The sequence below is a fragment of the Schistocerca gregaria genome, chromosome X, assembly GCF_023897955.1.
Source record: "Schistocerca gregaria isolate iqSchGreg1 chromosome X, iqSchGreg1.2, whole genome shotgun sequence".
NCBI classification, from domain to species: Eukaryota; Metazoa; Arthropoda; class Insecta; order Orthoptera; family Acrididae; genus Schistocerca; species Schistocerca gregaria.
Window position 1 is genome coordinate 468,021,051 of NC_064931.1, and position 72,089 is coordinate 468,093,139.

The 72,089-nt window shown below is 38.3% G+C and overlaps 1 pseudogene; it reads right to left on the reverse strand.

Moving 5' to 3' along the window:
* Positions 1-12,353: 12,353 nt before the first annotated feature.
* On the reverse strand, positions 12,354-39,687 carry LOC126298147 (uncharacterized; annotated as a pseudogene).
* Positions 39,688-72,089: the final 32,402 nt, after the last annotated feature.

Consider the following 72,089-nt stretch of genomic DNA (forward strand, 5'->3'; position numbering starts at 1 on the left):
CTTAGTGGTGAGCAGACAAAACACCTTTGCCACGTACCCACTCAGCAGTAATTTACTGGAAAGTGTCGAATCCTTGCCTACCTCGGGAGTAAAATTAAATTATACGGGAGGCCCAGGAGAGATACTGGAAGCCGAATACAACAGGCAGAAACTGATTTTAATAAGAAAAGAAACTTTTTCACATTCAGCAACATAGAAAACTGTCTCAGGAAAAAACATATAAAGAAGTTTGTTTGGAGTGTTCTGCTGCACGGAGGTGAATCATGAACACACGGGGAAGCAGAAAAACATAAGACAACAGCATTCGAGACGTATTGCTACCAGAGAATGGTCAAGTCTTCTTGGGTAGACGAGATACAAAATGGAGAGGGGCTCCACAGAGTGGAGGAACAGAAGCCTTGCTTTCTAAAGGTGATCGAACAAAGAAGGGACACACTGGTCGCCAAACTGCTGGAATATGATGGTATCTTTAAAAGTTTTATTGAAGGGAGAGTAGCAGTGAAAAATTCAAGTGGCAAACCGAAACCAGAATACTTCATGATGGAGGATACCAGCTGCACCACCTGTACCTCTCTCAAGAGGAATCCTAAACACATAAAACCATGGCGAACTGCTGCTAACAAACATGGTGGTTGAAGACCTAAGAAGAAGAAGACCAGAAATTGTGAACACACCTTCTATGTATTTACTGAACTACTGTCTGGAGAAAAAATCAAATGATTCGAATGTACTTGAATTTATAAGACAAAAATTAAAGTGGATACTATTAAAACTACGCCAACTAAAATTAAAGAAACAATGGTTTTCTGTGTACAGTGTAGCCTAAATGAAAAAATTGACAAGGCTTTGTACAAAAATATCTCATTCCTAATTGGTTACAGTACCAAAAATTCCAAAAAGTCTCCTATTTATGATACGGTGTGTTTGATCTCTCAAAGTAATGGAAACTGGGTAGCTGAGTGATTCTTAGTAGTAATTTGAAGTCGGTAGTTGAAAACATAACAATCCTCATTTCCTATGTCTACGAGCAGTTCTGTGTTGTGGTATAATTTGAGGCGTTCGCTTATAATCAGTTCAGATGTTGACTGAGCTTCAGTAATCGACAAAAGCAACATGGTTGTCAGTTCCATTGGAGAAAAGATTAATTTTAAAAGGAAGGTGCTGATATCTCGATGAAGTATCCTCAGAAGCTGCCGTTGTTGAAAACAAAAGGAGGTTGAAACGCAAGCTGTCCAGAAAAAAAAGCGTTTAAATAATTTCTCAACCGCTACTGAGATTGATTCGAAAAGCACAGCTATTCTGAAAGAAGCTGATAGGTTAAGAAGAAGACAAAGACAATAAATACGATGAAAACAAATGTATTAGTGAACGCAGAAGGCAGAGAAAAAATTGAAAACACTGAAGAAGCACAAGGCAAATACAATGAGGAAAATGATGGTGACAGTAAAGATGAAGAGTTACGAAGGGAAATTATAGCAGAGACTGTAGGTAGGTTCCGGTAGCACCATTTTTAATAAAATTATTAGACAAAACATGTGAAACTATACATGGCATCTGATTCGATGCGATAATAAGTGTGTGGATGACTCGTAATTCAACAGCAGATATTGATGGAGATAATTTAATTATTCACAACTGAAGATACCCAGAACTGGCATTACTATATGTAGTATTGTTTAAAATTTAAGTCAAATGAGAAGAGTTACACAGCATGAGATCTTCAAAATGACACTGGAATTCTCAGGACTATGAATGCTTATAAACAAAACTATCGTTCCTGGAGATCAGTAAATTCCAGCAGAGGCGACAAGTATACCAATATCTTTAAGCCTGCAATAGATATGTGATGCACCATTATTGACAAATGTCTCACACTGTGGCATGGGAATATCTCGAGGTTCAAGATTTGAAGATCCAATGAACTGTTAGCACTTATCTGCTGTGTTCAGTAGAATATTCTCAATGAAATTTTACAGCAAATACTTTTTTGCACTGCGTGAAGGATATGATGGCTTCTAAAAATAAAGTAAGAGATTGAACTGTAGAATGGGAAAGTGAGATATTCTATTGGTTGAAACACACTCACAAAAGATTTGAAAACATTCGCATCATTATTGCTTGTGAATTTCGCATATCGAGAAGCATATTTTTGAAGTTGGGAACAAGTCGTGAGAGATTTAATTCGATTTCAAAGGAGAATTTTACCTAGATTATATCATGTGACAGCGTTTACATAATGCATGTGTAAGGACTTGACTGCATGCAAACAAGCAAAGTGCAGACATTCGATCACCGAATTGTGAACAATAGTGTACAAGGATGAAGTCATCCCCATCGCTGTTCGCTGATTTAGAAAGCCCTCTGTTTGCCTGTTTCGTTTTTTGTGGAGGTAAATACTTAGCTGCTAATGGGAGAGCAAACTGTGTCTGTGTGTGTGCGTGTGTGAGTGTGTGTGTGAGTGTGTGTGTTTGAGAGAGAGAGAGAGAGAGAGAGAGGAACAGAAAGAGTATCGTAATAGCTGTATCAGTTCTGGAAACATTGATGTTTGATGACCTGTATCGACGAAGCTGTATGAGTTCTGGAAACAATGATGTTTGATCACCTAAGATGTTGCTCGGTCCCAAAATGCCTTTATGTAAGTAGGTAAGCAATGCACATTCGAATGGCTTTCTGGGCTGCGGAAGTTAATGAAAAATATAACAACTGGCTACCCACAGGATTCGATATATGGACCTTTACTCTTGGTTCTGGGGAACATACTGACCGGCTGTTTCACTTTCTGAGGAAGTAAAATATTGGGCTCTGATTGGGAGAGCAAAATGCATGAGTATCTATATGACAGATGCCCGGACAGCAAGGAACTGAGGAACTGACATGCACTGATAATACGAAATAGTGCATAGTGCATTGACAATGGCTAGGCACTAGCTGAATTCTTGATCTGTCAAATAAAACTTGCAAAAAAGGACGACAGTGCTGTATTGCTGTGCTCTATCTATTGTATACACTATGTGCAGAAACCCCATAGATATACGACTGTAGTAGAAATAATAAATATTGGGCAGAAATTATGATCAATATCGTAGGCATCTGTGACTGTTTATGGTAGTCTGTGATGTTTGATCGCCTAAGAAGTCGCTGGGTCCCAAAATGATGGTACGTACTTTTCAAGGCGTTCCGTAAGTGTAGCCCAGTCTAATGGCTTGCTCGGCTGCACAAGTTAATAAAAATAAAATATAGCCATTGGCTGCCCACAGGAATCGATTTATGGATCTTTCTTTATTCTTGGTTTTGACAATTGAGCCACTGGGTCGCTGGTGGAGTTCTTGGGAAGGACTGATGAAGAAAATGGTGTGGCTTACGTTGGTGACATCTTGGTGTTGGTCTCTCAGGTTTCCAGACGCAAGCCTCAAGAACATGCAAACCAAGTGCTGTCGAAGATACTGTAGTGGTGCAGGAACAACAACATAACAGTACGTGCACAGAAAACTACATACGAGTTAACAGGACATAGAGGATGATCCACTGAAGAATTTGAAGTAGGGATCGATTGGTTGGAAAATCCAGCTTAAGGAGGTAATGGGAATCAAATCACATTATCGAACATGAGGGTAAGTTGGCCATAGTTTTTAATTTTTATTAATTTTTTTTACATATTTAAATTTATGAATTGACTGTTTAATTTTAGAGCAGTCTTACCGAATCTGGTTGGCAATTACTGAACTTGAAAATGTGAATTAAAAATTAAAAACAAAATTAATTACTGGACATATGTCAAGTGAGCCAATGTACCCCTACCTCAGGGTAAGTTGGCTCAGAGACTGGAGCACGCGGACCCATGTTATTATCTTTTGATAAGATAATCTAATATAACTTAAGAAAATGAAAATAAAATTAATATTTACCAAGACAATACTCTAATGTACATAAAATCAAGTTGAATATGGAGATAAATGCTTAACATTTTATTATGACAACGGAAAAGCATGAACGTTTTCGGAATAATACTGTCTTAATACCAACCAGTCAACTTAAATCAATGTCCAGATCCAAGAGATCGGCACAATTATGACACTCATAAAATAGTCAACGGTTTTAATTTTTCACTCACGTCTTATGAGCCCAACGCTTGCAGTTTGTGCACTGAATCCATTATGCTCCTGGTTGAACATTTGGAAAAGTCTTGAGACACCTTAGGCAGAGTGAATCTTCATCTTCCTCATCGTCATCTTTATCATCGTCATCTTTCCTTGGTTACTTCTTGCGTTTTAGGCCTACTGCAGTGGATTTAGTTTCTTTCATTCGACCATTGCTCGTATTTTCCTTTCGAAAAAGTGCTTTTTCAGCCTGTGATTTAATTTTTCTTTCCAATGCTTTTCTTTTCTTTTCTTTTGCACCTTTTTGTTCTTCCTCAATGTTTTTTTTTTTTTTTTTTTACTGGAGTGCATCTCACTAAGGCAGAAACTCATTTCCTTTTCCGTGCTGCCATACGTTTTCTGGGCTCTGTTTATTCAAAAGGCTTGACCTCTTCTTGAGTTGGAAATGATCTTACGTTTTCAGGTGTCTGTGAAACTTTCTCTGATGGTAACCCTTTTCTTGACGTTTATGGAATAGGCTCATAGGTGGTGGGCGTAGCGTTTATCTCAGTTCGAACTGACTGCTTTCAGTGTTTAGGTTTGGCCTATCCGAAGTGTAGGATGGCATAAAATCACTGCCAGTAAAAATATTTTTGTTAAATGGATTGATCCCAGTGACCTTGAATCGACCGGCTATGTTATTCGGAGCTGTAGCATTAGGAAGTGCTATTTGCACTATAGACGGGATGTCGTAAATAGTCATTGGCCGTTTATTATTGGTAACCCATGCGTCACATGCTGAGTTCACAATCTTTTTAAAAGATCCACAAGCAACTCATTCTAAATGCTGTAGCTTACGGCTGAAATGCACCAGAAGAGATAGAAAAGTGATGCCATTATCTTTACAATAGTCAAGAACTTCAGAGTCCAGATGTGAACTGTACTTATCACTCAAAACCAGGCAAGGGCGTTCTTTTGAGCAGCGAGTGTGTAGGACAACATGTTTCATATATTTTTCAAAGTTTGTCTCTGTCATCCATCCTCAAAGATGAGCTGCTCCATCACACCGAATCGGACCGTCACAGATAAAATGAGGCTTGAAGCTAACCCTCGGGAAGATGAAGAATGGAGGCACACTATTACCCATAGCAGTAACTGCAAAAATCTGTCGCATTAAATGACCCTATCTCAGCCGATGTCACACGCTTTATTTGGCGAAAACCTCTTCGAGTGACGCTGGACAGTAGTTACTCCAGTTTCGTCAGTGTTCCGTATGTCCTCAGGGGTCACTTTTAATCTTTTTGAAACGATGTCGAGATTATTAAAAAACAGTTCCACACAGTGCTTGTTGAAACTGGTCTACCAGGCCGAACTAGTAGTTTGAGGAGCCCGAATGGAGATTTGAGGATGCCGCTCGACAGTCCTGTGAACCAATCGCTTCCCGCTATGTCGGTCTCCGTCCATGTTTGGGGTATTTCACTGTTACAGGCAATAGCATACCTATACGCAAGGCGCCTGACTCCCTTTGGGGAAAGACTATAATATATATCACTTACCTTTATGGGGTATTGTTCAAGCATATCTTCTTGTTCAGAATTAAATATCTGAAAATAAACAGCTCTAGTTAAGTTATGCATAGAGGCATGAGTTTTTTTAATGTGTGTTTGTGTGTGGGGGGGAGGGGGGAGGGGGGAGGGGTGTAAGTAAGAGAGAGATATGTGGGGAAGGGAGAGAGAGAGAGAGAGAGAGAGGGAGAGAGAGAGAAAGAGAAAGAGAGCGACACGAATCAGTACAGTGCACAATACTACATAGAGATAGACACAATGAAAACGGCAGGGATAGAGAAAAAACATTAGAAATTGAAAAATAGATTTGAAAATAAAAGTAACTTTATTTAACAATATTTCATATCTGAAATCTTTTATTGTAGCCAAATTTATCACAAAGCTTCTTCAGGGGATTAAGTATTTGTATGGCTCCTCGAGGCTGATGGTTTTGGTCCATTGACATGGATTGTGGTTTAGTTTCAACTTCCTGGATATGAATTGAAGTGAAGGCTGACATGAGATCTGTTTGCACATAGCACAATACCTCCCCAAAGTTTTTCTTGGAGTCCCAAATTCCTCGCTAACAGCCCTCACAAATCTTTCCTTTCCTTTGACCCCTAAAACTGCTTGTACCATCGCATCTTCAGATATCATTCCCCTTTCACTTTTTCTTCTAAATACTAGCAAATGAACCACATTCTGACTTCTAACATGGCCACTTAAGATTATAAGAAAATTTACAGGTTGCTGTTTCCTATTAAAACGCATTTTATCTCACGAATTTGACGATGTTTCCTCCTCTAAAATGCATCAAAATACATTTAACTTCGAAAATTATATTAATAATTTAATAAACTCGACGAATTATAAATATCATTATCATGTAAAATAACAAACCTTTCATAGAGCTTAAAAAATGTATGGGACGGGGCAGGTTGGCCCTTGAAGGCCATCGTGCCCCGTCGTCTCTGGGCCAACCTGCCACATAATCATTTTCACATGAATTCTATTCGTTACAAAAGCGACTGAAGCAATTTAGATTGTATGCCATATAGAAATAATATTTAAACTACGACCTTTAATTATACCACTCACCTTTATCGCCTAAATTAAGTAAATGATAAATAACACACATTTAACCGACGAGTATAATTTTACTGAAAAACGCAAGAAAAACAATGAACCACTACAACTTGTTTCACCGGTCATATTGGTCGTGTAGAGGGATGGGGACAATGCTACCAGCCTGCTGATACACGGGTGACTTTAGAAATCCCCATAGGAAATAATTAAGGGGATTTAGGTCAGGTGACCTCGCATGCCATCTAATAGGACCTTCATTTACAATTCAGCAACCTGGAAATACTGTACCGGTAGTGTTCCACCGTATTGTACTGTTCATCTGTGAAGAGTCCTGAGGAATGAAAGGGTCTGTAGTTAATCCATAACACCTTCTGTCATGGGACATTGTGGACAAGTAAAGTAAATAAAAATGAAATCATTGCTTCCTCGTAATCAAGCTCATTCTCCTTGTTTACTTCTAGGTAATAGAGAATGTACATGTAAATAAACAGCAGAGTTAATGTAAACTTGTAAACATGTCAGTTTTAAATCAGCTGGAAAATAGAAATGCTAGACAAATCGGTAGACAAATTTACTTCCATATCTCCTTAAGCCGGCTTCTCTGATCCCAGGTTGTCTGCCGGCCGCGGTGGTCGTGCGGTTCTAGGCGCTCCAGTCCGGAGCCGTGCTACTGCTACGGTCGCAGGTTGGATGTGATGTCCTTAGGTTAGTTGGGTTTAATTAGTTCTAAGTTCTAGGGGACTGATGACCACAGCAGTTGAGTCCCATAGTGCTCAGAGCCATTTGAACCATTTGAACCAGGTTGTCAGCCTCACAATTGTTCAGTGGATCATTTTTCTGTATCATTTTACATTTTTGCATACGCTTACGGAAACACCTCGTATACTGAGATGACATAATTCATGGGATAGCGATATGAACATACACAGATAGCATCCTATAAACAAGGTATAAATGACAATGCAGTGACGGAGCTGTCATTTGCACTCAGATGATTCATGTGAAAAACGTTCCTACGTGATAATGGCCTCACGGCAGGAATTAGCAGACTTCTAATGCGTAGTGGTAGTGGGAACTAGAGTCATGGGACATTCAATTTCCGAAATCGTTAGGGAATTTAATATTCCGAGGTCTTTAGTGTCAAGAGTGTGCCAAGAATACCACGTTTCAGGCATTAATTCTCATCACGGATAACGCAGTGGCCGATGACCTTCACTTAACGAGCGAAAACAGTGTCAATTGAGTAGAGTTTCAGTGCTAACAGGCAAGCAACACTGCGTGAATTTACCGCAGTAATCAATGTGGGGCGTACGGTGAATGTATCCATTAGGACAGTGCTACGAAATTTTGCGTTAATGGGCTATGGCAGCAGATGATCGACGAGATTACCTTTGCTAACAAGAGTGGTATCGCCGGCGGCCCTCCTCTTTGGCTCGTGACCATATCGATTGGACCCCAGACGACTGGAAAACCATAGCCAGGTCAGATGAGTACCGATTTCAGTTGGTAATAACTGATGGTAGGGTTGGAGTGTGGCACCGACCCTACAAAGCTACGGACCCTACTTGTCAGCAAGGCCCTTTGCAAGCTGATGAAGGCTCCATAATGGTGTGATCTGTATCAAGAATGAGATTTTCACTCTGCAGCGGAGTATACGCTGAAACGAGACTTCCTGGGACGTGAAAAAGTGTATGCCGGAACAAGATTCGAACTATTGACTTTTGCCTTTCGAGGGCAAATGCTCTACCAGTTGGCCTACGCAAGTACAACTCAAGACTCCTGCTCATAACTTTACTTCAGCTGGTACCTCGCCCCCTATCTTCCAAAATCCACAGCAGTTCTTCTGCGAAACTTGTAATACTAGCACTCCTGGAAGAAAGGGTAATGTGAAGACATAGATCGGCCACAGCCTGGGGGATGTTCCAACAATTAAATTTTCGTTCTGCAGCGGAGTGTGCCCTGATATGAAAATTCCTGGCACATTAAAACTGTGTGCTGGACCGAGACTCGAACTGGGGACCTTTGCCTTTTCGGCGAGGTACTTGGGTAGTTCAATCGGTAGAACTCTTGCATGTGAAAGAGGAAGGTCCTAGGTTCGAGTCTCGGCCGAGCACACAGTATTAAACTCCCATGAATTTCCGGTGTGGATTTGTTTACATGGAATGTAGTGGTCCTTTCGTCCAACTGAGCATATCATTGACTGGACATGGTTATGTTCGGCCCTTGGTGACCATTTGTAAACTTTTATAGACCTCATATTGCCAAACCATGATGGAATTTCCAGAATGAGATTTTCACTCTGCAGCTGAATGTGCGCTGATGTGAAACTTCTTGGCAGATTGAAATTGTGTGCCCGACCAAGACTCGAACTCGTGACCTTTGCCTTTCGCGGGCAAGCGCTCCAGCAACTGAGCTACCGAAGCACGACTCACGGCTGGTACCCACAGCTTTACTTCTGCCAGTATACGTCTCCTACCTTCCAAACTTTACAGAAGCTCTTCTGCGAAACTTGCAGAACTGGTACTCCTGAATGAAAGGATACTGCGGAGACATGGCTTAGCCACAGCCTGGGGGATGTTTCCAGAATGAGATTTTCACTCTGCAGCGGAGTGTGCACTGATGTGAAACTTCCTGGAAGATTAAAACTGTGTGCCCGACCGAGACTCGAACTCCGACGGGCAAGTGCTCTACCAACTGAGCTACCGAAGCACGACTCACGCCCGGTACCCACAGCTTTACTTCTGCCAGTATCCGTCTCCTACCTTACAAACTTTACAGAAGCTCTTCTGCGAAACTTGTAGAACTTGGAGACCGATACTGGCAGAAGTAAAGCTGTGGGTACCGGGCGTGAGTCGTGCTTCGGTAGCTCAGTTGGTAGAACGCTTGCCCGCGAAAGGCAAAGGTCCCGAGTTCGAGTCTCGGTCGGGCACACAGTTTTAATCTGCCAGGAAGTTTCACATGATGGAATTTGTATGCATGACAATGCGCCGTGTCATTGGGCAAAATAGGTCACGATTGGTTTTGAAAACATTCTGCACAATTCGAGCGAATAATTTGATCACTCAGATCACCTGACATGAACTCTATCGAACTTTTAATGAACATAATCAAGAGCTCAGTTCACGAACAAAATTCTGCACCCGCAACACTTTCGCAATTGTGGACGATTATAGAAGCAGCATGGCTCAGTATTTCTGAAGGGGACATCTAAGGACTTGTGGCCTCCATGCCATGTCAATTTCATGCACTACGCCGGGCAAAATGATGTCCGACACAATATTAGAAAGTATCCCTTGACTTTCGTCATCAGAGTGTATACCTGCCATAAGAACAAATTCTCGCTAAACTGGAAATCAACCATTAACCCTTGTGGACTGGTGCACGGGTGCAGGTTGTAGAAAGCACCCCAAGTTGTAAATAACGTAACAGTGAAAAAACTCTGTGTTGTAATATTATTGTATTGAAATCTTTGGCTTTTGAACAAGTTTGTTCTTTGTATTTATTGGTAATATTAATTTAAACGTTAACATTACAAAAATTAACCACATACAGTAACATTTCTCTCCCTCCAAGTTCAGTTGATATTCAGTTGATATTTCAACTGAAGACATTGAATTATCTCGAAAACTACACATTGGATCAAAAAAATTATAATTCGGGTTTGTTTGTCTGGCAGTGGAACATCCAATAATTCCACACTCTACACCCTGCCCAAACCCTTTCGTAAGTGGCGGGGAGCGGGGCGGGGACAACTTTGAAATCTTCGTTGGCAACCCCAGTTTTGATTGCATAATACAATTCTTCGGCAAAAACTGCATACGTTTTCTCTGAAGCATTTTCTTCGTTTCGACACTGATGGCACTGTATTCAGAGGTATAGAAAAGGGTACACAGTCGTAATTTACGACATGCTACTCAATGGTCCTTGGATAACCAATGGCACCTGCGACCCCGCTTTCAGGCTGCGAGCGTACGGCAGGCCAATATTTCATAACTTCTAATTGGAAACCCTTTCGCAACTTTGTGTTCCTCCGACGTATCGAACAGGGCACTACTCGACGCGCCATTGCGGCTCTGGTTCGAGGTGAGCGAAGTTCTGCTTTTCAACTAGAGTAAGTGTTGGAACGTAGTACCGTCAACTTCAGCACACTTAGTGATCCGCTTTTCAGATGACCGTACACAAGACAGAAGCGTACCTGTGGGAATGTCAGCATAGGCGTTCCTGATGCTGTCGACCATGTCTTCACGACCTCTTGGCACCTGTTGGCACACCTTATCTTTAAATATCCCCACATGAAGAAATCAGGTGACGTGAAATCCGGCTACCTAGAGGGCCAATTAATGAGGCCACTTCTTCCGATACATCGACCAATGTGAACACGGTCTAATAACTCTCGTACTTCAGTTGCGTAAGGCTAGTTACACAGGCACCGATTTTGGACTGCCGTACAATGTCGTCCGATATTTTATCAGTCGAACGCTGCTTGTACCCACGCCGTAGTTTTACCGATGGTACAATCAGTTGCTTGGCTGTCTTGCTCTAGTGCAGTTGATTCAAAAAAATTAAGTAATGAATCCCAAACGAGTTGTGGCAATGTGATTGCTGTACCGTTGTATCAAACACCGTAGTAATAAGAGGAAGTGTTGGATTAATCCAATTAACCAAAGCACGGAGTGTATGGGAACATTCTACACTCTTTTTGAAGAACTTCGGCGCTATGGGGGTAAGATGTTTAACTTCCTCAGAATGTCTGCAGCATCCTACGATGAACTTCACGAGAAGCTGAAAAATGAAATCAAACGCTAGAAAAATAAAATGAGAATTTCTATTCCATCACAAGCAAGGCTCACTCTTGCATGAAGGTAAGTAAAAAAGAATTTTAAAAAAACAGAGAACCTATAGTCTTAAATGAAAGTTCGGATGTAATAAATTTAAATAAAGACATGTGCATTTTTTCCTATTATTTTCTTAAAACCGGAAAGGTCTTCTACATGGAAGTACCCCATTTTGTTTTTAAAGTGGACAGCTAAATATTTTTTAAGCATATGCTATGTAACACAATTGATAGAGAGTAAATAAAATAACATATATAACTATTTTTTGGCATTTGTTGTATACTGAAGATACACAACCATAATTTAAGTGGATATTAAAATAAAACTATATTCAATGTATGAACTCAAAACTCATTTGTCCATCTTAGAAGGTTAGCCTAATCATAAACTTCACTTTTTTATGTTACCAAACAGCGAATTAATTAAGTTTAATTTAAGAAAAATCGTACGTGTTATCTATAGACACAGAAGCAGATGGGGAAGGGCTCTCCGCGGGGTAATAATCTGGAGATGTGGTTCCCGAAAACCGTTAAAATTGTTGACAGAACTGTGCGGTGGTTTGTTGTCGCTGGGACTCGGGTGGTTTTCTTTTTGGGGAGGATGCTTGCTGGATGTTTGTATTGCAGTAATTGAGAAGATGTGGATTATGGAACTGATGAGTTTGGAAAAATGGTACTTAGAAGTTGTTATTAGAGTTGAATTGCTTTGAATATAAAGGTTGATGACTGCGAAACGACGGAGGCTGTGACAGGGGATAGTTCTGATGATAAGAGGAACGTGTTTGCGGGAGCACCGTTTAAGCATTTCCTTTTTTACATTGAATTTGAAATTAATTCAAGAGCTCCCATTTGAAATTCGAGAACCTCACCATCGTCAAATTCTTTTGGTGTGGTGGAAGTCCTTGGAAGAACAAGATATGGGCACTTGGTGTTGGTTGTTCCAAGGCTTTCAACATCTTTATCTCAACTTTGCGGTGTAGAAGGCTTTCGATTTCGTGCACAAATGATTGTTGAGGCTGCGCATCATAAGCATCTTCGTCATCATTACTAACACTATTATCTTCAAAACTTTCTGCAAATTCCCTGAACACTTTATTCAAGAACTGAAATTGGTCAGCGTAGACGTATTTTTTAATGTTAGGTGCGGCGGCTCTACTTTTTGGCATTCTTTCAGATTTCTCTTTCCTTTTGAGAATGCATCGCGAAGATTACCCCACCTCTTCGTTACTGCTTTTCCTGAAACAATGAAAACAAACTACAGCCGATTCTCGCTAATCCGAGTGCGGATTAACCGGCTTGCTGTTTAAATCCAAATTGCAGGAGACTTACCAAATAATAGTTGTGTAAGTTAATGGTAAATTCGATTCCTTTACGCTAGGAACATTATCAGCATATCGTTGAAGTGTAGATGCAGTAGCAAAATAAAGCAACGTCATTCTTACATAACTGTTCCATATTTACCATGGAATATTGGTGCCAGGTAAAATAAATGCATAAATAAATAAATAAATTGAAACAGATAATTTTTTCCAAGTATCTTGCAAGAAGGCGCACTTTTACTGATCAATATTATTACTTCGGAATTGGCATTTCTACTGCACGAAAGATGTTAAAAGAAGTATGCGAAGCTATTTGGTCAGTAACGAAGAGACAATGTATACCTGAAGTTCCCACAGATAAATTTGAGTCCATTGCTTCTGATTTTAAAAAACTGCAAATTTTCCACATTGCATAGGTGCTGTCGACGGCAAGCACGTTCGCATAATTTGACCAACAAGAAGTGTATCCATGTATCTTAACTACAAAGACTATTTATCTGTATTATTAATGATAGTAGCAAATTCAAAATACCGTTTTGTGTATGTTAACGTTGGAAGCTTTCGCAAACATTGCAATCTCTCCATTTTCAAAGAGTCTACTCTTTGGCAGTCGGTATTGACTACCTCATTACAATTACCTGAAGAAAAATGTTTATCGGGATCAGAATCTCCGAAAGTTTCTTGCTACATTGTTGGAGATGAAGTATTTCGGTTTCAGAGACATGGAACACATTTAACACTAGAAATGAGGATATTCAATTATTGTTTGTGTAGAGCTCGGCGTTACGTCGAATGTGCTTTTTTAATATTGAGCAACACATAGCGTATCTTCCACAGGCCTATAAACGTAGATCCTGATTTTGCAGTTGATATTATAAAAGCGTGTGTTGTACTTCACAAATTTTCGTGATCAGGACGGGTATTTGGCAGATGATACTTAAAAATAACTGGACTCGAAAATTTGCCAAGAGAGCCCACAGCACTAGGTGGTCTTCAAGCTAACGATGTTCGAAACATATGAAGCAAATATTTTATGTCAACTATTGGGGCTGTTACCTGGGAAATGAGTAAGTTATACGTAATACGACAGCTAGATTACTCCTTACAATTACAGCAATAACTTAAGGGCACTCTGACTCTCATTAACATAGCCACAGTGATAACTAGTTGTTATATATGTGTATACAGCGAAGAGATAGAGCTACAAACGTTTTTACTGTAAAGGATATTTAATATACAGGTGGCTGTTATTAATAAAACCTTTATAAGATTCTTTATGTAAAATATATCAAACTAAAGAGAGTCATTTTTATCTTAATTGTATTCTGTTTTTATTTACTTTTACATTCGAACGATTTAATCTGCTTTACTTTAAAAGTATCTACGGCAATTTTTAATACAAATTATTACGCTATTCTATGATTATTAGACATACATGCCAAGCCACTAAAGAAAAAAGTATCATATGTGAAAAAATTATAACGATAATACAAATTCTCGGTTTGGGTCCCCTTAAATTACTTTTGACATGAGATACATGTTTTTTTTATTTGCATAATATTGTGTGACAAATACAGTAGACACGATATAAAAACTAATAAAGTCTGAAACACAGTATACTACTTACCGAATGCATTTCTTTCTTTGCTCTCCATTTCCTCAAAATCCGGATACAGTTCGCAGAAAACTTGCCTCCAGGCATCTCTCATCACATTTCTGTCTTTAAAGGTATTCATATTTTTGTTCCACAAATCAGGTCTTGCTTCCATTAGCGAAATAAGTCAATCGTTGTGTATCTTGTAATCCACTCAAACATATATAGAGGTTACTGCTGAATCAGTATTTTATATTTTTCTCCTACACGTGCAAAGTCGACTGTATGGCGAGAAGGTACAGCGAGAACTGAACAGGGAGAACGGCTGGTAAACAATCGGTGAGTGTGCAAGCTCCCATTTGGCCACGTGCGGCACTGTATTCCCGGCACCGGTGGTCTCCAGCGGCAATGGCCGGCTGCTAACGGAATTTTTTACGGTGCCAGCATGCGGTAGGCCAGTGTGCAAACTCTAATACCCTACAGTGGTTCACCACCGGAATGTGGACGGCTGATATTTTACAGTTTAGTACAAAAAATACATTGATAAATATCTTACGCTGCAAAATTAAGAAACTATTATTTTCTCATTCACTTTTAGATCACCAATAATTTTAAATGCCGCAATGAAACTCTCTTGTGAATTATGAATCAACTGCACGATACCTTATATTTAGAAACTGACATTTTTCACAAAAAACGTCTTTCCATATTATTCACTATTCAGCGATGTATCATGCAGGTGTGACTGCTGTAGCGAAGTCCAATTCAGCAGGAATGATGGTCGAAAATCTTTGTGGCAAATATATCTTGCACTTATTCAGCTGAACCAACACCGCCACTCTAAATTTGGTGTTGACATGTATCGCGCTCAATACTGGAGGACACCGTCCTTTCTTTAACTTCGACAGCTTTATATTGTGTACTGCACTCTCACCCTCTCCCAGATGCTTCGCGTTCTGTAGCATGAAATCAATGTTTTCATGTATTGCAACAAGCATTTGTTAAACAAAACATGTGTGGATTCTATTAATTGTAGTCGTGCATGTAGTACCTCTTGCGAAGATACTAACTGGAGTGGTGCTGGTGGTGGTGGTTGTAGTGGTGGTGGTGGAGGAGTGGTATCCGATAGTGTACTATGAACGACTGAGCTACTGCCAGGAGTCTCCTAGCTACTGTAGTACGCCACCATGATACGTTTGCAGGGAAAAATGCGATTGCTAACAAACATGTTAATTACTAATCATTAGTCAGCAAATATTCTACTTGTTGTTACCATATTACGAAGAAATATGCTCCCCAAGGTCTGTGATATACCAAGGAAAGTCAGTCTCGTGGTAGTACGTGTGGATCGTCTTGCTATAGGAACCACAAAAAGCAGACCTCGAATCTCTGCTCCGCAATATTGTGTTAAAAAATTTTCCTTACACTATTTATGGCGCTCATAATATGTCAACAAGGCAGCACGTTTTAAGACATGGCAAGACTAATCAGCTGCCGCCCCACACCCCTAGCAATAAGATAACGTTTCCACCTTGACGCTGCTCGCTGTTCTCCGCCGACGTAATTCTGGCTTGGGCTATATTTTAAATTCTCCTGCAGAAGCGAATACGATCCAGCTCCCACAGTCCAAAGCATACCGCAAAATCCCAATACTCAGCTGGGGCGAACAAGCATACAATTCGCCACCATTCGCTTGATAAAATAAGGAAACAGAAGAGAACACCAACACAGCTTTTGAACGGTGAGTTACTGCAAACCCCTGATGAATTACTTTACATGGGAATGCAATTTGTCTGACAAAGTAAGTAAAATGGCACACAGTTTAGTGCAAAACTTTGATCATATGTTGTTTGCCACTATTCAATTGAATATATAATCAGAATACTAGAATTTTGAGTCAGGCTGGATTCATTTACGTCCTTTTGAGGATTTTACATATTAGGAAGATAGTGTCAATAAACTATACATATCTCCCGTAACATAGATTATTTTATAAATATTATGTCAGGTATTTTATTTACGACCAAAAAATCTCTGCCGTGTAATTGTAGCTGGCAAGAATGTAAGAATGATCGTGTATTTTTAATCAGCGTATCGTATACATATTCATACTTGTTGGTAAAGTTGTTGGACTTTTCGTTTTTAATACGAGGCTTGTGCTTGTTACCACCTAATGCAAGCATCTTATCTGTCTGACGTATCAGATCGGAGCTACTTTGCCAATTTTCCAGTTACATTTTCTCAAACTCAAATCACAACAAAAAGAAGGAAGGATTACTGGCGTTTAATGTTCCCTTTCCAAGGGAACCATCTTGGTACTTGCCTTAGACGATTTAGGAAAATCACAGAAAACATGAGTCAGAACGACCGGACAGGGATTCGTAGGGATTCGAGCCGTCGTCCTCCCGAATGCGAGAGCAGTGAGCCAATCACTTCCAGCCTCGTTTGGTTCAAGTCACACCAGCAGAAGCAGGAAACATACGAGACGAAATACTTCTGTACTGGTAGTGACGCGAAATTGCTTGCGGCAAATGCAGTTCGGCGACGCTCGTCTACTGGGGGAGTTCTTAGCCCAGATGTTTTTAAAATCTGGACTCTGAGTGGGCCCAACCTTCTGGAATTTTTTTAGATACCGGATTCCGTGTGATTATACAGTTCGTCATGATTCTTTTTAAAATTTGACGCAGAACACCGCCTCTGCTCGCTGATGAAGAGGTTAGTTGGCTTGCGTGCAGCAGATGAGTATTTTAGGTTGGTGCATAAATTCGTAGCTTTTTCCTTAAGTTTAATAAACACAACAGATACACACAGCAGTGACTTTGATCCTCAATAATATATTCTCCTTCACTATTTAAAACAGTCCACCAGCGCTGGGGTGATTTTTTGATTCCATGATTGTAGAAATTACGTGGTTTTGAGGCGAAGAACTCGTCGAGCCCTGTTCGGAGCGCATGTTCATCCAGAAAGGAAGTTCCTTGAAGATTGTTCGATATAGAGCGGAAAAAGTTAAAATCTAAATGAGCAAGATAAGGTGAGTAAGGTGTGGGTTGAATGACTTTCCAACCCAATTCCTGCACAATGTTTTTGTCAGTGTAACAGAATGTGGGCGGGTGTAGTGGAATAGCATTATTTCACGTGGTCGTCCTGGTTGTTGTTCTTGAACTGCGTCTAGATGCCGTCTCAACTGTTGACATTACTCCTCGGGGAAACAATCCGTAGTGCACCACACCATCACTGTTCCACCAGATGCATAACATTATTTTTTGTGGATGCACGCAGGTCTTTGCACGGGGAGTTGCTACGTTGTTTGGATTCAACCATTCCTTTCTTTTCCGTATGTTAGCAGAAAGATACGATTTCTCGTCACCAGTAACGATCCGGGATGGGAATATTCGATCTTGTTCATGAGCCTATTGATGACGAGCCACCAGAGATGCACATACGACTAGCCGCTGATTTCTGTGATTTTGGCTTAGAGCTTGGGGCACCCACACATCCCATTTTCGAACCTTCTCGATTGCATGCAAAAGTGACGCTATGATGAAATCATCACAGTTCATCGCGTTTGTCAGTTCTGCATTACAATTACGTGGATTGAGGGGGAATCACTGCTGTGAGCTGCTGTGGGATATTAAGCCGAAATAGTGGCGTCGAGATAAAGTGTGTACCGGACCGGGATTCGAACCTGGGATGTCCTGCTTACTAGGCAGTCACTGGGACTGGGGGTAGATGGTGCTCGGTGGGAGTTTCCAGCGGCCGTGAGAGGTACCGACATAGTCCGTGTAGTTACGAAATCGCTGTGTCCCAGATGGCGCAGGGGTTTCCTCAACCTGCCTAGTAAGCAGGAGATCCCTGGTTGGAATCGCTGTCCGGTAGAAATTTTCGCCCGGAGCCACCGATTCCGCTTAATGTCCCGGTGCGGCTGACAGCAGTGATCCCCGTTTAATTTACATATAGTGTTTCACAGCTGCGGGATCTGAGTGGTGTCTATTCTTTCGAAGGAACAGACATCCAATACTGAAAAAAAACGAGGATCTTTGTGGATTAATGCGTTTAAACGATCTTTAGCAAACCCTGAAGGTTTTCCTGAAAGTGAAGAGTTAATAATATCAAAATAATCAATCTTAATTCGACAAAACCACTTCCATCCCATGTTCTGTCCTATGGCAGTATCCACATACATGGCGCAAATGTTTCCGGCTGCTTACTCCTGAAATCTGACAGAAGAATGTATCGGAAAATTTCCGATTTCTCCACGTGACGCTCTACATTCTACGTAGCTTCCACAGCTCGACTCACTACCTCCACGTGACAGGATGACAAAATCCAAATTCAAATAGCAATAGCAAACTACAAATAAACAAGACAGTCGACCAGCACGCTAAACATAAACGTGTTGTACTTACGCACCAACCTTATGCCCGCGAAACTATGGCATAGCGAGGTGAGGCCAGCTGATTCCTGTTGCCTCAGAAAGGTAAAATAAGTGTTGCACTGGAAATTTGAAACTCCTCGGAAGTAGCTAAATACAGACAAATTAGCATATAGAGAAAATACACCAGTAGTGAAGTAACCCTAAGCAGCATAGCAATAAAAGAAACATGTAGCATAAGATAGCAGTAGAACTAGAAACGCCCATAGTGAAAATAGAGGTACTACTAACACTCCTGTAGTAAGAAATAAGATAAGCTGCAGTACTTGTGACACAAATGTGGATTAGGACCCACTGCTGTACTTAGGTGGTGGGTTAAACATGTATCATATAGTATCAGAATAAAGAATTTTTAAAAAAAGAAAAAAATCTCCTTGGAAACTTGATGAGTAGACTTTTGACTCCAGACAAAAAATTTATGAGAATGAGCGTGTGTAAGCACATTTCCTGCTGACTCAACAAGTAGATTTGCGTATAAAAAGCAGAGCTTCAACTTGCGAATTTCATTGGGGTCTCATCATCCCAACCATCAACAAAGTGAGCAGTTTGGGTGAAAGAGCAGAACTGGAAATTCGACACATAGGGCCACTGTAGGCAAAAAAAGTAAGTATTCTCTTTCTTCCGGAAACGTTTTTCATGCTTACCAACTTTATCATTTGTTAGACATGATTCATATCCATGAATTCTACCTTCAATCAAACTATCCATTTCGACATGTTGAAACCCGCCCAGAAAGATTTTATACGCGATTAATACACCCACTGAAAGACAAGTCAAAATTTTAATTGCTAAGATACACTGCAGATATTAAAAAGAAGCTGAAACTGTATAAATGTACTCCCCACCGTAGCTGTAGCAGACAGCACGAGCGCAACACACAGCACAATGCGATGTAATTTGAAAAGTGAATTTTAGTCTCCGTTGATAGTTTCTTTGACGCCATTGTTCCCAACTTTCTATTCATTCGAATTTGTGACACACTTAATATCCTTAATAAACTGCAGTTTCCTTTACGGTATTACTAAGTATTACCAATCGGAGTAAAACTGTGTTTATTTCCTTCATATATGTACCTGTTAATAGCATCTGTCTTTGTGCAGGTTTGAGAGTTCCACAGTCACGTGGAATCGAATCAATTATCAATCTAGCAAAGATGAAATATGAAGAAGGTGGTACGCAGTCGAAGTCACCTACTACTTCTGAAAACCTACGAATGTGTTATTTATTAGTTAATTTCTTTGACATACATTCGAATGATGTCGACATTTCGTTAGAAACTGTGGAAAAGAATAATAAGAAGAAACAACATAGAACTCTGATGATTCCATGAATTATGACCCAGAACAAAAACACTGCGCCTTCCCAGCCAAAAGAAAAAATGTACAGTGTTTGTTTTGTCACAAAAAAGGCTCTAATCCTTTTTGGTTAGACCAATGGGGGAGAAAACGCTTAAAGTTAAGCGGTGTACAAAGCTTGTTTCGTTTCGTAAAATCTGAACGAGAATTGTATGAATGGAAGAAAGATATACACAAAGTGTGAAATGAAACTCACAAAGTGTGAAAGAAAATGTATTCTAAATATTTTGAAAATTTTTTGAGAGCCATTGCATCGTTACAGTGGGATTTATACGAGACTGGTCCCTCTGAATTGTGAATGAGGCGAACACTACTGATATCCATGCTTCCCTGACATGATTTAAAGGATTCAGGAAATTACGTAGAAAAGGAAGTCGCAAAATTACGAAGTTTACTTCATGTAAACCTTTACAAGATATGTCATCAACAGGCAACACTGTAGAGAAAATTGTAGCTGATGTGAAGACGGATCTTCTTGTTATCCACGAAAACGATTTGTATCAAGTCAATCAGCCAGGTTTTGTGCAATAACATCATTTTGCAAGTGATGTTCTATCGAGAGCGACCATTCTGTCTATCGTCTGGAACCTCAAGGCAAATTAGGACTAAAAATTTAAACAATGTACTGTTTACTTCAAAAATATTGTGTTAGAGGTAGCAAAATGTGGGAAAATGGGGGAGAATAACTGTCAACACTGCATCCGAAACTTCTTTTTACCAGTTGTGGAAAATAATACATTGTTCTTGTGGGGCTCTTGGTCTGGACATAATGAGAGCCGTCCCTTTAGGAGAACAACGAAAAAACTGTTAATATAACTCATATTTCAGGTACATTTGCATGTTGAAAATACTAAAACACTTACATAAAGCAGTCAGCATTGCGGAAGACATACTCTACGCCTGTGACCAGGGATATTATGAGATCAAATTGTACAAAGGCATCGATTGCACGGAGCTATTCTCTAAACAGCTGTATGCCATCGCTGGGTCTGTAAATGACTTTTTATTACAGTATAAAATGATGGTATTCAGCTTTGAGGAGGAACCAGCGTTTCACTCAGCAGAAATTTGCAATATTTGCAGGAAAGTGTTTGAGGAAGGCTATGTAAAGCGCAGTGAATATTGTCATTTCACCAATGCGTTCCAAGGTGCAGCACATCCAAAATGCAATGAAAATTGCAGGCCTCGTTAGACAGTGCCTGCCCAATTTCACAATCGATGAAACTGTGATGGGCATTTCTTGATCACGAACATTTGTTAATGAAAGACAACCGTTACTGACGCAGATCCAGGTGGCGTTCATATTTCGCCATCGAATGTGGAGAAATATAAATCTTTTGTGATACGTTTTGCAGTATCGAACGAAGAGCGGTAGCGCAAAAAGTCTACAATGCTTCAGTTTGCTAAATTTCTTGATTTGTTCACTCAAAAAATGTGGATCATACCCAGAACAGATGAACTCTCCAAATCGTGCGAACATACACTGACAGAAAAAATATCACAACATGAAAAGATAACTAACGTAGAGTCTAGGTACCATACTTAAGTGATTAATAGTGGAAGATCACAGGTTAATGTACGAGCAAGAAATGTGAAATGCTGGTGTAATGATAACGGTGTAACAGCCAAAATGTTGAATGCAAACATGCAAATGTGCCCGCGTTGTGTAGCACAGGAGTCGGATATCAGTTTGTGGGGTAGGATTCCAAGCCCGTTGCACTTGGGCAGTCGATACACGGATGATTAATGCTGGTTATTGATGAATCTGGAGTTGTCGTCCGATGATGTCCTATACGTGCCCGATCGGAGACAGGTCTGGCGACCGAGCAAAACAAGGCCATTGGTCGACATTCTATAGAGGACGTTGGGTTACAACAACGGTATAAGGACAAGGGTTACGCTGTTACAAAGCACCTCCTGGAATGCTGTCCATGAATGGCAGTAAAACAGATTGAATCACCAGATTCACGTACAGATTTGCCGTCAGGATGCGTGGGATAACCACGAGAGTGTTCCTACTGTCATGCGAAATCGCAACCCAGATCATAATCCAGGTACAGGTCCAGTGTGTCTAGCAAGCACACATGTTGATTGCTGTCCCTCAACTGACCCGCGACACACGGCCATCACTAGCGCCGAGGCAGAACCAGCTTACATCAGAAAACACTACTGACCTTTCTCTTTCTCTTCAATGAGCTCTCGCTTGACGCCACTGAGGTCGCAAATGGGGGTGGCTTTGGGTCAATGGAATGCACCCTGCAGGGATTCTGCGACTGTAAATTCTCGTGACCACAGCTGCTAAATATCACGTAGAGTAGCTAAATTTCTGCCAAGGGTTTCTGCATTATCACGGAAGGAACATTCACCTTCTGATTATGGCGTCTTTGTCACATTAAAGGCACTCTTGAGTAACATCAACTCATCAGTCGATTCGCGAAGGTAATTAACACTCACGACCATTTCAGAGCGTATTTAAAGCAAATCGGATTTGCTGATAGTGAAGCTACTAGCTTCTCTGTTATGCGACTGGCTTGAAATCTGAATAGACATCATCTCTCAGATGTAGAAACGCGCGTACCAACTTTCGTTACTGTCCACAGCTCCTTCTTGGTATTTCAACTTTTTTTTTCTTCGTGAGTGTATTTTCCAAACGGTTGAAAGTTTAATCTGTCTAACTAGAAGGTAGTTTTTCCATACGAATGTCGGAGCAGGAAATCGATTGATCTGGAAGATCCTCTGCTGTCAGTCGAAAAGTTAAAACATAATACTTTAAAAATAATACTTTTAAGATCATTATGTGAAATTTCTTCTGTTGCTGTGTATATGTGTCGATCGATTCATACTAATGTCAGATCCAAAAAGAACTAAAACTCCTTGTAGTATATTAGACAGAAGGTTATTTACATATATGAGAAACAATAGTGGACCTAATACTGAGCCTAGTCGATCCCTATATATTATTTCTCCCCAGTCAGAAATATCTCCGTTACTCATATTGGCCGAATTATTAATTACAGATTTGTAAAGTCGTTTGATAATTTATGACACTATCCATTGTTTGGCTATACCCTCAATTCCACCAAGCCTACGTTTATCCAGCAGATAGGCAACAGAAAATAAAAGTGGGTGCTAATTTTTCATCTAGCGTTTGTAAAACGCTGTCTCTGTGAATGTGTCAACTGACATTCCCAACTGAGCAACTCTTCTAAAATCGAAACTTTGATTTACTAGGTGGCATACATTAACTTCTAAAAAATTTTGGAAAATGTTTTCAGTAATGAAATGGTTCAGTAGTTACTGACTTCTCTCCCGTCATCTTTCTTAGAGAGCGGTTTAACAATGGTCTATTTCAGTATCTCTGGAAAAATGCCGTCATTTAGAGACGTGTTACATATTTCATAGAGGAACAGTGCTCATTATATGGTAACAAGTCTTAGTACGCTGATGGAAACACCATCAGATCCAGGGATACTTTTGGGAGAATACATTATTTCCTTTATTCCAGGAGGAAAAGTGGGCGAGACATCCTTATCACTGGATTTTATGCAAGATTCTTTTTTTAGCATGTCCTTTTGATTTTTCTCTTTAACTGTCCGTACCCATACTTTCTGCAACATTTAAGAAATGGTTATTAACTATACCTGTTACCTGTGACTGAACATTTACAGCCGTTCAATTGAAATTAATAGTGGTGTCATCCTATTCTTCAGCTTGTTGTCCTGTCAAATTTTCGCCAGCTCTCTCTTTCTCTGGTTTTCATCCATATTTTCTTAAAGTATTAGTTTATCTAACTAGTAGTGTGGTACTCGATACGCCTTCTTCATGATTTCGTCAGTTTTTCGTAAGTTGTTCGATTAATCCCATTTCTACGATACTTCGTTGATATAGATTTATTTTTGTATACGTAACCCTCTATTATTGCTAAAATTGGCTATACTTGATTCGCGAAGCTCTCACTATGATTTTTAATTTCTGTGTAATTTATTACTATATTCCTAGTTATCACAAAACACTGCAGTATGCTACATAAATCACATCATTCGTAAGACCCCATTTGTGGCCGAACCTTGAATGCTATGAGGAGGTCATTTGTACATTCAGTGATTTAGATGGATTTTGAAAAAAATAATTTACCGTTTAAGAAGACTTTGATGACTTATTGTAAGGCATTTGTGTTTAGTTTTGAGATAGTCGTCTTCTTCCAGGTTTTGTTTTTCTTATTTTCGGCATAATGACATTTTCATGATAGAGTAATAACCGGTATCGGCCGGAAAACTATCTAAAGAAGCTATGGGCGGTATATGACGACCAACGTTTCATGCGCTGCCAATGCATCAACACCTGTCCATCAGATGCCTCCAGGAGCGTTGGGAGATGGCCTTGCAGGGTCGAAACGGGTTATGACTGTATCGTAAACAAAAGTGATTGTGTCAAAAATAAAAAAGTAACACCTTTCCATTTAGATGGGTGTTACAAAGACGCAATATATTCTGTCTTTGCCTTATATTTTATTTCTAAGAAAATGTGTTTTCGTGTTTATGTGAACAGCTTCTTTTTGATACTTTCTTATTTTAATAAAGTGACCTATTGTGTTTCCATAAAGATGGGATCCAGTAAATAGCGTAATGCCGCAGCACTTGTACAGTGGAACTTTGGGAAACAATTTCTTCCCAGAAAGTTGTTCGCTCTAATGTCAAGAAATTTTCATATTTGAAATTGTCGTCTCATTCCCACAGTGATATGTCAATCTGTAGAAAACATGGCAATTTTGCATCTAAAAAAGGTCATCTGATTACATATCAATGAGAAAGAGGATTGGAAAAATGTACATTGTGACTCTATAGGTTCGGCCTTTAAAATCGAGCGTGGGAGATGTGTTTCCGTACATATCACAACTGAAACGCCAACAGGTGTCCTGTGATATATGTGCTTCAGTTCCTGTATCTCCTAATTCTGAGAAGAATATGGCATTTGTCGAAAATGTTACTGACAAAAGGCTTCATTCTCGTCCAAGTTTCAGAGTATACTCGTAAACATCTCAAAATCCCTATTAAAAAATTTGTAATATGTCATTCATTTTCAGTGTTGCAGGTCTCCCATTGCTTCTAGTATCTTATGTCAGACAGCGCTTGTTTCCAAAGTGCCACTACACACCTCAGAAACAACTTCTCCATTTTTTAGTAAGTCTCTAGTTTCTTCGTAGAAATCTGTCGACGGTCCATAGGATCCTGCACTATGCTATTAGGCTTAATTCTAATGACACCAGAAAACCGTAGTTCGTTGATTTTTTTTTTATCAGCGCGAGAATTTATTCAACGCTGGCACGTGCTTGGAAGTAATATACCATCTTTCTGTTTCGTGTCCATTCATCTGTTCTGCTGTGTATATATTTGACTGATGTTACCTCATTACTGCCAATATTCCGTGCTCATTTCTGCTAATCACCTCGTTAGCTGTTCCCAATTTGGATATTAATTTACTCTTGGCAGCGTTTCTTTCATTTTCTGAGAGACAGGTGAAATATATTTCCCCTTGTAGAGTTAATTAGGTCCCAGCCGTCACTGCTGATTGTTAGAGAGCTTTTGCTTTTATTTTCCTTGAAATGTTTCGAACACTTGCTTATGTCATTACTATTCTTTTATTACAAGTGTTTTATGCTTTTCTCCGAGTCTCTTAGAAGTCTCGAAGATGCCATTAATTTTTTTCCTCTTTGTGAATGTTAACTGTGTGCTCTCTTGGCAGCTTTGGTGCTAGGTGTGATGAGCGCTATCGTTTTACTTATAGTTTATTTCTAATTTTTTTAATTAATTTAGACAGTTTCTATGTTGATGTATTGGCGTTCTATATTTAGATTGAGAGTGATGTGGCCTGCAGTCTGAAAAACAGGTTGGCAAAAATTTCGGTCCCAATTAGCTGATTCACTATATTCTTTCATAATGTATTCCTTAATTTGTCTACAGCGATTGATAACACAGGTGTCAATTACGGATTATGTTACACGTATCCTTTATATCCAATTTTTTGTACACGTATGGCTTGAATCCAAATGTCTGATGATGTGGTTCACTTCTCTTCTGCAGCTGCAGTAGGAAACTCCCATTGCAGAATGGATTTCCGATGAATTCATCACATGCTGAGTGATGAGAAAAAATATTCCAGTGTTTCCCTGTTTTGGCTGCCAAAGGAGCACATTTAAGGAAGCGTGTAACTGCTACTATACGCAAAGTGTCGAGACTGCTTCCTGTGACTTCGTTTAGCACTTCATAAAAACTGTCTTAAAAATTATGTTCTATTTGTTGTCCACATTTAGTGTGTGTTTCAAAGATGAATACTTCAGCTTTACGGGGGCAATATTTTACAACAGGACTGTATCAACAGTGACACCAGTAAAATAGTCTTTGAACAACTGCGTATTACATACACTTTGTATCTACCAATAGCGATGAATATTGTAAATGGTATCATAAGCTTCAAGAAATATCGTTATATGGTGGTATGAAGAACAGTTATACATAGGAATTTCGTCGCTATGCTTTTCTCGCTTCGGTTCTGCAAGCTCGTGTGCGCATTGCTTGCTCCCTTCTGCTTTGGCATCTGCTGCCCATAGTATGTGTACGCGGCGTACGTTCCTTCTTCCTAATCACTCCAGCCCATTCATCATGTCTAGTGTTGAATACATTAACATGAAACGTGTGTTGCAAATCTAGGAAATATGTTTGTATGTTAACAATATATATATATATATATTACCGTTTTGTAGAAACAGTTTTAAGTGGATAATCTCAGAAGGTATCAATATTTGACGGAAAATACTACAGAAGAAAAATACGCTATCTTACTGAATCAGTTTTAAGCTTTTACTGTTCTTGAATTGCTTGATATTGTGGTCTTCAGTCCAGAGACTGGGTTAATACAGCTCTCCTTGCTACTCTATCCCGTGCAAGCTTCTTCATCTCCATGTAAATACTGCAACCTTCATCCTTCTGAATCTGCTTAGTGTATTCATGTCGTGGTCTCCCTCTACGATTTTTACCCTCCACGCTGCCCTCCAATACTAAATTGGTGATTCCTTGATGCCTCAGAACATGTCATATCAAACGATCGCTTCTTTTTGTCAAGTTATGCCACAAACTATTCTTCTCCCCAATCATATTCAATACTTCCTCATTAGTTATCTGATCTACCCATCTAATCTTCAGCATTCTTCTGTAGCACCACATTTCGAAAGGTTCTATTCTCTTCATGTCTAAACTACACTCCTGGAAATTGAAATAAGAACACCGTGAATTCATTGTCCCAGGAAGGGAAACTTTATTGACACATTCCTGGGGTCAGATACATCACATGATCACACTGACAGAACCACAGGCACATAGACACAGGCAACAGAGCATGCACAATGTCGGCACTAGTACAGTGTATATCCACCTTTCGCAGCAATGCAGGCTGCTATTCTCCCATGGAGACGATCGTAGAGATGCTGGATGTAGTCCTGTGGAACGGCTTGCCATGCCATTTCCACCTGGCGCCTCAGTTGGACCAGCGTTCGTGCTGGACGTGCAGACCGCGTGAGACGACGCTTCATCCAGTCCAAAACATGCTCAATGGGGAACAGATCCGGAGATCTTGCTGGTCAGGGTAGTTGACTTACACCTTCTAGAGCACGTTGGGTGGCACGGGATACATGCGGACGTGCATTGTCCTGTTGGAACAGCAAGTTCCCTTGCCGGTCTAGGAATGGTAGAACGATGGGTTCGATGACGGTTTGGATGTACCGTGAACTATTCAGTGTCCCCTCGACGATCACCAGAGGTGTACGACCAGTGTAGGAGATCGCTCCCCACACCATGATGCCCGGTGTTGGCCCTGTGTGCCTCGGTCGTATGCAGTCCTGATTGTGGCGCTCACCTGCACGGCGCCAAACACGCATACGACCATCATTGGCACCAAGGCAGAAGCGACTCTCATCGATGAAGACGACACGTCTCCATTCGTCCCTCCATTAACGCCTGTCGCGACACCACTGGAGGCGGGCTGCAGGATGTTGGAGCGTGAGCGGAAGACGGCCTAGCGGTGTGCGGGACCGTAGCCCAGCTTCATGGAGACGGCTGCGAAAGGTCCTCGCCGATATCCCAGGAGCAACAGTGTCCCTAATTTGCTGGGAAGTGGCGGTGCGGTCCCCTACGGCACTGCGTAGGATCCTACGGTTTTGGCGTGCATCCGTGCGTCGCTGCGGTCCGGTCCCAGGTCGACGGGCACGTGCACCTTCTGCCGACCACTGGCGACAACATCGATGTACTGTGGAGACCTCACGCCCCACGTGTTGAGCAATTCGGCGGTACGTCCACCCGGCCTCCCGCATGCCCACTATACGCCCTCGCTCAAAGTCCGTCAACTGCACATACGGTTCACGTCCCCGCTGTCGCGGCATGCTACCAGTGATAAAGACTGCGATGGAGCTCCGTATGCCACGGCAAACTGGCTGACACTGACGGCGGCGGTGCACAAATGCTGCGCAGATAGCGCCATTCGACGGCCAACACCGCGGTTCCTGGTGTGTCCGCAGTGCCGTGCGTGTGATCATTGCTTGTACAGCCCTCTCGCAGTGTCCGGAGCAAGTATGGTGGGTCTGACACACCGGTGTCAATGTGTTCTTTTTTCCATTTCCAGGAGTGTATTTATCGTCCATGTTTCACTTCCATACATGCCTACAACCCATACAAATACTTTCAGAAAAGACTTCCTGACACTTAAATCTATACTCGATGCTAACAAATTTCTCTTCTTCAGAAACGCTTTTCTTGCCATTGCTAGTCCACATTTCATATCCTCTCTACTTCGACCATCATCAGTTATTTTGCTTCCCAAATACCAAAATTCATTTACTACTTTACGTTTCGCATTTCCTAATCTAATTCCCTGAGAATCACCTGATTCAATTCGATTACATTCCATTATCCTAGTTTTGCTTTTGTTGATGTTCATCTTATGTATTCCTTTCAAGACACTATCCATTCCGTTCAGCTGCTCCTCCAGGTCCTTTGCTGTCTCTGACAGAATTACAATGTCATCGGCGAACCTCAAAGGTCTTATTTCTTCTAAATGGATTTTAATTCCTACTCCAAATTTTTCTTTTGTTTCCTTTACTCCTTGCTCAATATACAGATAGAATAACACCGAGGAAAGTCTACAACCCTGTTTCACTCCATTCTCAAGCACTGCTCTCCTTTCACACCACTCAACTCTTGAAACTGCCATCTGGTTTCTGTACAAATTTTAAATAGCCTTTCTTGAACTTACTGCTGTATTCAAATGGTCGCTAACGTGTACTGATTGTATTGCTGATGGCGCCTTCGACGTGCCTGCCACAACGAGGCAATGTTGTACGTTATATATGAATAATATTAACTTCGTTGCATCAAAGGCAGATATTATCCACTCTAAGGTTTGGTGAAATTGTGCACAGTATATATCTGTGACTGTCCACAGTAAATCACTCCTTAAAACTCATGTTAACTCATAGATGTGTGACGACGAAACACATCTTGGCGTCCCTCACAACCGATCTCTGTAGTGCTGGTATGTCTTTGGGATCCAGGCTGAGACACTTCATCATCTTTGTTTGGTCTGTAAACCAGGAATGTGAAGTAAGTACGTCAATTGTTTTGTAATGTCAATATTAACTGCATGTGATGCAATGACTATGTGCAAATTTTTTAGTAGACCCCTCTTCGAGGTTTCGCTTGCCCTTTTCCTCCACGTTTTATCCAATGGACGAAAGGTAATCTACAGTATAACGTAGAATCCTAACCTCTGGTCGTTCTTGGTGACTCCCCACATCGTTCGTAGTTGGAGGATATATTAACGACAGACTGGAAATTAAATTTTGCTACCGGAATTTCATCCCACGACTTCCTTCTTTCTAGGCCCCAGCTTTATCACTAGATCGCCAAGACCGACAACCACTTTGTGAACAGCAGGGACGCTAGTCTAGGGGCGGTTAGGACCAATCTCACTCGTTAATTGGCTAGCGCTGTACAAACTACGCAGCATACAATGGAGTTCGTAACGAAAATTATCGTTATAATAACAAATATTACGAATGGCTTTCAGTGTATATTTAGTGTAACAGGAGAGTGTATGCCATGTCTTTACAATTAGTTTACCTGTTGTAATCTATCAGCAATACTCAGTGGTTCATAAGTCCATGTCAAACTGCTCTTTTGAAAATGAGTAAGGGCCACATAAATCAGTAAAATATAATATTATTTTATTTACTTCAGGATCTTCACACACTGATACCGAAAATAGTGTGACGAAATTTATTTTTCATAAGTGAAAGAACTTAGTATTTCCTGTGGCTACGCTCTTTCCTTTACTGAAACCAGTTTCAATCATCCTAACCAAATTTACTTTCGTCTGACTAGCAAGACACAGACTCACGTTTTAAAATTCTTATATTATGTTGTTATACTTCGTCATGGTTATCTCGTAATGCAAGAGTACCACAAGACATGTAAGCAGAATGTTATACACTCCCCATCTCGGAGTTCTCGAGGCTAACTTACCTCCTCTGATCGGAAAGTAACTTACTAATGCAAAGAGTAACTTGTCTATGACTATTCATTTCTAGCAGAAGTGATGTTGAGGGAAGCGTTAGACATGAAAATACGTATTTCGGTTATCGACTTCAACAAAAAGAAAGCCCGTACTGTTGCTCATATCTGTTACCTCACGAAACTTGTACCTCGCTTGACTGAATTTAAGAAAGTTAAGAATTGAAAATAAAGGCTTAACATTTGAATTAACCTTGCAGTTATTATTATTGTGCTTCAACAATACAGAAGTTCTACATGGACCACATCGAACATAATTACATGGAACACGTGCTGTCCTCAGCGCAGCCACAAATAATCGGTTCTTGAATGCACATTTGAACATCACTTGAGACACAGATCCTATGTGGTGAATAGATTCGGACTTGCTAAACCCGATTGCAATACAACTGCAGTTCATAAGCAGAACAAAAGTTACCCCGCCGAATCACATTCGTGATAGCCACTACACCACAAAATTCAATACCTGAATAGACAAATCTGGACAAGCAGCTTGCCTTGCATTTAGTGATGCAAAACTGTTATCTTTCCTCCAGAATCGATGCGTGAAAGGAGCTTTATTTTAATATAATGTCTCACCCGTACAAACTATAGCTGGTTTCATATACACAGGTGTCAGGGTAAAGGAACAGATATTATAGTAAATGGTACCTTAATATGTAATCTAATCCAATCTAATCTAATATCTAACAACTTCAGCTTGTTACTTGTTTTTTCTCTGTGTCTAACGGTTTTCACTAAACAGTTGAAAATAAACGTTAATGGCTTGCTTGTGCTATGCATACTTAGATCTACTAACCAACCTAAAAACATACCACTCATAATAGCTATGATTTTTAGCCTGCAAATGAAATAAACACTGATGTAGTGTTAGTAGACTGTCCTCAGTCATTAGTAGAAATGGCTTCACTTACACCCCTAACACCCAGTGAAGAGCTTCCTCCTTCCTCTTTCTATCTATCTATCTATCTATCTATCTATCTATCTATCTATCTATCTCTTTCTCTCTCCGTCACACACACAAACACACACACACACACACACACATATACACACACACTTCCTCAGTATGTATAAAGGTGGCCAGTTTCCATCATTTCACAGTGTAAAAATGTACTCCTTGTATTTACCACATCGATGAACGGAATAAGAAGACGACACTACTTTGTACCATTACTAAAGTTGCAAATCATGCCAAACGTTTGCACTCCTACGCACCTCACTGGCATAGGTAGCTCACACCACAAAGAACTTCAGCCGATACACTCCCGTAGCAGATGTCATAGCCACAGTCCATCACTGGGTTCCGAGATAAGAGCAAAAGCTGGACGTGTGTAGTCGAATCGGAATAAACTGAATCTAGGGAAGTTGGAAAATACGCACATATAGCAGACAACATTCATCACAGTCTCCTCGAACTCGAGAGCAGGCTCTGAACGTTTTCTGTGTAGTAATTAACAGAACACATTACAAGCTGATAACCTAAACAACCCTAACAGATAGGAAACATTCCTGATTTACCAAATATTATCAGAATCCACTAAATAGTACAAAAGGTCTTGAATATACAGAGTTGACAAAGTACAACGGGTTCATCTAGAACTGATCGAAAACGCTCATGAGAGTAATGACCACATCAATATATATTTTATAAATGAAACATTAAATGGAGTAAAATTTAAGTAGTCTTTTAGAAATATATCTTTAAGGAAATTTTGCGCACTGAAAACGGGATGATAATATGATCAGAGTTATTTACAATTAAGACACAGGTTCAGCAGAATGGTTAGAGTGAACAAGGTCTTGTGTAAGTGGCATCATGAATCGTTTCAACAAATGAAAGGCAAGTATAAGTCTAAACTATGGCCTCATTATAGCTAAGATCTTGCAAGTGAGACAATCATAAAGAATGAGAGAACGTAGCACAGAGCTTACATTATGTAATAAGTTAATTTTTTAGTTAAACTACAGCCTACATGTGACAATGATGTTGCAACTGAAATATCCATAAATAATGTGTGGACGTGATTTAACATTTATGTTATGTAATGAGTGACAGAACTGCTCTAACAAGCTAAGAACATTGCCAATAACTGATTTGTAGACTTGCGTATTTACATGTATAACCTTAATTATAATATAGATTTGAGTACATTTCTCAAGTATGGTCTCTAAAAAATCATTCAATTTAAATGGTAGAAGTGAATATGTAAAGTTAAATGAAGAGCATCTACATACGAAAGAAATAACAAATCATAGTACTCGCGAGCTGACTAAAGTTTAATTATGATAATACAAACACGTGAAACTACCAAACTTCTGATGTTTCTAGCCTCATGGAGACTGAACTAAATCATTATGACTTTAGATAGTAACGCTATGACATCTGTTACAATGAATGATAATAGAAAAGTATTTAATTCTGCCTAACACTAAATATTGCCTAATCTGGCTTTTTCAGATACTTAACTAATGACACAACTAGACGTTGTCCACAGGCTAATAAATACAAAATTGTAGGATAAATTACATAGTCTGTCTACTTGAGTATCGATTGATCAAGATTGTCCACAAAGAAAAATATTAGTTCATTAAAATTGTAGACCAACGTCAAGTCGTACAGCATGTACCTTACCTTTACTGGCATGTTGCGCATGCCCTACCGATTTTCTTCAGAAATTACATAGCCAAGGGCCATGTTACATACACTGAAGAGCCAAAGAAATTGGTACACCTGTCTAATATCGTGTAGGGCCCATGCGAGCACGCAGAAGTGTCGCAACACAACGTGGCATGGAATCGACTAATGTCCGACACAGTGGTGGAGGGAAATGAAACCATCAATCCTACAGGGCTGCCCATAAATCTATGAGAGTACGAGGGGATGAAGATCTCTTCTGAACATCACGTTACAAGACATCCTCGATATGCTCAGTATTGTTAACGTCTTGGCGAGTTTGGTGGCCAACGGAAGTGTTTAAACTCAATAGAGAGTTCCTGGAGCCACTCCGTAGCAATTCTGGACGTGTGTGCTGTCGCATTGTCCTGCTGGAATGGCCCAAGTCAATCGGAATACCCAACGGACATAAATGGATACCGGTGATCAGACAGGATGCTTACGTACGTTTCGCTTGTCAGACACCTATACCAGTTTCTGTGGTGCTCCATTGTATATAGGGCTGTGTAAACCACTGCTATCACACATAAAATGTAGACCTTTCTATCTATAATGGCTGCGCTACACACAACCCAATATATGCAATGTGTGGTCCTTGGCCATGTAATTTCGGATGATGCTCGCAATGGTCGAGTGACACTTCTCAATAACGAAAAGTTACACGGAACCTACGGATACTCCACAATTTGAATTTCTAATGGTCGCTGTGTCCCTACAGACAATGCATGCACTCCTAAAAATTAGTTCATTGCCGTATTCAACGTGAGGAGGTGAAGTTACCAGTGTCATGTATCATGTAATAGCTCACCAGAGTTCTATAACACATGGAGGGCTAAGAAATGAGCCTTTACTTAAGACATTGTGTCTGATTACATAGAAATAAAACTTTCACAGACATAGTGGTTCACTCATTGGATCATGGCTCATCTGGGTAGCTTACTATCAGGTAGATGCCTTGGGAACTGGTCTGTAATCTGTTTATCCTTGCCACCCCGACGAAGCTACTCCATATTCCAGCATATGGTTTGGCTCACACAACAGATTCGTTTGGCCTGTCCCTACCATGTCCTGTTGGCTAGTGTGGTAACGTCCATCCTCCCTAGTATATTCTTAGCAACATATTGACACAAATATGAGCAAAGTGATTAGCGCTATTTCTTATTCATAATGATGCATTACTTCATGTAGATCGCACTAATCATTTCTTATACAAACAAAATGGTCACGCCGCGCGGTTTGAGACGTCATGTCACGGACTGCGCGGCTCCTCCCGCCGGACATTCGAATCCTTCCTCGAGCATGGGTGTGTGTGTTGTTCTTAGCATAAATTAATTTAAGTTAGTTTAAGTAGTGTGTAAGTCTAGGGACCGATGATCTAAGCGGTTTGGTCCCTTAGGAATTCATAGACATTTGAAAATTTTTGAAAATGGTCGCAGATAGAGTTTTATTGATCATACACTTGTTACAGAGCTTACGAATTTTGTAATTGTTTCTTTACAAATCTGGCCAAATGCGCTACAGTTCATGGCACCAGAATACACTCAAATATCATAGCTACAACACTGACTGCAATAAACTATATAATCTATAAAAGCTTCTCACACCAACTACATGTCAGCATCATAGTCACTACAGACACACACACACACACACACACACACACACACACACACACACACACACACACACACACACACACGCATACACACACACACAAAAGTCACATTTTCAAGCAATTTAGCACTAAATCAGTAATCATATGAATCAATACAAATCCTCAGATGATGCATGCTTCCTAAGGAAAAGCATTGGTGACCCATACGGAAGGACACAAGTACCATCATCATTCCATAAGAAAAATTAATTCTCAGATGTACGCATTTCACAAGTATAAATGGTTCCCTCTAAGCATAGTTCAAAGAGACCAAAACAAAGTAAGAGACACCGTAACAATAAAATTAAGAACGTCATCTCCGCTGGCAAGACATTCAGACTTAATATCATAGACAGAAAATATGTGTAACACTAAGATAATCAATCAGCTGATCACTCTGTATAAGAAACTCTGTCATATAAACATAATCAACACAAGCTGATCAGTATTCATCACTGTATGACTACCAAACCACACACACACACACACACACACATACACACAGGTTGAAACGCTGGTCCACTAAATTTGTACGTATCAAAATGAAAAAAACTACGAGAAGAACAAATATCGATTCAAGTTATTCAATTTGGCACTCACCAAATTTTTACCAAGACTTCTATACCTGGGATCAAAAGATTATGTTCACTCACCAGTACACAGGGATACTGAGGCAAAAATTTGCACATCGTTACTGATGTCCTGGATACAATAATTTACTCTTACATTCTCAAATCCATTGTTCAATAATTCCTGTGGTGGCAATACTTTATCATTCATCAATTGCTCTACATCTACTCAGAGTACGCACAATGAAGGTGCACTCTGCAAAATACATATCATTCTGCTTCCTTGCAGACTTTCATTTGCACGCTAGCTTTGATGCTTGTTGAAACTAATATGAGAGAGGTTGACATAATTCTGAGTCCTCTTTTTACATAAACGTTTTAGTGCCTCACATCTGACACCTGTAAAATACGCTAACAAATAGTGACCTGGTCCTCACCTTGTTCAGGTACCAGCATAATCAAATTTATCGTCAGTACACATACAGCTTGAAGGGTTGCTGATGGCAGCAAGATTCTTTATATTCATCCCTTCATTATCTCAGACTATACAAATTTTCTGACTAATCACCCAACTTTAAGCAAGAGTCGCAACGAAACAAAGCACCTGACACAACCTTCATTCGGTTGAAAACCAACAATACTCTAATTCTCCTTATTAATACACAGTCCAACACATAGAACTACGTCAAAATTTCAACCTCAGGAATTCACCCCAAGTAACCTCATATGCACAGGATTCAGCACAGCCACAAACAAAGTAATTACATTATCTACCTCAAACACTTATCGTTCACTACTATAGTCTAGTGGCATCATTAATTATCACATAGAATCGCCTTTGCAAGAAAGAGCACAACTACAGATAGGATTCAATAATATTCACTCCCTGACAACCTATAACGGTTCGCATCCTGAAGCACAGCCAATTTACTTTCATTAATCATAGATGTACACAACTCCATTAATGCATTCATTTTTCACAGAATATTTATGAATATATGGCATCAATTTAGTCTCTTTTTTATATCCAGTTCCATCTTGTTAGATATTGACCGATACCCACTTTCTTCTCAACCTCATCCCACATAATATTCACAGTCATCCTCACAGTTCATTCATAATAATTCAGTAATGATGACACTGGGAAACCATCGTTCCAACCACTTGAATCTGGTTACAAAACCAAACTTCACTCATAAAGAAACGGGGATAAAAGCACCACGATCTATCAGATCAACTACGTCCACTCAGAACAAAAAAATTGTAGATTTCACAACAACAATCTATGCCCATGCACCATTTACAATGAGCAACAAAAGTCACTTCATACCAAAATATTCGCTCATAACCACATGTCATAATTCATCACCAACAAAAATTGAAAATCATCATATTTATGACTTTAACACAACATCCAGCATTCATAAACTTCCATTGCCAATACATTATACTAGTCACTAAATTTCTAGTGATATATAACAAAGTCATTCTTCCGTGTCAGTCAGTGGAGCTCCCACAATACCCACACAAAAGCAGTGCCATAATGCCAAAAATAAATACACAAGATACATCATGCAGTAAGTTGTCGACGTAAATTTCTAGAATTTGCGTCTGAAAAGTCCGGTGACTGGTATCAAAAAATAAAGAAAACGATACACCTTGACTGGCATTCAAATGAATCACCATTAGCTACAATACATTTCTGACGTACTTTGTAAAGCTGCTGGAAACTATCATCAAACTTTTCTTATTGAATCGCTCTAAGCACCATGGTCACGCATTGTTCGATTTTCACATCATTACGGTAGATAATACCAGATTCAGTAGCCAAGCGACAGTCGGTGGTATTGTGCTCGTCTTCCCTGTTTTACAAAATAAGTCGTCTAATAAAATCCTAGATTAAGATAGTTTTGACCGTCTTTTCTATCACGGAAATGACATGGGTATCTCATAATGCGTGATCATCGTGATTCGAGATATTCAACAAGATGTGTTTCGTGACAGTGTCCAAAAGCTTAACAATCGATTTCAGAAGTGTGTTGCAGATAATAGTAATTATTCTAAAGGCTAATAAAGATATTTTGCTTATACCTCTTGTTGCCTTTATTTCCTGTGACCATATACTAAATTTTCAGACGCCCTTGTATCTGAGAGGCATTCCATATATAACGTCACACATGTGGATGAAACTATAGTGGCTGTCTCAAAGGAAGCCACCCTGCCAAAGCAATAAAGATCAATAAAAGAAAATACACAAAATACATAGGACACTACATTCACAATCAGTATGTGACGCTCAGTGGAAACGAATGGGGCTGCAAATACTTCTGCTAGCATACTCTCGTCGTCTAATTCGGCGACGATGTACCCTTTCTACCGCCACACACGTGCGTTTAATATGTGTTAATGCATAAATAAAATGATCTTGATGCTGCTGACTGACAAGTGAAAGTGTTAACCAACGTACACTCTAGGAAGCAGAAGTCGAATGAGAAATCGAAAGCGTGTCCTAAGTTTTTTTTAAATTGACAAGCTTTTATTCACAACCAAATACAGTTCACTGGTAGATTCTTCCTAACAGTTACGTGCCGTTTTAATTATTGCTCGTGCGGTACTGAAAACTCTATTAATTTTAATAGCAGCTTAAATGCTGAAGAACATCGATTGATGCTTAGTAAATTGATCAGTTCGCTAAAACGCAGCCCAATCCCAATGATCTAAGATTCGCTCGACTCTATCATGAACATTTATTTTCATTTTTAACACTTACTCCAAATAAATAATATTAAAACAACACTAAATTGCACGCGGAAATAATATTCTCCACTCCAATTCCTTCACGCAGCATCTCGAATCGGACCCTTTCCAATGGCTTGTTTAGTAGATCAGCTTGTTGATATGTCCCCTCAACATGTTCTAATCCAAAATCCCCATTCAAAAATCTCTCTCTGAAGTGAAAGTGGCAGTGTTCAATGTGCTTCGACTTTGGATTTTTAGACAACTTCACTGTACTTGTATTGTCAACATAGAACGTGGGAGGCGTCAGTTGTTTCGATGTTCCACTCAGTTCAAATAGCAACCTTTTCAGCCAGAGCAATTTTTTTTCGCTCCTTCACTGGCTGGTATTATTTCTGCTTGCATATTGGATATTGCCACTGTCTTTTGTGATTGACTGGTCCATGATACAGCCACATCAGATAGTATTGGGACAACATCTGTTCTTTAACGCCCTGTGTCTCTGTCATCAGCACAGGCAGCACCCCTGGAGACCTTTAAACAAACTGCATTGCTCTTGTAAATAATTCCACAAGTCATCGTATTCTCCAGGTTTCTAAAAAATTCTTTTCACTCGATTCCAGTCTTCAACTGTAGAATAGTCCATGGTTCTAGCCGCTTTGTTCACTGCAAAAGCAATATCCGGAAACCTTACTCAAATACCTCAGACATCCCACTGCATCACGGTAAGGAATTTCGGCTGTGATCTTCTCCTTGACATCATTTTCTTCACGTCCAACTGGAGTAGGAACTCCATTAACTTCATCCATTCCAATTCTCTTCAGAATTTCCATTGTACACTTCTCTTGATTAATTGCTATTGACCCCTCTTCATTTTGCTGTATCTTCATACCTAAAAAGTTGCTTAGAGATCCTTTATTTGTATGAAACTCCTACTTCAACATTTCCATTAACTCTTCAATATCTGCTTTATTATTGCCCTCAACTAAACATAGACTGCAACATATAAACAATTTTTGTTGCTCCGACGGTGGAAGAGACACGTATCAGGCCCAGGGTTTTCAAATCCAGCTTTGTTCATGAAGTCTATCAAACGCTTTTTCCAACAACATGGTGCCTGCTTGAGATCATACAGACTTTCCTTCTGTAAACATACACGTTCAGTATCATCTTCAAAACCTTCACGTTGTTCCATGTATACATCTTCTTGTGGTACACCATTGAGAAAAGCTGTTTTGATGTCAAACTGGGAGTTTCATTTTCCGTGCAGCAGCTACTGCCAACAGGGTTAGAATCGTATCATAACGTGCAACAGGGCTGAATGTTTCTTCATAGTCAATTAATTCCCTGTCTTTGTACATGCCTGGCCACAAGTTTACCCTTGAAACGTACATTCCCATTTTCTGCTGTTTTCTTGCGCAAGACCCAACGATTCGGCAAAACCTGCGATCACTTGGGCGTTCAACCTAGCCCAACTATTATTCTCTTTGAGGGACTTCAATTCTTCATGAATAGCCTCCAGCTACTGAATTTTATTGCTAGACTGCAAAGATTCAGTATAAGAGCTTGGATCCTTATCTCTTATTATAGGGATTCCAGCCATGTACACATAATCTCCACTGGTCATCCATTCTGGTATTTTCTTCTCACGTTTGCTACTTCGTTTCTCACTTAAACCTTTACTTCCTCCGAAACTTGACGTTGTGTTTAAATCTTCTTCCTCCTCACTTAATCATTCTGTCCTCTTGTTATGACTGACATTTTCTGATTCCTTTCCCTATCAGATATCTCATTAGGTCCACTTTATCTAATGGTCTCATCCTGAGCAACTTCAAACTCAGTAACATTGGTCTCCAGATTGCATACAACTTCGGCTCTGAATTTCACACCATGACTTAGCACAATCTTGCCCTGAGATTGAATCCAGACCCTGAAGCCATCTCTGTCATTCACATATCAAACCAGATGTCCATGCATGGCCTTGTCGTCAACCTTTGTGCGAAAATTCTTGTTTACATGCATGTAACACTCTGTTCCTGAGATTCTCAGATGATTCAGGTTGGACAGTGGTAGTCCATGCCACAGTTCACATGCAGGCTTGTTTTCAATAGAGGACTTCCCAGTGCAGTTCAGAAGGTATGTAGCAGTACTGCATACTTCTGCCCACAGATCTTTTGGCAGTTAGCTGGGGTTCAACATAGAACGTGCACATTAGAAAATAGTTCGGTTTTCTATTTCGGCAACACCATTTTGCTGTGGTGTGTAAGGTGGGGTGATGCAGTGCTCGATGCCTCTGTTTGCCAGCAATTCCGAGACCTTCTTGTTGTCAAATTCTTTTCCTCCATCACACCTGAACTGTTTAACAATATGACAAATTGTCTTAACTTCATTCAAGAACTGTCCCAAGACAGCGCTGACTTCACTCTTCTGTTTCAGGAAGAAAATTTTTCGAAATTTTCTAAAGTCATCTTTAAAACATGCGTAGTAACTAGCTTTTCCAAGAGATTCTATAGTCATAGGTCCATTTACATCAGCATGGATTTGTTCACCAGTAACCATTGGTCGATTCATTCGAGTCCTGAATGGCAATCAATGCATTTTACCCACTGCACATCCATCACAAAAGTCTGCTTTACACCCTTCCACATTGATGTTCATCTGTTTGAAAAAGCTTCTCACATGTCGTTTGTGTTGGTGGCCGGATGTCTCATGATAAATTTGCAGCGTATCTGACAATGTTCACTTGAACTGGTTGGAATTGTTTAAATATGTGTATGTCAAGAACACAGAGATAATGATTGACATGAGCAGTCGTCATTGTTTGAGCAGTCACTTTGTCTTCAATGTGGACACTTTCGTCATCAACTCTTGTGCAGAAACCTTTTCGTGCAGCTGCTTTTACAGAGAACAAGTGAGCACTTGCTTCAGAAACATAAAGCGCTTCTCTCAGTTAAGCATTCTTTGTGGAACTATTCAACTGAGTCAGAACTGTCCCTGTCCGTGAGCCAACATGCTTACACCTCTTTTCCCAGTTGAACAGAAAATTTTGTATGAAACAAAATATTGTTTATTTGCAGTGATGTGATTTGTGGCACCACTATCGCAATACCAACAGTCGACTTCAAAACTGTTCTTCACTCAGGCACCAAAAATATGTGCCAAAAATGCGACATTCTTTTCAGACTTATTGATGCGAATGTCTTTATCTGACTTTTTCACTGAACACTCTGCTGCCCAGTACCCTACCTACCCACATTTATAACATGGAAATTTTCGTTTTGCACGTTCCACATTCTTTTTCGATTCTTCACTATCATAACATTTATTTCGCTGAATTTTGTTCTTAGAACTACTGCGTAATACAAACGCAGCTGAATTTTGTGGAAAACTATTAAAATTGGAAATAAAAATTACGAAGTTGGTCATATCTGTGATACTTTATATCTTTGGATTATAAGACAAACTGAATCTGTCCTGCGTTTTTCCTCTCAGTCTTTTATATGTTGGTGTTCGACTATGTAATGAAACTGTCAGCTAGTCAGAAATAAATAATCTTTAGAGGTAATGGGCCCAGACCGCGCATGAAAATCGGTAAAGTGTTTGTTTTCGCTCGCCCGTGAATTTATAGCATATAACGTGAATTTGGAAGCTCGAAGCACCTGAAGACTTGGTAAAATGGAAGCAGCATATACTGATGCTGTTGCGAGCACATGCACTTGAAGACATTATCACAGGTATGTAAAAGTGTCTTGAAAAGGAAGAAGATGTGACCGTGGAAAAAAGGCCCGCATCACCAGTGGATGAAAGACGATGCAAAAGAGGCTAGTTTATTAGCAAGTGCACTAGGGAAGCCTTAATTCATTTTGCACCATTATATGAGCATTCAAATTCCCATCAAAAAATATCTGTTACACAAATTTGCGGGTGTGCAATTAGGCCAGAATTAATGTTTTAATGTTTTGCAATTACCTTTGCAAACTGCGAAAATAGTTTTTGTTCATTTGCGCCACTAGATAACATTAACGTTCATCATCAGGCACCACTTGCCATACGGAATTGAACCGATCGTTCGAATGCGCTGATCAGAATTTACGTCTATAGAAAGGTTATACATATATTGGCATAATTATGCAAAAATATTAATAAACAAAGACAACATATCAGAATTGTTTAAAAAACCCCAAAGTAATGATGTTGAAATGTGTATAACGACACCCGCTATCATACACTGCCTTATTGTTCGAGTATCTCTCCTGTGTTATTTGTTTTAATTAGTTATTAGCAGCCAATTAATAAAACTGCTGTTTCACCAGTGAAATATTAATGTTGCAATTCATACATGTATGTCAGTCGTCGTGTCTCGACGAGATCTAGAAAATGAGCGCTCACTGTACTCTGCACCTGCAATGGGTCTAAGTCACAAATTATGCAGTAAACTGCACATGCTGCAAATTTGTTTATGTTATATCTTTTAATATCGAAATCTTATAAATCCTATCAGCGTCTCGGCTGATTCGTCTCAAACTCATCTTTCATTTGCCGTATCATACGTTGTCGTACTCATTAGCGTTTGTGTGTAATCAATGCAAACGTGGATAAAGCATTGTCTTAAAGCCGTGAGCTACAATGGGGTAAAACCACGTGACGTCACGCAACCACCAGCAGTTGGAACCGGGCACGTCCACGTGAAGCGATTTGCGCTGACCACTCACTCGCTGCCGACTTCCAATCCGTCCTTGCCCGCTGCCTGACTGAGCCGGCCTCGCCTGTCGCCATACGCACGCCCTTTAACCGCGACCCGCAACCAACTCTCTCTCCTAGTGACCACAAATGACTGTCATGTCACAAGTAGCATGATCTAAACATCATTTAACGAGCACTATGAATCTTCTCTCGATGTGTATTCACATCATCCACTTCAGACACTAATCATCACACACAATCACAATTTACAGGGCAGAGCACAACTAACGATGACATTCTATAATATTCATTCCTGGCAACTTCTAGTGGTTCATAACAGAAGCATTATCGATTTACTTTCAATAATCACGTATATACTCAAATTCATTAATTCATTAAATTAGTGGGCAAACATAAGTAATTATTTCATTTAATGCAGCATTGTTGCCTAATTCTTCCAGACGATACTGCCATAAAAGATAACGTACACTAATAAACAAGGGTAATTGCCCTATTGCTTCCACATACCGAGTCTCAAATAAAACACAAAAATGAACAATGGTATTCCCTCCTGATCACATTGCGTCAAATATAAATGGCTGTAAAACCCTACCACACTGGGCCTTGATTTTATTCGCTTCCAGCTGGGCTCGCTACCATTCAGTGAAAACAATACATCAAGAATCTCAGGCAATCTGTCCGGTGAATCATCCATACTTATATCACCACGTTTCAACTGTATTACTACAGCTCCGCTGCGCTCTGTATGTTCACTACAAACAACTGTTCACGGAAGTGGACACATATGATGCCTTATTAATAACATTGCACCTCTTTGCATTAAAACACATGTTATTATTACACTAACCAGATTAGATTCACTTCTTACCACAAACTGACCCGTGACAGTCCTGGCTACACTCACCATTCTGTAATCTTATACATTGTTCCCTTGTTTCTGACCAATTACACCTGAAAAACACTCCTGTTACCCACTGTCACTAGATCCAACTTCTGAACAGCTGATTCATGATCCATCGCTTGTTCTGAGATCAGGTTTGAATTTTCAACACCCAGAACTACTATTATTTACTTTAAGCAATCTCTTTCTTGGTGAGGCACCTCTAATACATTAATATAATATTATAATACACCACTGATACCATAATGTCCTCAACCAACGTTTGCATCTATCTTTTCCTCAACCTTTGACAATCTCTCATTTAACTCTTTGGCAGATTCCTTCCTTTTCCTATTAACCTCCATTTGAGCCTTTTTAAACCTTAATAATCACATTCATTTTTCCGATTTCCCAACAGAAACAGGAATTGTACCACCTGAAATCCGCTCAGCAGTAAACACTAACTGAGCAACTGAGGAACTCAGCTCACCTACGTATCTTACTATCTGCTTACTTCCTTCTCTACCGTCTGGTTTATGTTCCTCAGCAGTTCTCGAAATATTTTCTAAACCTCCCAATAATGAAGCATTTTTTGAAACCTGATTCTGAATTTGGACAATAGTACCCTGACTAGGTCTTCTTGCTATTCTTTTTGTTAAATTTGGCTTATTCTTTTCACACTCTTCTCTCAAATTTTTAAAATTATTTTGCAAGTGTTTAAATAGTTCACTAACCATTGACTGAAAGCGGCCATTGCATCCTTCAATAGTTGCAAATCTACCTTCAACAACAGAAATCCGATAAAATTCATTTTAACCATCAACTGTTTTTTTGACTCATTAGTCTACGGTTAAAATGAAGTTTATAAAATACTTTACGCTGTTGAACATCCCCTTATGGAAACGATACAAGCAACAGAAATTCGTCTAGCAAATTCAACAAGCAACTTTCCCTTAATTTTGTGTCCAGTTCAAGAAATTACCCTGTCACTCCTTCACTAACAGACTTACGTCTTTGCTCTAGACCCCATATTTGCGCTCATCTTGCTCTAGCGTTCCCTTTATCTATGTGTACTCTCTTTCTTGTTTCTAATACTAATGTCTATTATCTATGGAAAAACTATGTTCAGTTCTGTGCTACTAGCCTTGTACTTTTTATCAATTCCATTTACATTACCCCCTCATTTTCAGATTATGTTTGTTGATTAGCCATGACTGACTTTAAGAATGAAATGACATCAGTACACCTGGAGTAATCTTTAGTGACTGCTCGAAATCCTGTTCTCTCACTTGAGACTCATTAAATATATTAGTAATAGAATCTACAGTTCCGCACTGTGAAGCTAATTAATTGCCACTCGCTTTAGAAACTAAGGAAACAAGCACTAATGCATCACAACTATCAGTAGATCAGTTGGCTGAACCACATCAGTAGCAGCTGCATTCTCATTCAAAACTACATTACTGATTTTGTGAAGTCCTACATGAATAACACTGGTTTCCTGACTTACAATATTTACATCACTGACGGGAACACACTTCCCTTGACTACTAGTCATAATGACGGAATCATTACATACTACATTATCTCTTCCCTGAGTGGCAGACACTGACAAGGCATCTGAATCAGCAGGATCTACAATCCTGGTTCGCGTCCTTGCTCTATATTTCTTGAGCCTAACCCGTTAGAAACTCTCTGGCTGACTACAATACTCTCCATTATGTGCTGACTGACAGTGCTGAAAAGAGCCCACCAACAGTTTCAAGTAAGACCCCTCAAGACACCAGAACGCAGCAAACTTCTGTAAGTCAAGAATTATTTAATAAATTTACAAAGTGGCCACAAATTCTTCATCTAATGATTCAGAGGCCACTACATTATGAGAAGAAACGAAAAATCATCACAAACTCCCTCTCATCATACCTAAGAACCAACAAAATTAAGATTACACGAGAAGGTAGCAGACACATAGCTGAGAGGATGCCCTGTAGCGGTAGCAGCAGTAGCAGTTGGCTGATGCACGGGAATTTAGGTAAGTTTCTCTTTGTTCATGTACTTATGCGTAGAAGTGAACTGTACCAGTGTATTTTACTGTGTAGACCCACGTACTCATAGTTTTTGTTTTTACGTAATTCTTGGTGCATGTCCTTGTGTGAGGCGACTTCCTTGTGTAATTTTCTGCCGCCACAAGTACCACGTAACACGTCACTTAACTATGTTTGAGACTCGCATTAGTACACAGCATATTTATGTCAGTGGTTCATAGTTTGCATATTTATTTTTGGCAGTAACTTTTTCCGTTAACTGAGTTTCTAGGAAAAAGTGACCGTTTGACACATCCATATTCAGGAGAAATATTTATTTTCTTTAAAGAGTTTGGGCATCCTGCCGACTCAGGCTATAAGAGGACTCTGCAGAGGAGATTATAGTGTTTGTTTATTCCCCTCATTGTATTTTACTTACATTTGAGCCTCAGTAGCGTCACAGTTGAGTAATTTTCTCTTTTGTGGGGAACTTTTAGTACTTTCTAAATACTCTCGGCTGCTTTGCTTGTATTTTTGAGATCTTACTAATTTTTTACACGGTGGGATATGGCTAGGGACTGTGCTTGTTCGCGGACACAAGGAGAATTGGCTGTTTCCCGTAAGCAGATGGAAGCTGCCTTGGTCATGGTCGACAGGCTTCTGACTACTGCTGAAAGCTGCGGTGACATCGGAGCACCTGTGGTGTGAACTGCCATAACTTTACTGCCGTTGGAATCACGTGGTGACATGGTTGTCGCTGCGTCTTCCAATATGCAACATCTGAATGGTCTGTTCTCACTCGAGAGTGAGTGGCAGACAGTGGTGGGCTCGTGTATCATTGGGTGGAAGGCGAAACAAGGTACGAGGTACCACGTGATAATTATACTTTCGAGCCAGCCTGGGATGCTTCTCTTGTAGGGCCAGAGGCCTATTTTCCTGCCCTGTCCGGACAAGTGCAGAGGACAAGAATGCCAATAATTGGCAGCTCGAACGTTAAGCGTGATATGGAGTTCCTCGGGGAAATAGCATGCAGGACACAAAGAATGCCAGTGAGCTCTCGGTATATTTGCCGCGTAGTCTCGTTTCTGATATGGAGGAGGCTCTGCCAGCGGCTATCGAGTGCATTGGGTGCAAGTGGCTGCAAATAATGGCATATGTTGGCAGAAATGACGCTGCAGCTTGCATTTTGAGGCCATTCTCGGTTCATTTCGGTAGATGGCTGATTTAGCGAAGACAACTAGCACTGCACACGGGAATGCAGGCGAAGCTGACCGCAGTACTCCGGTATGAAGCAGAGTGGAAGGTGTAAACCAGAGGCTCAGAGGACTTTGCGGCAGCATCGGACGTGAATCTCTCGACCCCTGTTATTGGGTGGAGGATTGTAGGGTTCTTCTTAAGAGATCAGGCGAGCACTACACGCTCGAAGTGCCTACTACGGTTGCAGAGTACGTCTCACTTGCACACGGAAGTTTTTTATGTTAGATGAACCCCACCTCTCCTTGGGATCACAGGGGAATTCCTGCCAAAATCGAAGTTGCTTCAGTCACAATGTTCTCGGGTAATGCTCGTCCTTCACATATCATACAGAGAAAAGACTAATACAATACTAGCAAACTGAAGTGGAATCCAAGGAAAGGTGCCAGAATTAGTATAGCTTATTGAACCTTATAAAGCCTAGACAGCATTGGAAGCAGAAAGTTGGTTGAAATCGGAAGTGAACAGCAACGAAATCGTAAGTTCAGATAGGAATATTGATTATAAAAATAGATTAGTCGCCAATGGTGACAGTGTATTTGTGGCAGTAATGAATTCGGTAATATCTAGCGATGTTACCACGGATTACGAATGTGAATTAATCTGAGTGAAGTTTAGTGTCACAGGAAGGACGAAAAACGTAATCGGATTCTGTTATAGACCGCCTGGTTCAGGAGATGTAGTGATAGAGCACTTCAAACAGAACTAGCAGAATATCATTAGTAATTTTTCTGATCTTTGCATGAGGGATGACTTTGACTTGTCACATATGGATTTGGAGAGTCATGCTATAAAAACTTGTGACAGAAGGGCTAATGTGAGATTATTCTGAATGTCTTGTCCGGAAATTGCTTCAAGAAGATAATTAGAGAAACAATTCTTGAAGGTAACGTCTTAGACCTCCTTGCCACGAAAAACTTAACTTCTCGTATCAGCTAACGTAGAAGAAGATATCACTGATCATAAGGCTCTGATAGCAAACTACGACAACGTTTATCACAAACAATGTTAATAAAGGTAGGAAAATATTTTTGCTAATCAAGAGTGACAGATTACAAATTGCAGTGTATCTAAGTAGTCAGGATCAAATATTCCATGCTGACGAAGATGTGGAGCGAAAACGGAAAAAAATCGAAAGCATCGTTCAAAATGCCCTAGACAAGTACAGGGTGTTTCAAAAATGACCGGTATGGTTGAAACGGCAATAAAAACTAAACGAGCAGCGATAGAAATACACTGTTTGTTGCAATATGCTTGGGACAACAGTACATTTTCAGGCGGACAAACTTTCGAAATTACAGTAGTTACAATTTTCAACAACAGATGGCGCTGCAAGCGATGTGAATGATATAGAAGACAACGCAGTCTCTCGGTGCACCATTCTGTACGTCGTCTTTCTGCTGTAAGCGTGTGCTGTTCACAACGTGCAAGCGTGCTGTGGGCAACATGGTTTATTCCTTAGAACAGAGGATTTTTCTGGTGTTGGAAGTCCACCGCCTAGAACACAGTGTTGTTGCTACAAGACGAAGTTTTCAACGGAGGTTTAATGTAACCAAAGGACCGAAAATGATACAATAAAGGATCTGTCTGAAAAATTTCAGCGGACTGGGAACGTGACGGATGAACGTGCTGGGAAGGTAGGGCAACCGCGTACGGCAACCACAGAGGGCAAGGCGCAGCTAGTGCAGCAGGTGATCCAACAGCGGCCTCGGGTTTACGTTCGCCGTGTTGCAGCTGCGGTCCCAATGACGCCAACATCGACGTATCGTCTCATGCGCCAGAGTTTACACCTCTATCCATACAAAATTCAACCCCTCAGCGCCGCTACCATTGCTGCACGAGAGACATTCGCTAACGATATAGTGCACAGGATTGATGACGGCGATATGCATGTGGGCAGCATTTGGTTTACTGACGAAGCTTATTTTGACCTGGACAGCTTCGTCAATAAACAGAACTGGCGCATATGGAGAACCGAAAAGTCCCATGTTGCAGTCCCATCGTCCCTGCATCCTCAAAAAGTACTGGTCTGGGCCGCCATTTCTTCCAAAGGAATCATTGGCCCATTTTTCAGATCGGAAACGATTACTGCATCACGCTATCTAGACATTCTTCTTGAATTTGTGGCGGTACAAACTGCCTTAGACGACACTGTGAACACATCGTGGTGTATGCAAGATGGTGCCCGGCCACATCGCACGGCCGACGTCCTTGATTTCCTGAATGAATATTTCGATGATCGTGTGATTGCTTTGGGCTATCCGAAACATACAGGAGGCGGCGTGGATTGACCTCCCTATTCGCCAGACATGAACCCCTGTGACTTCTTTCTGTGGGGATACTTGAAAGACCAGGTGTACCGCCAGAATCCAGAAACAATTGAACAGCTGAAGCAGTACATCTCATCTGCATGTGAAGCCATTCCGCCAGACACGTTGTCAAAGGTTTCGGGTAATTTCATTCAGAGTCTACGCCATATTATTGCTACGCATGGTGGATATGTGGAAAATATCGTACTATAGAGTTTCCCAGACCGCAGCGCCATCTCTTGTTGACAATTGTAACTACTGTAATTTCGAAAGTTTGTCTGCCTGAAAATGTACTGTTGTCCCAAGCGTATTGCAACAAATGGTGTATTTCTATCGCTGCTCATTTGATTTCTATTGCCGTTTCAAATATACCGGTCAGTTTTGAAACACCCTGTATGTTACAAACCAGCTAACACCGATCCTCCTTTCGCCCACCGTACGAACGTCTAAATGGCAGATATTGAGAGAACCGACGGTGGAATAGAAAAAGCGACTGAAATTAGTGAATAGTGAAAAAACATCAGGACTTACACGTTTCTACGAAGATTTTGCGAAAGAACTTGCTTCCCTTCTAGCAGTAATTTGCTGGATGAACGAAGGGTACCAAGCAACTGCAAAAAAACGCAGGTTATTCGAGTTTTCAAGAAGGGTCGTAGGACAGATGCACAAAATTGTATGCCCATGTCGTTAACGTCAACGTGCTGTAGAATTATAAAACATGTCTTATAATCATGAATTATGGCGTTCTTGGAGAACGAAAATCTCCTCTATAAGAATCAGCATGGATTCCGCAAGCAGAGATTTTGCGAAACTCAGTTCGCCCTGTTCCTCCACGAGATCCAAAGGCACTCAGGTTGACTCTGTGTTCCTTGACATCAGGAAGACATTGACACCGTCTCGTGCTGCCGTCTAGTGAACAAAAGTTACGAGTTTTTCCTTTATCAGACCAGATTTGTGACTGGTTTCAAGACTTCCTCGCACGCAAAACTCAACACGTTTCTCTTAACGAAACGAAATCGACTCGGTAGCCAACTCTCGTGTCCAGAGACACGCAACAGCGCTGTTTATTCCATGTCAAACAAATCTTGCAATCGTAGTTTGTATTTATAGTGTGAAACGGGATTACTAGAAATCACAGAGGTTGACTTTTGAAGGGGCACATTTGTGTTAGATCGGAGCTGAATCTAAATGCTGTTATAGTAGTTGTGGTTGTTTGCTACATAAGAAACAGCTCATTGTATGTGTAAGCAACTTTTGGCTACCTGGATACATACAAATATACAGAGGGGTCCTAAAAAATGTATCCACTGTTATAAGTCCATAACTTGCAAACTAATTGAAGGAGTTGCCTCATTTTTGGTGAATGTGTAGCTTAAAGTCTAACTTAAAGATATCACTATAGGTGTTCGAAATGGTCACCATTAACATCCACACACAAACGGTGCCGCCGAACTGCAGCACGAACTACTGACTGCAACGTGTTCAGTTGGATATTTGCACATGAATGTACGATGGATTCTCGAAGTTCATACAATGTTCGTGGCTTTCGTCGATAAACGACGTCCTTTAGTGTTCCCCACAGGTAAAAGTCCAGAGGACGTAAGTCTGAGGAACTTGGTGTATACTCCACAGCACCTTTACGGCCTATCCATCTTCCTGGTAGATTTTCGTCGAGATACGCCCTAACACGACTTTGGTAGTGGGCTGGGGCACCATCTCATTGAAAGTAAACTCTTCTCCATACAAGTCTCGGATGGTAGGTAAAACTGATGTCTGAAGCTTCTGAAGGTACACCTCACCGGTAACTGTGCCGTCGAAGAAGAATGGCCCAATTAAGCCCCGGTAAGACAACCCACACCACACATTTACTCCTGGCAAATTCACTGCTTTGTCTACATCGACGTTCGGATTTTCGGCGGCCCAGTAGATGCAATTATGGCGATTTACTGTACCATTGAGTTTGAACCGTGTCTCATTACAACACGCAACCATCTCTGCAATCTCTTCATCGTTGCGCACCATGTTAGGAAACCACTCGCAGTACTCCATTCTACGATCTGCGTCGTCCCCGTTCACTGTGTGTAGCATTCGTGGGATGTAGCACTTACACTTTGCTGTCTTCAAAATTTGCTGAACACTTGAGCGACTCAATCCAGTTTCACGGTCACACTGTCTCACAGATTTCTGTGGTGAGCGAGTGAATTGTAACACACGACAGGAGTTAGATGGACTTGTTACTGTTACAGGTCGTCCAGATCGTTGTTTGTGTACATCTTTAACACACCATTCGGCTTCAAATTTGTCTCTAATGCGACGAGTCGTTAAACGTGTCGGCGGCTCTGTTTGATACTCATTTCGCCCTTACCGTTGAACCTCATTAATGTTTTCGTACTTAAAATACCACTTCAAAAGTGACCTCCTTTCATCGAATGTAAGCCTTCTGCCAGCCATGTTTACTCAAGTAGCTAGGTGCCACTAAGAAAAAAACACTGACTATGTGGCCACTGTCATCTGACAAAACCAAACAACGCAATAGAACGCTTGTGTGGCGATTGCCGGAACTACAAAATATTACACTACTAAAGATGAGACAACTCCGTCAGTTAGTTTGCTACTTATTGAATTTAAAATAGTGGATACATTTTTTGGACCCCTTTATAGTATGAATAGCATAAACATCACTCGTCTGAAGTTGACGGAGATGTTATAGGCAGAGGAAGACGGAATATAAAATGAAGGAGTATTTACAATTGGCAAATGAGGGGCACTCTTGAGCACCAGCGAAAGTTGGGATTGGCGTGCTCTTACGATAATAGTTAGGTTTCGTAAAGCATCTACATCGACTGAGCGTTACCATCCACGGCAGTAAACTTGCTAACAGCCTTAAGCCGTGTGTCCGTCCATACACATGTATAAACGGGTCATTTGGATATCTTTTCCTTTGACGGGGGTGCAGTTTCTGAATACACGTCGTCTTCTAATGAGCGTGGCAAATCGATACGTCACATTGTGTCGGTTGCAATGTGCGTGCCAGGTCCATACGTCACATTGCGTCGTTGTGCGTACGATTTACGTAACGGGACCGCGTTTGTAGCATGACGCGAGGCGCCGTCTTTGCGCATAAATAGATTGGTAGGTTCTGTACACTGCATAAATGAAGCAGTAAATGGTAGTATTGGCAGGAAAAGAAACATAAATGAATGTGTAAGAGAGAAAATAGGAGCCGATGCATTCTCTTCGTTTTTTTGTTTTTTGTTTGTTTGTTTGTTTGTTGTTGTTTGTCTCTCAGGTAATTAGAAACGCACTCCTTCAGTGTTACTCCATTCTGTATTTTATATCCTTACAGCTTATCAAATGGCTTCAAATGGCTCTGAGCACTAAGGGACTTAACTGCTGTGGTCATCAATCCCCTAGAACTTACATCTACTTAAACCTAACTAACCTAAGGACATCACACATATCCATGCCCGAGGCAGGATTCGAACCTGCGACCGTCGCGATCGCGTGGTTCCAGACTATAGCGCCTAGAACCGCTGGGCCACTCTGGCCGGCTACAGCTTATCAACTGCATTTTATAAACAATATGAATATTGTAGCTTCTGCGCTTTAATGTAAACAAATCAATTTCATTTGAGGCAAGAACAGTTTACATACACAAATTGTGGTTATTTCGTACTCTATAGAACGTTCTTCAACTTGATCAAAGGCAAGAATTTCGTGTTATAATTAATAAACGCGAAATTTAATTATGCTTATCAGCACAATGTTTTATATAAGTTCGACGAAGTATCGAAGGGATGTTTGATATGTTTTTGGACTGCATTTTTCTTTTATTTTATCTATCTGACGAGGAAGTTGCGTTTTCTAGCGCTTTATGGTAAATATTATAGTTCTCTTCTTTTAATTTTGCACAAAGTCCCTGTGTTTCACGTCACAGATAAACAATTTACCAATAAAACATGTATTAAGTATTGATGACTTCAGTTTTGCTATAAATACTGTTTAATCCTGAGTAGCAGACAGGAGCATAACTGTGCACAGCAAAACCTTTCCGCAGGTTACTCTGCCCCTTATATATCTCCAGCTCGTTTCTAGGTAGTTGACCACTTCTGGTTTTTAGGAGGACCTAGTAAGACACAGCTCGTATACGTAAAGAAAGCGATCGTCATGAGATATGTAACACGCTCAAAGTACAGCTGATGTGGGCAGGACCTTAACTGACTAAAACTACAAGAAAACTAGCATAGTCTACACTTACTTATTGTAGTTTACGGTAGCCTACGGTAGTTTTACAACTTACACGTAAGATACGAGGTCACAAGAATATGAATGGCTCATCAGAGAGAAAAGGCGGAAGGAAAGTTTACACAAAGTAGTGGCTGTAGCACCAGAAAAATTTGCAATTAACTCGTGCGGTCTGGTTGTTCATAATTTAGTTTTATCTGTCGGAAATCTGTCGGTTTATCACCCAGCTCTTTACTAGTGATCAGCGCGTAGATTAATTAGGGCGTTGTGGCTAGCACACCAATCCATGATCGACCACCCTACCTCTCATAGTAGCAGCTTGGATTGTAAGGTGAGGGGAGAAAGGCAGGAGGAAAGGTAACCGTCGGCTCCACGTGGTGGCTCACGAGTGTGTTACCTTGAATAGTGGTGACGGGAGAGGGGAGGAGAGGAGAGCGCAAGCAGAAGACAGCAGTATGCTTGGCGCTCGTGGTGAGGGAGGTGAGATTAAGGCAATGCAGTGGTCGAACCTGCCTTTGCAGTGTGCCAGCGAGGCATGAGTCTGCCGGGAAATTCAAACATATGACAGCTGTCACACTGGCGTCTCACTCGTCTATCTCGCAGTTGCAATACTGGTAGTATTATTAATTTATTTTACAGGCAAAACAACGTCACAAGTTCCTCTAAGCATCTAGACATGTAGGTAGTAGTCGCATGAAATTAATCATAAAATATGTTTCTTAGTACATAACTACGCAGATAAATTCTATGAATGGCATCACGTACAAGAAAGTGGCACTAAAACGTCAGGCTGTATTTAGAACGCCGGTAATCGATAGATTAGAATCCTTCGTTAGTGCGGTACTTGCCTTCGTTACCTTGCTTTGGTATTCAGGTTGAAATAAATGCAGTGGAAATACTAACATTTTTCCACAACTTTGTCCGTAACGGTTTATGAAACGATGTAACTAGGTGCGTCCATGTTGCTAGTGTAGCAAGTACGAAATGGTGTAGAGGTCTCGGAAAGTAGGTATTGGAGTTGCCCTCTGTTTATGGTTAAATGTGGAACTCCTTTAATTCCTTAAACATGATATATCGGTCACAGCAGGATGAGGTCTAAAAGTGTTTACAAACTCCCTCCTGTTATCAGTACTGTTAACGAAGGTAAGTGCATATGGGATGGGTTCGCAGATATCCCAGTGTTCCGAAGACTTTTTAAGTAATGGAACCTAGCATGTAATCCTCGACAGTGGGTGTTCATGAGGAACAAGGGCATCGTCAGGAGTGCCCCAAGAAAGTGTGATAGGACCGCTGTTATTTTCCGTGTACATAAATACAGACAGGGTAGGCAGCAATCTGTGGATGTATGATGATGATTATGTGGTGTACGAGGAGGTGTCGAAGTTGGGTGACTGTAGGAGGGTAGATGATAGCTTAGACAAAATTTCTAATTGGTATGATGAATGGCGGCTATCTACAAATGTAAAAATATGTAAGTTAGTGCAGATGAGTAGGAAAAATAACCTGTAAAGTCGGGATATAGCATTAGCATTTTCCTGCTCGATATAGTCACGACGATTTAATTACAAAGTTTAAAAATGCAAAGCAATATGAAACGGGGCGATAATGTGAGGATTGAGAGAAGTTTGGAAAGGTATGGTTCCTATGTAAAGCACGCCGTATATAGCACGCCAGTACGACCTATTCTTGGGTACTTCTCGAGCGTTTGGGATATGTGCGAGGTCGGATTAACCCTTTCGGTCGTGGCGTCCTAATATTATGACATACTAAATAAATGCTTATTGTATTAAAATTCGTAAAATTCTACCATTTGTAATTTTTCTCCTCATATTATCACAAGCAGAGAGTTTATTTCAGAACAATGTCGACATGTCCTGTCAATCTGTGGTACCACAAAACGAAACTGAATGTTCGCAGTCAAATGGTCCCTTACCAATAATCTTTGTACCTCCCATAAGCCAGTTAATATCTTCTGAGTCTAGCTAAACAAAATTTTTTTCTGCGTAGAAAGGTGCATTCTTGAAAGTTAAAACTAAAGGTGTCGTTCAGAATGAAAGGTAAGTGACATATTTATAACTTTATACATGTCTCCTAATGAGGATATTGTGATTTAAAGGTTGTAATAGCATTGAAATTTAGGACATTATTTCGCTGTCTTTTTAGTCCTCTTACTGTGATTTACAATGGTGCGTGTCCAAGATAGATGAAGGCCGCTTGCAGAAGAAGTTATAGAGCTCCTTAATTCATCTTAAACTTACAATCTATCCGATGATCCTGGAGAGGACAATGATGGAGGCAATGTTAGACGTTTTATATCATCAGGTGTATTGTAAGCTGAGTAGCCTAGACCCAAAGACTCCAAACTGCATGATAAGTGAGACTCGGCTAATCACGAAACACTCGTCCCATCCAAACGACAATGCATTGGCAGCAAGAACGTTATTGTTGCTTAGTAATTTGTTACAGCGCAGCCAACATAAAGTTGAATAAGAAAAATTTCAATTCTAATCGTAACGGACTGAAAGGTAGCTTTGAAGGTCCTGATTGGTAAGTATGATGTTTGTTCATGTGCTTTGTATCCTGACATGGCAGGGCGACAGCCGCGCCTATTGGGCATGTAGTAGGCCTTGCACGCGAAGACAACTTGCAGTTAGCTGCTTTTGAAACCGAACACGATTTTCGACAACCATTTCCGACGGTTTATAGCTGGTCTTACAACCTGAAAGTAGGCGCATTTTTTCTCATGAATTGACATTTCATGTCTAAATGCATCGACTGAGTACAAGAGACACACATCAGAATTAAGTGACCATAGAAATAAAGCCCTTAATTTGCTCACTTTAGGGCAAGTGTGGCCAAAGTACTTACATAAATAGACAATCCAGCTGCCAGGAAAAGGAAGCGTCCCACTAGTGACAGTCCAAATACTTCAAAACGAGGCAATGCGGAAGTTCGTCCAGAAGGTAATGTTAGTTTTGACAATGTTGGGCTCATTCCAGTGATCAGTGACAAAAAATCATTTGACAGGTGCAAGAAACCGGGTTGCAAAGCCAAAACCAAATTTTATTATGTAAAATGTATAGAAGAAAATTATTTCTTTGATTATCATTCTTCATAAGTGTAAAACAATAGTTTATGTAAATAACTACTAAGCAAGCTTTGTGTAATTTACGTTTGTTGGTGAAATAAAATACTTCGACTTTTCTGCTTATAACGCACCCACTTGAACACAATGTCCTCATTTGGGGATGCGTTGTATCCCCGCTCCTTGGGGGGCACCTCAGAATATTTTATACATCTCAAAAATCATAATTTAATTCGAAGAACTGGAGAGCAAAGCCATGATTTTTTTTTCGGGAAAAAAAATAATTCGTGACTGAAAGCGTTAAATGAGGACATCGAAGCAGTTCAGAGGCGGGCGGCTAGGTTTGTCGCTGGTAGGTTCAAACACCATGAAAGTGTTATGGAAATGCTTGGGGAGCACAAACGGGAATCCCTGGAGGGAAGGCCAATTCCTTTTCTAAAGACCCTACTGAGAAAATTTAGTGAACCGGCATTTGAAGCTGATTACAGAACGATTCTACTGCTACCAAAGATGAAGAAGACAAGATAAGAGAAATTAGGGATAATATGGAGGCGTATAGACAGTCGGTTTTCACTCGGTCCACTTGCGAGTGAAATATTAAACGAAATGTCTAGTAGTGGTACAGTGTACCCTCCACCATGCACCGTATGGTGGCTTGATGAGTATTTATGTAGATATACATCTAGAAAATAACTACAACATGCTGTCCACTTGTTTCCATGTTCTTCTGTGCTAAAGCAAGTCTTAAACTAAATCAGGCTAGAAATTACACAGAGATTGCAGAACACCGAAAATCTGTGAATCCATGCAGTAAATGGGCTTTAAGCTCCACGCATCAGTGTGCGGTGTGAGCAGCAAAAGTACTTGCAATACCCAGCTAATTTGTAGGTTAGGAAGGACACTAGCGGAATGTATGAAATAACTCAAGCTTTGTTACCATTCTGTACGCGTTACGAAGCCACAAGGCAATAGCGGGAGCAGCATAACACTCTCTTTGACTTCATACTGTGTACAGTCTTCATTCGTTTCTGACCTTTTCATTCGGTCTTGCCTAAAAACCTTCTCACAGACACTTACCATGTCGGCTTCTTCTTCCATGGTTTGCATTACTCTTCACTTGAGTGACAGGCAGTATCGGTTTGGGTTGCCTGTTCTATCACTTCCTTACTCATCTGGCATAACAGGTGTTGAAGAATCATTCTCTTTATCCTATTGCCTCGGACTCTAGGCTTTGTAGGTTACACTGGTTCCCGTCATACCGTCGAAAAGCGCTGTCAGGCTGGGGTAGCACTTAGATGAATGACCATCCAGTCTGCCGAGCGCTGTTGGCAAGCGGGATGCACCCAGCCCTTGCGAGGCTAAACTGAGGAGCTACTTGATTTAAAAGTAGTGGTTCCGGTCTCGTAAACTGACAGAGGGTCGGGAGAGCGGTGTGCTGACTACATGCTCCTCCATATCCGCCCCCAGTGACACCTGTGGGCTGAGCATGACACGGTGGCCGGTCGGTACTGCCGAGCCATCCAAGGCCTGTTCGGAAGAGGTTTAGTAGTAGTTCTTGGCATTGGGATAGTTTTGGTTCCTATTGCTCCTCTTTCTGTAATAGCTACGATCCTGGAGTGGCTTTGTTGGTGGTTGTATGGGGGTGCCTGCGTTTATCTCCAAGCTGTTTTCCTCGTTTGGGTGACTTGTGGACACAACGCACAAACGAAACTTTGTCTGCAGAAGTAAAGCTGTGAGTACGGGGCGTGAGTCGTGCTTGGGTAGCTCAGTTGGTAGAGCATTTGCCCGTGAAAGACGAAGGTCCCGAGTTCTAGTCTCGGCCTGGCACACAGTTTTAATGTGCCAGGAAGTTTCAATCTGTCAGCTGTTTCCTGAACCAGGAAACTGTAGTTAGAATAAGTGCTGCGGACAGAACTCGCACTGAACCAGAAAACTGTGGTTTGATTAAGCACCGCAGGCACAACTCGTGCTGTGCTCTGTCTCTGTAGAGGCAGAAACTACTATCTTATATCAGTCAGTCTTTGCCTTGAGCCTAAAGCTACCTTTTATCTTTCATTACTTTTCACACAGAGGAATCTGCTAATTCACATAACACTGTTCAACCTATTTCAAAAACTGAAAATGCTATTATAATCTGCTGTAATCAGTTACAGTTCTTTGCTGTGCATAGTATGTCAGATTCTTCTTACCATACATTAAAAATTTTACCTTTCAATGTTGCACAAAGTTTCATGGTAGTCTTCTGACTTGTAACAATTCTACAGGTTGTTAATAAGATAGATAGGATAGTTCATTACAAAATTATATGGAATTACGTCAGTGTTTGCTTTTAACTAGTGTAACTGGTTTGAAATATAGAAATGCATTGTATGTTTCCAGGTAATTATTTGCATTACTAATATTCCACTTTTCCTCTGGGAAAATTAAATTTCTTTCATTTTTAGGTATATATTCTGTAAATTAATGTGATAGAATAATGGAGAATCAAGTAACTGATTATTTTTACCATCTGTCTCAAAGGTAACAAGTATGAAATATCGCATATCAAGTTCTGTAGAGTTATAGAAATTTGTAACATGTAACAAGATCTTATTACCATTTAATCCTGAAACTTCTTCAATTTGAAGTTCATAATAACATATTGCAATTTTTGGATTTTTCCTTTCATTTTCTCTTTGTTAATGTTCATAATTCGATTCGTATTTAGCAATTGGTACACAAATTTTCATTGACACTGCAGTAATTTTGTCTCCTTTTGAAAGAGTGTCTTTTATTTCAATTCCAGCTTCATTCAAATCAGACCATTGTAAAATAACATCTCCAGAACTTGAACTCCAAGTAAGAATTCCAGTCAAACAACCTTCCCACATACTTTCCATATAATCCACCAAGTGTTTGATGTGGATAAAGTACTTCAATTTCCATACTATTTATTCTTCCATTATTAGGAATATGACCTTCCATCTCATCCTACCAGTAACAAATGATGTAAAATTAAACAAAAATGATGAGGAAATAAAAGTACATTCAATTCTAGGTAAAATGTAATTTCGTCCATTATGGTTATAATATCACACAGCTTTGCAATTTAACCATCAATTAATTTTGTATTGGATTCTACATTGTGGGCTGGATAATCTTTACCATCAACTGCAGTGATACTGAATCTCATACATAATTTTGCATAGTGAGGATATAACCATCCATCACCAATATTTATGTTAATTTCTGTACCCTTGTTGGGTACACTCAATTTTATTTTACTTTTCTTATTCACAGGAACTTAGTAAAAGTGACAGAAAAAGCAGACCTCTACATTAACAGGTAGCTGATATAAGTCTGTGACTTCAGTCTATAACTTAGTATTAAGACATTTCTGAAACTATTGTTACACTAGCGTTATTAAAGTCAGTAAAATTGTCACTTTCATATTTTATGGAAATTTCTAAATCTTGAATATGTTCAAAAATAGGAATATTTACTGGAAATATGGTATATAAATACATTCACCACCAAATTCAACATTTGGCTGAGTAGAAGATATTATATTGGTTTATCGATGAAAATAATCAATATGTTTCACAAATATTCCATCAGCTAGATTAAAATTTATATTACCTAACTCAAATGAAACAATCTTAGGAAGATCAATACCAATGGTCTTTTTATTGGCTGTAACAGTTTGTCCACTAAATTCCAGTGTGCTTCCAAAATTATCATTTACATCCATATATAATTTTACATCAATCTCAATAGTTACTCTGTTTAAAATTTCATATCTTTTATAGTTAATATTTGGATTTTTCATGAATAATTATTCTATTGTTTTTAAATTACACTGAGCAACAAGAATTTCATTTGTTTCTCTGTCACAGTTTAATTTATTGTTTTTTCATGTAATAGTCAGAGTGAAAAAAGTTAAATAGAACCCAACAAGTGTCCCATTAATATGGCTTTCTCATATAGGTACAGTTAATCCTTCTGTGAAAACAGATGATTGATCACTCAACTGATATAAGTGACCTCTCTATTATTAAATATTTTATTTTATTAAGGGAAACTTGATTGGGAACTAAAAACAAGAATTCCTGAGAAGAAATCAGAACTTAATAATAGCGAACTTTTAACTAATTCTATTCAATGTGCTATCATAGGACCAAGTAGTTGTAGAAACACGCCATTAATGATTGATAATTAAGTTCTAACATCTGGATGTCAGAACAGAAATAAAAGTCATCATTTGTATATTTATTCTGAGAACTTAGATCACTAAAAATATTCAGAATTTATAACAAGATGCGATTAGCTGAGAAAAAGTGTAATGTAAACATCGCTACTTTTACTTTAAATAAAGAATAAGTTATTCTGATAGATCAGTGTCAAAATAATTAAGTTGTAGTTTTTGATTACTTCATTCTTGAAAATCGAAATCGAATTACAGAATATTTACTAGAAACAGACATACAGTAATATTTTGTTTTTATTTAACACAAAATTATTCAAAATTACCAAAGCTTTCCTGAGATAATCTTAATTTTTTTAAATATTTTCAGATATAATGCCACAAATTAAAATAATGTAAATCATGATATGTTTGGATGAGATTGTTATTTGACGATTTAAAAAAAATATAGTAAATGCTGGAATCATTTGTTTAGAGTTTTTTACATGATATGACTAGGAAACCAAATGAAAGATCGGCCAAAAATTCAGAATTTCATATAAACAGAAGTATAACAAATCATTACTTACAACACCCTAAAAACATAAATGTTAAATATCAACATTGCAAAACCATTGAAGTTTGAATGTTAAAATGAAAATGTAAAATGTAATTGATTAATGATTTTTCATCATTAATAAATTTTTACAAAGTTTGACCAAGACATTGAAAAAAAAGCGAGATGAAATAGAAGAGTAAACAATTAAAAGAAGAGTTTAAAAATGTGAAACACAACCATGAACAGAATATGAAAAATATAAAAACGAAGATCAACCTGTTACCAACATAGTTGAACAAGAAAAACAAGGAATTGAAGGTATAGGTGATAATGTTCTGAAAGATTTTGTATAAAATAAACTATTGAAACTGAAAAACAAATGAATCCCTTTCATCATTGCAGAGATGAAATTGAAGATTTACACCAACTCAACTATTGGTCTGAAGATGATACTGGTAAGCATGACTATGCATGAAATCAATCAGAAGTACAAGATGCATTGAATAAGTATCAAGATAAAAGAAAAAAGATATCTCAAAGTCAGAGTGCAGTTAAAGAAGAAAAAACATAGGATATTATTGTTCTTGGAGAAGAATATAAGAGAAAGAATGTTAAAGTGTATTCACAATTGTGAAGATACAAGTTGTTCATTAAGACACTATATATGTTAGTAGTTTACAACTTCCATTCATTTATGATAAAATAACTAATGGTCATAAATAATATGTAGCTACAGAGGAATAAATGATTATTTCAACTAGAAACATATTACTATAGATGATATGGATGAAAAAATTGATAAAACTATTCATATAAATTGCACAAATCAGTGTCTTTATATTCTGATAATAACTCAAACAGAATTAAAACAAGAAGATGTAGAAGCATAAAGGTTTTATACAGCAAATTGTTGATGACTATTTTCCAAACTTTAATAGAGGAAATATATTTGATAAAAATTCAAGTTCATCTGGAAAAAACAGGTCAGGGTCTAATAAAGAAATACTCTGGAAAATCAATGCAATATAATTGGAAGGATGATATCTGTCAGTTAATAGATAGATTAGCAGTAATTCATGGTGAAGAAATAGCTGGAAATAAAAATTATTACAATGGAAACGTTTGAATAACAAAAATACTAATACATACAATGACCTGATCACCAGCAATACAAAAGGAGCTCCGCACTTGATTAGATATGTTATTAGTCGCCCTCACACTTTTGTAAAACTGAAAAATATGGAACAGGATTAGGAAATACTATGATTAACAAATTACGATCTGAAAAACCCCTTCCTGGTTATAATTACAGTGGTTCTGGAACTACATTATAAGGAAGATTGTCTAATGGTAATAGTCCATTAGAAAAAGCTTGTAAAAAACACGATATTCCCTTTAAGGATAATAACGTTTTGTAAAAAGTGTAATGGAGACAAACAGCTTCAGGTAGCTGCAAAAGAAAGAATGCACACTTCTGTTTTCTCATTAGGTGAAAAATTGGCTGCAACTGCAGTTGGACGAATAATGTATAGAAAACGAAAATTGGAAGTGGGACTCAGTCTGGAGATTGTATCTGTAGTCATTGGTTTAGATGTTAATGAAAAAGATGTGTTTTGTAGAAAGTATTAGTATTTTCTTATCTTTATAAATGAATAACTCCACGATTGATTATACTCTGCTTCCTAGCGGTAAAACAAAATAAAAATCAGTTAAAATGAAATTAAACAATGAGGAATTTAAAAGTGTATATAAATTCTAACTCAGCCTTAGAAATGAAAGAGAGACAAGAAAACAGGTGGAGATTTACTTATTATGTTAGGTACGCCCACTGTTAAATATAAGTAGCTTCTGCACCGATTGCTAATATGGTAATGAAACCAGAACTGAAAAGGTATTACAGGAAGAAAAATATATAATTTTGAAGTGACAAGAAAGCTGCCACTGGAAGGAAAAAAGTCTATTAAGTAATTTTCATAAGGAATATCTTGCTAAGGAATAAAAGTCAAATACTTTTGTGAATGAAGAATTTACTGGATGTTGTCAGCTCCCATTGGTATAGCAAATAATATTGAACATGAAAGTAAATTTAGATACATCAGATAATATCGGTACTCACTGGATTACTTACTATAAAACTCAACATAAAAAATATCTACTTGATACATTTGGTGAAAATATTTCTGAAGAATTGGTTAAATTATCTTGGTTCAAGTGTTTTGGTGATGTAAAATTGGTTATACGGTCTTATTTGTGGAAAAGACATGTTATATTTACGTGTGCATCATGACACTGCACCATGATGCGGAGAATAAAATGATGTGCCACACGCAAATATGACAATCTAACTACAGTAAATGATACACCAGTGATCTGGAGAAAACATGAAAATCAATTGCAAAGAATAAATAAAGTGGAAACCCAATGATGAGGGTACAGCTTTACTGAGAAAAAAGGTGTTTTACATATCTGGCAGACCTCACATTCTACAGTAATAATTCAAGTCTTTTAATTTTTTTATATAGGTAAATGGATAACCACATCTACTGTTTGAAGTGCAAAAAATTTAGTGAAACACATAATCCGCACAGAGTAACAGCTAAAACTGAATGATAGAGAACTGAAGGCCTTTGTAACAGGAAAAGCTTAAATTCATAAAAAGAAAATATGTGAATACTGGGAAAAAGTCTGACGATTGATCCAGCAGTCTTCAGTTGGAGACAGTTAGTATTCGTGAAGACTTTATTAATGAATTGCATAAACTGATGAGAAAATATGTTAATATAAGAAAAGTTATTTCTTCCTGAATTTACGATTTATGGCAAATGGTTCTAGTTCAAATGCATTCAAGAAACTTAAAAGGCACATCAAAAATAAATAAAGGGTATAAATATTTATTACCTATTATTTTCTGGGGCTAGAGCTCTTCTAGTTAATGATAAAAGAGGTGAGAATGTAAGTGATATGTCTGAACACATCTTTAAATAATGATCACCAAAAAATTTAAAAAGAGTTAATGGTATAGAATTCCATGATAAAGACTTTAAAGAACTGCTGAAAAAATATAATACTAATCATTATTAAACTTTTACTGGGTTAAAAGCGTCCATTATTGAAAGAGTGAACAGAACATTAAAAGAAAAGAAGTAAAAAAAACGCTACTTCGATTAAAATTATAAATGGATAGAGATGGTATCTAAATTTGTAAATGAATGTAACAATGCAAACCACTCAACAATAAAAATGAAGCCAGTAAACGTCAATGAAATGAATTATAAGCCGACTGTTGTTGTATCTAATTTAAAAATGGTGACAGTGTTAGAATTAGTATTCAACAAAGGATACCCTGCGAACTAGTTAACAGCAATTTTTGAAATTCAATCCCTCATTTTAATCCAATCACATATAAATTAAGAGATTTTAATGTTGAAAAAATAAATGTAAATTTTTGTGAGTGTGAATCAAAGGAAACAAAATCCCGTCATGGATATGTTGTTGAAAAAGTTTTGAAATGGGTACGTTTTGCTAAGTCACACAACAGTTGTGTCAAATATGGATACAGTGTTTGGCCTGATTTAGCTGTCACAAAGTACTGTCATTTTATAAAATAGTAATAAAATTTAGATATACAACGGCAGATTGTTAACACTAATATAAATCTGTTTGGTGTTGATTACAATACTCATTCCATTAAATGATTTATTAAAAAACATATGTACATTTCGATATTAAAATTAATCATCATCATTTAAGACTGATTATGCCTTTCAGCGTTCAGTCTGGAACATAGCCCCCTTATAAAATTCCTCCATGATCTCCTATTCAGTGCTAACATTGGTGCCTTTTCTGATGTTAAACATGTTAAACCTATTACATCAAAATCATTCTTAACCGAATCCAGGCACCTTCTCCTTTGTCTGCTCCGACTCCTCCTACCCTCTACTGCTGAACCCATCAGTCTCTTGGATAATCTTGCCTCTCCCATGCATGTAACATGACCCCACCATCTAAGCCTGTTCACCCTGACTGCTACACCTATAGAGTTAATTCCCAGTTTTTCTTTGATTTCCTCATTGTGGACACCCTCCTGCCATTGTTCCCATCTACAAGTACATGCAATCAACCTAGCTACTTTCATATCCGTAACCTCATCCTTGTTGATAAGGTAACCTGAATCCACCCAGCTTTCGCTCCCATAAAACAAAGTTGGACGAAAGATTGAACGGTGCACAGATAACTTAGTGTTGGTACTGACTTCCTTCTTGCAGAAGAGAGTAGACCATAGCTCAGTGCTCACTGCATCAGCTTTGCTACACCTCGTTTCCAGTTCTTTCACTATGTTGCCATCCTGTGAGAATATGCATTCTAAGTACTTGAAACCGTCCACCTGTTCTAACTTTGTTCCTCCTATTTGGCACTCAATCCGTTTGTATCTCTTTCCCACTGACATTAATTTCGGTTTAAATTCGGTTAAAATTAAGGTTAACAAAATAATTTATTGTCAGAATTATTGTAGAATTTTAATTTCAGTTGATTTCAAATGATGAATTTAGTGCTTTTGTCTTCTAAGATATGTATAAATATCATTATGAATGTTTACAAAAATTACTTTTATTGAGAAATAATTTATACTTAATAGTAATTTAGTACATTATGAATTATTGGTTCTTTACTAGTTTTCCAGTTTTTAGCTATTAAAACCACTCCTTGGTTTTGTATTAATAACATGATCAAGGCCCATTCTATCTAATAATTTCTCTTTAGTTAAAATAAAATCGTTTTTACTCATACAAATATCTAAAACTAACTTTATTTTCTCTTGTAATACCTCAACCAAACCATTTTCATCATCTAATTCTATTTCATTAGCATTATTTGATCCATCAGATTTATTACTAACAAAAGGCTGGTTTACATTTCAATAGTAAATTAGCTTCGTCAAGTAAAGGTGTGTAATGTAAAAGAAAAGTTTCTTTAATCCTCATATCTCTAAAAGTCATCAAGTAATTCACAGAATATTTTTTTCTTTTTTTTTTGCATTATACAATTTTTCATAGTATTATACATAAAATTTATCTTGTTTGCTGCGTGAAGAACTAAAATTAGAATTTCTAATATACAAAATTGTCTGCTTTTCCTAGATTAAAGCTATTGATTGAAAACTTCTCCTTGAGCCAGGAGTTTAAATATACCCAGTTCTTTTATTAACCTTGTTATCATAGTATTACTGAATTATTACAGTTTCTAATTTTTATTTTCTACTTAACCTTTTTGTTCATATTTGATTTCGAATTGATTTTCAAAATCTATTGAAAGTTTTTCGTTTCGTTGTTGAGCTTGATACTAGTATATAATAATTTCATTACCAAAGTTAGATCTTAAAATTCATTACAAATTTTCCGAAGTTTTTTACAGATAAGAAAATCACATTTTCTTGCACTAAATTGTTAGGAGTAAGTGGTTTCACTTCATTCTAAATACATTCGGAATCTAATGCAAAAGGAGTACCAAACAAACTTCACTATATACCAATTTGAAATCTTTTAAGTATTTTACTAAATTTCATTATTTGTTCCACACTTTCACTTGAAGACATACCACTTCATATAGAATAAAACACAAAATATCTTTAGTAAATAACATACATGAGATCCCAAAGTCTCTAAACCAAGATTCTAAGTATAGGTGATATTTGATCTTCTAAATAAATTCAAAAATATTAATCATATATTCTTCAGCACCAGATGTACTTACAAAAGTTGATATTTATTAGAAATAAAATTAATTCAACTTTTAATTTTTATATTAAAGAACACAGTCCTGTTTCATTAATAAATACAGTGTGACGATGTACATTCGATGTGGGTAGGTTTGGTTATTCCATAATTTATTGTATGTTTTTCGATTTTAACGTTAAAAAATACCAATGGATTATTGTTTTCACCAGCAATTGCAAACGTGTTTGTCATTGTATGAAATATTATTATTTTTAATACATTAAAATACATTCATCATATATTCAGATATACTTGCTATAGCTCCCATTTATAAGTAAAAATTTCCATTAGTATTTTAATTTCCCTATTAATGAATATATTCCAGGATCGTTAATAAATACAGAGTCTGTATGCAAATTTTGATAGTGCAGTATTTCGCCACTCTTTAATTTTTCAAATGTCTGTTTAAATTTTTATTTTATAATTATGGAAATCTAGGGAAGCCCAAAAGATTATCTGATAAATATCTTGATAAATATTGCACAAAATCTTCTTTTTAATCAAAACAATTCAAATACTACAATTAAAATTTCTTTGAACTAACTGTCTACATGTAACTGATATGCCTTTTTATAAATAAATTAAAAAATCCTGACACTGTCTGAGAACTGCTGAAGCACTCGTTTCATCACAGAATATTCAGCATCACATTTACTGATAAAAGCTTTTACTTAAATAAAATAAATTATCAGATTTTAATTTAATTTAATTTTACATACCATTGTAAAAAAAATTTTTTTGTTTGAATATTATATTCTCACTGTGACTGATTGAGGATTAATTTGCTACATATTTTTGTGTCTTTTTTGACTTCATTGTAGTTCAATTAACTTCAAACTGGGTTTATACATATTTTACAATTTATATTTTAAAAAATCCAAAAAAATCATATCTAAAAAACGTGAGCCCAAACAGTCAGATAGTAAATGAATTAAAAACAGGAGCAAAACGGTTAAATCTTAAAGGTACCTGAAACTAATTAACATCAAGATATTGAGCTTCTCAATAACCATAATATTCATAAAGAAATGAACAGTAACATCAACAATGAAGTGAGCAACAGCATTAATGAGAAGAGACTGAATTAAAAACTAAACCACAACTGCTTATTCCAATGATTCATCTTATATGCAAAAATTTAAATTTTGAACAATTGTATGAATCGTATTTAACAAATAAAACATGCAGAGAAGGAGTAGTTGATTATATTAACAATTAAAATATGTTTACTGTAATGGAAGGAAATTTTTAAATTCAAGATATTGTAATATGTCTGAAAAATTCAAGAGAGAATTTCATGATGATTTAGTTTGACATGAAATATCAGGGTGTCAAATATTGTCTGAAGAAGTTATGAGGAAATTTCAAAACAAAGTAGATTGGTAAAATGTATCGAGTTCCCAAAAACTTTCTGAAAATGTCACAAGAGAATGTGGGGGTATATTAAATTAGAAAAATAAATCAGGTGCAGAAAAATGTTATAAAGATTGTATAAGACTATTTCAAGATAAGTTAGAATTGGCAGAAATATCAGATGGACAAAAAATATCTCCAGAAATGGTGAGAGTATTTCAAGACATATTAAACTGATATTGTATGTAAATGTGTCAGAATTTATATAAAACGTTTGTGAGAGACCTTCAACATAAATTATATTGGGGTGGTATGTCAAATGACCAGGTATTTCAGTAGATTTTATTAAAAAAATCAGAGTAAAGTATACTGGGAACCTGTACTCACATTTTTCTTGAATAATATATTGATAAATGGGTAGTTGAAACAGTTTTATCTCCATTATGTAGAAAAGTCACTAAAGGAATATAATCTCAATTTTCATTTCAATTTGATTAATTTTATTTATACTTCAACCTTGGTCATTTTACTACCATTTTAAAACTAACTGATTTGTCTCCATTTTCATCTTCATTTCAGCTTAACCAATTACATATACAGATAAAATTATATCATACAAATAAAATTATTTTAAATTTAAATTTATTTATTTTATCATCATGCATTTAATCTTAAAAAAGTATAATCTCAATTTGATATCGTTAATCAATTATTGTTGAGTATAAAATCCTTAAATTTATTTATTCGTCTTCAATCGTTTTAGAAACTTTTTATTTGTTTTCTTTAAGACATCATTAGAATAAAAATAAATAAATTGACACATACATGGTTCTTTTATGAATACCTGTATTTCAACTGTTATATTACAATCTTTACATTAATTTTCATCACATGGTTCTGTAGTTCAGTATTCTGTACCATGTAAATCAACCTTGTACTCTCCAATAGAGGTCCGTGTTACAAATTCTTGAATCAGTTAATGATTATTAAAAATAATTCTTGTTCCTTTGCCCTAGTAACTAAATTTAATCTTTTATCAAAATTACTTTTATGTCCTATATTTGTTTTCTTGACATAATTCTTCTATGTTTTGGGCTAAATACGTAATATTTTTGTATTAATGAATACTGTATGAGATTGTATATATTCCTCAACAGTTGGACTGTTTTCAATTAACTGTAAGTTTTCTTATCTTCATTATCTACATGATGTTAATTAGATTGCAAGGATATTATTATTTGAAAAATCAGCAGCTTTATTTCCATAAAGCTATAGATAATTTTTTTTCAATAATTACTATCAGGACTTGCTTATAATTACATATAAGTTTGTTCTTAATGAGGTCAATGAGTGACTCCATTTAACAAAGAGTTTCATTAGAAATTGTAATTTTATGTTCCTCTACTATTTTAAACATGTACTTTTATGTTTTAAGTGTATGTAAAAGAGGATAATTCTGCTGGCGTTGTTTGTATCATCAACATCTGCTGAAAAGATCAAATCTGTAAAAGTTTTGTGTGGTTTTGGTTACTTAAATATTTACATTAATAAAAAACTTACTCAGGTGAGCGATAATGTATTTGCCTAAGTTTTAGTGCAATTTCAATACACATACAATCTTGAAGCAGCTGGTGAGTTAAGTTAATAACCTATAAAAATTTATGACTAAGCCTGGTTATAGTGCAAAAGATTCATTTAGTAGTTATAGAACTATGTATAAATGCAATCAAACGAATAAAAAATGGTTCTATACAGAAAAAAACAAAAGCAGTATTAGAAGTCACAGAAAAAATTTCATTTATGGCAAAAATATACTGATACTAGATTTCTTTTTGGTAACAAATACCCTGCTACTTTAAATTCGAATAATATAAGATCATTTGAAAATGAAATACATGACCATCACTCTCCAAAGGAGCTAGGTGAAAAAACAAAGGTGTTAGGTTACCCATTTTTTCCAAATATGAATAAAGATCCAGTATAAGTACATATGGCTGATGATGTGTTGTGGTACTTAGAGACTTACAAAAGTACACAAAATATCAGACAAATTTTTTGAAGTTTTAGTTCATGTCATTGGTCACTCATTAGGTTTAGATCATTAAGATTTTTTTGGAGGAATAATGTATATGCACGATAATGGTACACATTTGGAATTATTTCAAGATGATGTCAGTGGTATTTAAGGACTGTATGGTAATATCACATCAATAAAAATGACTATCCCCAAATATTCACCAGTTGTACCACCAGTAAATACAAATGAAGGAGTCAAAGCATAATGTGAAACTAATAAATTCATTACTTTTTATGTGTGAATGGAATTTTATTAACTTTTTATAAGAAGTACGTGTGAATATGCAGTGATAGGAATGTGCAATTAGTAACTGATTGTTTAAGATTCATTTCACAAGATTTAGAAAAAGTAGATATAGTTTATCAAAGACCGAATAGTGATGTTATTTTATTTCCTTCTACATGATATAAATGATATATTCACAACTATTTGAATTAAACCCTGAGCATTCAGTGTCTATAACTAGTATGGGATTATGTAAGAAATTTAAATTAAATGATGTAGTAAACATTTATTCTAGTACAACATTTTTAGTCTTTAATAAATTTTTCTGTGTGGAATTAGATTTATATAATCTTAAATAGAAATCAAGAGGTATTATAAGTGGATTACCTGGTTTACCTAAATATTAAATTCTGCTTTCAAGTATGTCAAAGGATACCTGTTATAAACATAATGAAATAAAAAAATTAGTTAAGCTTGGTTCAAAAATTTATCTTACTTCGTATTGATTGTAAGAATTCGTCAGAATTAGTTCCTAAGATATCAATTATATTCAAAGACATGCTTCCTAAATCGTGAATTTTTTAAAACTCTAACAAAAAATTTATATATAAAGGGCAGTACATCTGCTGCAGTAGTCTCTCTTAAATCCAAATCATGTACATATAGCAATACCAAGATGTCAAATGATAATTTTATTTCACAATAATATGTAAAATTTAGTTATAGAAAGATGTGTACACAATGTGTAAGTGAATACTGTGTAATAGTATACAGTGAAAAGAACTTCCTTGTGTGTGTGGAAAAAATATTGTTAAACATTATTGTAAAAATCAGTTACAGCGAATTACTGGTGAAGAATATTCGAAAATATTATCTATGAATTATGATGAAAATAAGAAACTAATACATCTACAAAGACAATGTAAAGATTGTCAAGAATTCCCTC